This window comes from Rhinolophus sinicus, chromosome 4, assembly GCF_057876585.1.
Source record: "Rhinolophus sinicus isolate RSI-liver-muscle chromosome 4, RSI-T2T, whole genome shotgun sequence".
Lineage (NCBI taxonomy): Eukaryota > Metazoa > Chordata > Mammalia > Chiroptera > Rhinolophidae > Rhinolophus > Rhinolophus sinicus.
This window is the reverse complement of record NC_142504.1, coordinates 74,983,027-75,055,115: the sequence shown is the minus strand read 5'-3', so window position 1 is coordinate 75,055,115 and position 72,089 is coordinate 74,983,027. Positions and strand designations below refer to the sequence as shown.

The following is a 72,089-nucleotide window of genomic DNA, read 5'->3' as shown; positions in this document are numbered from 1 at the left end:
TGATATAATCATATGATTTTTGTCCTTTATTTTGTTTATATGATGTATCACATTGATGGATTTGCGTATGTTGAACCATCCTTGTGCCCCGGGGATGAACCCACCTTACTCGTGATGAGTAATCTTTTTAATGCATTGTTGTATTCGATTTGCTAGAATTTTGTTTAGGATTTTTGCATCTGTACTCATCAGAGATATTGGTCTGTAGTTTTCTTTTTTTGTGTTGTCCTGACCAGGTTTTGGTATCAGGGTAATCTTGGCTTCATAAAATGCATTAGGGAATACTGTCTCTTCTTAAAATTTTTGGAAGAGTTTGAGCAGGATTGGTATTAGATCCTCTTTGAAGGTTTGGTAGAATTCACTAGTGAAGCCATCTGGTCCTGGACTTTTGCTTTTGGGAAGGTTTTGGATGACTGATTCAATTTCGTTACTGGTGATCGGTTTGTTTAGATTTTCCAGTTCTTCATGGTTCAGCCTTGGAAGGGTATATGTTTCTAAGAACTTGTCCATTTCTTCTAGTTCATTGAATTTGGTGGCATATAGTCCTTCATAGTATTCTTGGACGATCTTTGTATTTCTGTGGTGTTCGTGATAACTTCCCCTTTTTCATATCTGGTTTTGTTAGTGTCTTCTCTCTTTTTATCTTAGTGAGTCTAGCCAAGGGTTTGTCAATTTTGTTAATCTTTTCAAAGAACCAGCTCTTTCTCTCATTAATTTTTTCCATTGTCTTTTTGTTCTCTATTTCATTTAGTTCTGCTCTGATTTTTGTTATTTTCTTTCTTCTGCTGACCTTGGGTTTCATTTGTTCTTCTTTTTCTAGTTCTTTAATGTGTAACATGAGGTTATTTATTTGGGATTTTTCTTGTTTCTTGAGATAGGCCTGTAATGATATAAATTTCTCTCTTAAAACTGCTTTCGCTGCATCTCAAAAATTTTGGTAGGATGTATTTTCATTGTCTTTTTTTTCTATGTATCTTTTTATCTCTCCTCTAATTTGTTCTTTGACCCGGTCATTCTTTAAAAGTATGTTGTTTAATCTTCATGTATTTGTGTTTTTTCCTGCTTTCTTTTTACAGTTGATATCCAATTTCAAAGCCTTGATATCAGAGAATATGCTTGGAATGATTTCAATCTTCTTAAATTTGCTGAGGCTGATTTTATGTCCCAATATATGGTGTATCCTTGAGAATGTTCCATGTACACTAGAAAAAAATGTATAGTCTAATGTTTTAAGATGAAGTGCTCTGTATATGTCAATTATGTCCATTTCATCTAATGTGTCATTTTGGCTGTTATTTCGTTATTTATTTTCTATTTGGATGATCTAACTATAGCTGTCAATGATTTATTTAAGTCCCCTAGTATAATATTGTTTTGGTCAATTTCTCCCTTTAGTTCTGTTAGTAGTTGCTTGGTATATTTTGGTGCTCCCTGATTGGGGGCATAAATATTGATGACTGTTATGTCTTCTTGTTGTATAGTCCCCTTTACCATTATGAAGTATCCATCTTTGTCTCTTGTTACCTTTTTCACCCTGAAGTCTGTTTCATCTGATATCAGTATGGCTACAACTAATTTTCTCTGGGTACCAATTGCTTGGACTGCCATTTTCCACCCTTTCTCTTTGAGTCTATGCTTGTCCTTGTAGCTGAGATGTGTCTCTTGGAGACAGCATATGGTTGGGTTTAGTTTTTTGATCCAATCTGCTACTCTGTGCCTTTTTATTGGTGATTTCAGTCCATTTACATTTAGGGTGATTATTGATACGTGAGGATTTCCTGTCATTATATCTTTAGTTTTCTGGTATGGCTGTGTCTCCATTGTTTCTTTGCCTTTTTGTCATTGTCTGTTATTTCTGTGTGGTGGTATTGTATGATGTTTCCCTCTGTTTCTTCTTTTATTACAGTATATATTTCAGTTCTGGATTTTTTTTTTGAGTGGTTACCTGTAAGTTTATGTAAAAGAAAGTTTGATATTTAGAGTATTCCTTTTTCTTCAGCACGCTTACTTTCTCCATTCCCATATTTCGGTTCAGGCCTTACTCTACCCTTTTGTATGTTTTGGTTGCCACAAATTGTCCCTGTTGATGGTGGTCGAATAGCCTCCTTTAGTATTTCTTGTAGTGCATGTCGTGTATTAGAATACTCCCTCAGCTTTTGTATGTCTGGAAAGGTCTTTATTCCTCCTTCATATCTAAAGGATATCTTTGTTGGGTATATTATTCTTTGCTCATAATTTCTCTCTTTCAATAGTATGAATATTTGGTTCCACTCCCTCCTGGCTTGTAGAGTTTCTGCTGTATGTTTTAGCAGTTCTGTTTACTCCTGCAGGGAACTGCCCAAATAGGTGGGGCCAGGGGCGGCGTGGGTTGTGAGAGGAGGCCCAGAACAATGGCGGTGACCACCAGAACAGCTGGTCCTCCTTCCATAGCTCCCTCCCCTTTGCCGGAGCTAGTTGGGCTGTGAATCTGTGTCTGAGGTCCACAGTTCTCAGAACAGCAAATATTCTGTTCTTTTGATCTGACACTGCTACTGTTCCACTTCTAGGACTGGGCAGGTGGGGGTGGGGCAAGCTCTGGGAGGGTAGGGAGGGGGCGGCTAGTCTCAGTGCCTAAGGCTTCTGTTCTCTGCTCGGCAGTGAGGGCTTACGCCACTGTTTTCAGCCTTCTTCCCTCAGTCTTTTCTTAGAGGTCTCTGCTGTGAGCGTTGGGTTCAGTCGTGTTATATGCTGTCCCCTCAGCCCTGTGGGCCATAAGCGGAGCCCTAGTAGTCCGAGTTTTTCCCTCTCCCACAGCTGTAGTAGTTCCAGGATGCAGCGAGGTGAGAGCACTGAGCTAGGTCTGTGCCCTGCGCCCGCGTGGCTCCATCTCCACACTTCTCCCTTTCCTCCTCTGCTGCTAGCATGATTCACCCACCTTTAGGTGAATTCAGTAGTGGGCGTCTTCATCTTGCCTGTCTGCTGTGCACGGAGTCCTTTGTGGAGTTATTGTTGTTCGATTAGTTGTAAATTGCAGGGGAGATTTATAGAGGCTCACCTCACGCCCCTATTTTGATGACGTCTCCTAAATTGACTTTTAAGCCTTCTAAACGCCCAAACCAGCTGCTAATGATCCTGGGTACTGGACACTGTGCTTGGCATTGATTAAATATGAATTGCATTTTTGTGACATTTAATGCATGCATTAACAGAGGCAGCAGTGGTTCTCAAATGCTGGCCTGCAGACTGGCCGAATCAGAATCACCTGTGACACCAGGTAAAACACAACTTTCCATTCCCATCCCAGACCCACTGTCATGCAGGGTGTCATGCGGGGTCTCTGGTCCTGCTCCCCACATAAGAACGCAGGACATGGTGAGGCCAAAAAGGAACACCCACGGAGCCATAGGCAGGGGAGTCATACCACTATATTCTTGCTGGCAGCCAGGCAAGACACACACATTAGGATCCACAGGATCTGCAGTCCGCCATTCACCTTTCTTTGCCTGCCAACCAACCAACCAATCAATGCAGTCCTGGCAGTTACATCAGCAGCCAATTGGCTAACCGGTTACTGCTGACGGCCAACCAATCACAGTTTATTTTCATTTACCACCAGAGGCAACACCTCCTCACTTGAGGCCAAGAGCCTGGAACCTGCTCTCTGGGACTCTGTCTCCATACCCACTGAATTAGAATCATGTGGACTGAGGTACAGAAATCTTTATTTGAATAAGCTTTTTAGTCATTAGATCCACAGCCAGGTTTGGGAATTTCTGCTTATGTGGAAACAGTACTGTAAGTTTAAGGGTCTGCTAGCTGGGTTCCAGTCATGCTCTGATGCTGTGTGGACTTGACAAGTGACTTATGTGGACAAGTCACTTAACCTTTCTGTTTTCAGTTTTGGCATCTATATTTTGATGAGACTGATGGCCATAAAGGGAGGAATGGACATAAAAAATCAATAAAAAATAATAGTTTAGGGAGGGTTCACATTTTTTCTTTGTCTCTCTCTCTCTCTCTCTGTTTCTGTTTTTTCTCTCTGTTTTTCTCTTTCTCTCCTTCTCATATGTTAACATAAAAAAAAAAAAAAGGCCAAAGTGAGAGAAAACAAACATTTATTTGAGATCCAAAAGAACAGCTATTTGGAAAACATTGATTCAGTCAGAAACCCAAGTAATGTTCAGATTAAGAGGTGAAGGCAAGGGGTATTTATGAGAAAAGGAAGAGGAATGATTACATGAATAGACGGAAAGAATTTCTATGGGTGTTAATAAGGTAAGGTGTGGGGACAGAGTCCCAGAGAGCAGTTTCCAGGCTCTCGGCCTCACGTAGAAAAGTGCTGGCTCGGGTAGTAGATGGCGGTCAGCTGTGGCTGATTGACCATCAGCTGTAACCACTTAGCTAATTAGCCACTGATATAACTGCCGTGGCTCCTCTGGTTGGTGAGAGAGTCGAGTGAAGTCAGGTGGTTGGCAGGTAGAGAAGTGGACAGCAGGTTGCAGGTCGTGTGATTCCAGCCACCAGCGAGAATATAGTGGTATGACTCCCCTACTTATGGCTCCGTGGGTGTTCCTTTTTGGCCTCACCATATCCTGCATTCTTATGTGGGGAGTGGGACCAGACACCCCGCAGGCCGCCTCGCAGGACAAATGGTGGAGCGAGCAGGGTCTCCTGCATGACATAAGGAAAGGATTTTATAAGCGCAGATAAGTTAACATAGCGATGCTAATTTTAAAGAATGTTTTTAATTTTAAGTCCTGTAGTCATATGTCTGCTTTCCTGTTAGCTTTGCAAATAGTTGTTTGAGATACAATGCTGCTGCAGTCCAAAGGTTATTTTATGCAGTTTTAATATCCCAAAGGTTTGAGGGTAAGACATGCGAGGCAGTTCCTTTGAGATGGCAGCTCTGACTCCATTTTGAAGTTGCTCTGTTTATATTATTTTTTACATCTAGAATAGATGAAAGCCCAGGAGATTTTATATATATATATATATACAGTTTTTCCCCCCAAGTTCTCAGGTGTAAATTGAGAAGAATATCAGAAATTCATTTGAAGATGTGAAGTTGTTCTTGCCTGTAGATTTATTTTTACCTTCAATGGAATTTTGAGGTTTAGCTAGTGATTTTTTTGAAGTGAATTTATCAACTTACAGGTTTTAACATTTCTTAACATGTTTGACAAAAGTCCTGGCAGGCAAATCAGACACATATTCAATAAATATATATGATGTATGGTATAGATTGCATAAGCAGGCTTTGGTTCTGTTATTACATTTAACCACTCCAACCCCCTCTGGAATCCTGACTATTTTTGGTTTTGGGCTGTCAGGTATTTATTATATTAGAATTATATGAGATTAGGTATGACAGAACTCCTTCAGGAGTGGGAAGCCTTAATTAGGTTCCAAAATTGTCCTGGTTTAGCATAGGACTGGATCCCACAAAATCTGAATTTAGCACATTATTTAACAGTTTTATTTTAAAAATAGTCATTATTTCCAATATCAACAATAATGACAACTACCACGTGACTCCTAGGTTTCTTAATAGTTTCACTCTTTATAGCACATAGTTCTTGAGAACAAGGACATTCTAGCACACAACCACATAATATTTTGTGGATGAAAAAGGGGCCACATGCTAAACATGACAAGCTCAGGGAAGACCTGCATGGCAGGCCCCCATAAACTCAGAGACCGAAATTAACCACATAGGATGGCATGAACATAAAAGTTCCTAACTAACAGTGAGTCATGGAAGGTAGTCACATCCTTGGCCTGCAGCTTCCTTGACAAAGGTCAAGCTTTACTTTAAGTGAGCCAGCCTACTGTCTTTTTTTCGTCTAAGATAAAGGGCCTTTGGAATGTCAGAGTAATCTCTTTCCCTGGACCCCCCAGGGTACAACCTGCCACACCAGAGCAGGAAATGACAGAATCCCTCATTGTTGTTCTTGTCCTCTGATTACCATCTCTCTGTGCTGAAAAATGCTAATAACTTGTCCTGTACCCACCAATGTAGAAGATGTATCTGTCTCTAGAATTTACTTTTTATCCAATCCCAGAGATTTCCCGGTTTTGCTTTCTCCCACCCCCTTAATCTACCATCTATGGATTCCATGTAACCCCCTTAAGTCTCCTCCTTTGATTCTAATGTGTAAAATAAGTTGCAAAACTGCCATTTTCCGGAGCATTTTCTCGATCTGTTGAGATTTTGCTTCCTGGCAATTGTTATCAGTTGGGTTCTAACTTACAAGTTTTCTTTTAGGCTGGGTGTTTTTTCGTCAACGAGTCTAACATATAACACTTAAAAAATTTAGAAAAGTTAACACTATATAATACTATTATTAAATATTCAGTCTGCATTCAAATTTCACCAGTTGCTATTCGTTTTTTGATAATATCAATATGAATTTTCATATTCATTTTCAAACTTGAATGTGATAGCCCTATAGTAGTAGAATGAATAAAGTGCTATAGTGAAACAGGGCCCGGTTAGGATCACCACCAAAGAGGCCTTGCAATGTCCCTGGCCTCACCTCTCCCTGCCCTAGAGTTTAACAACTGATCAGCCCCTTCCTGCTGTTTGAGTCTGGAATGTTTCCTGTCCCAGTTCCTGAGTTTGGAATATCCTCTGTCCCAGTTCCCTACTTTAGATAATTACCCTGAAACTTATGCTTGCTTACTGATCACAATACCCATGTTTGCTGATCACAATCTTTAGGACCTAGCATCCTTTCCAGGCTACTGTCATCACTGCTCCTGAGTTGATGACCATATTGAAGAGCCACATTGCCTGAGGGAAGGCTCATGCAGACTGCCCCCTCCCCCCCAGATTTTTCCTTAAATATCTCAGGCTGGTCTGAGAATGTTAAGGAAGTTTTTGGAGGTGTTAACCTGCTGCCTTCTGAGATCTCAGGTGCTCTGATAATAAATGCTTATTCTATGACCCAACTCCTGTGTCCATCTATTGGGTGAAGCCGCTCAGGCAGCACAAGCCCGGGACTCGTTTGGCCTCTGGTTTCAACAGAACAATTAATCTATATATTCTTTCATTCACTTATTACTAACTAAAAGAATTTAGGGATATATAAAAGTAATTTCTAGGGGTATAAATAAAACATCCCTTACCTTGAAGATCTCACAGTATAGTGCTGGCCATGAACATAGGCAGAAAATCACAAATAGCAGAACATATTACGATAGAAAAAACCGCAGTATGAAATGAATGGGCACCATTAACAGAAATGGGGAAATCAGGAGAAGGAGATGGTTTGGGATGCTGAATTGGAACATGTTTTGGTAGTATTCCACACAGGTGGAGACTTCCTGTGGGCACTTGGACCTGTACATCTGTAGAGAGATTAAAGGTAGAGCCATAGCTTGGAAGATGCCGTAGAGAAGAGAAAGTTGAAATCTTGGAGGGGATACATTTTTTAATAGGGAGAATATAAAAAATTGAGGACAGAAAATTGGAAGGAAGGTGGAGATCCAGAAAGCCCCAACACATAGTCTAATATAAGAACTACTTTTTCTAATCAAATATTTTGACAGGTCATTCATTTATTAGAGGATTAGGCCATTGCAATTCACATGTCGGCATGCTTGAAAACTCTGTAATTTATCTTCTGCATTAGATTAGAGGATTTAAAAAAATAGCCCACATACAAGTTTAACTAAAAAGTTAAAAATTCACTTTGGCCTTTTTCTGTTGAAATTATGATATGAATCACTATTTGAGAAGCTTTTTGCCTAAAATAGGTAACATCCTGTAGATTTGCCTCTAACTATTCTATTAATTGAACTGCTGGCATGTTTATGTTTTGAGGCCTATTCTAGCACTATTGGATTCACCAGATGAAAAACACAAAGGCCAGTTCAACCTAGGAGATAATCAATTTTTCATGCTCATTATCATTTAGATGAGTCTCTTTTATAAGGGAGCGGTTTCAGCATGACACATTTTAATGCTGAGTAACACCTCATTCCTCTAGGTAGCTAAGAGGAAGTCTTATATGTTCCAAGTGAAAATGTAAAGATCTTAAATTTCAGAGTAAAAGTGAAAATCTAGGGATATTTGTGAAAGTGAGAGTCAGAGAACCAATAAAATTTACTGCTAGAAAACTTTCAGTTTCATCAATATTTTTATGGTTGCTTAACCTTCATCATTCTTTGCGTGCCTTCTGACTGTCCTGAAGGAAAAAGAAAATCCTTCAAAGCTTATGTATTTTATTAAATCTTTTATGTTTTGACACCGTTTTGCAATCATTTAAATACATTATATTGAAAAAAAAAAGGACATCTCATGTCTCTGAAAAATTAAAATGAAAACAGAGACCCAATTACACTGGGTTTAGCAGTTTTGGCCAAATGTGGAACATTTGACAGCCTCACACCACAGTCCTTTACCTATATAACCAGAGACGTGATTACTGGGAGGGGAGGTAATCCTATAATTCTGGAGTTTTGTCAATTTACTAACATTTGCTAGATCTTACATTTAACATGGGAACATGCCGAGTAATTCTCCCTTCTTTTATTCCAAAAGATTTAAGAAAGGTGTTTATACTGCATGGGAATGCCCCCAAAGAGTATGGTTTACAAAGCTACTTTATAGTTGTGATTTATTCTTATTTTTAAAATGGGTTTTGGCCTTTGGCTCTGGCTACCAGACCTGCAAGCTAAACTCATTCTGCCTGCATTGACTCCATGCTGCCCTTTCTCCTGAGGGATTACCTAGCAAAGTGTGTATGCATGTGGTAAGCAGATACACCCACTCACATCAGATATCTATGCCCATGCCAGGGAATATGTGGCAGGAAAAAATGACCATTAGAAATGTGAGTAATGAAATGGGGTAAGCAAGAAACACTACCACCTTCCCCTAATATCAGACTGCATTTTTTTTTTTTTAAATATAGAAGCTTTATTATTTTCACCATAAAAGCCTCTGGCAGTGATAAGTGTGATTTCCAAGAATGTACATCACACCAGAAGAGCTCCAACTAATATGCCCGCCTTCAGTTTCAGCGTAGCTCATTAGAACAACAAAGCAAACCAGCTGTCCCCTGGTGTTCAGAGAAGAAAGACCCAATTAACTGGCCATCATCCACCTGGTTCCAGATTTTGCCATCTCCTTATGAGCCTGTAAGAGCAGCCAGTTTTCATGAATTCTAGTCATTAAATGCAAGACAGGTGGTGAGGGGAGATGGGGGGATGGGTATTCTCTGAACTGCTCTCGGGGTGGGGTGGGGAAGGTGAAAGGCCATCTAGAGCTTGGATATCTGGAAAGGCAGCAATGAATTAATTTAGCCAGGTATTGACTTTAAAACTGTTCCTTATTTTGTTCGTTGAAGGCTAGAAATGTATTATGTTTCTATGAATGCAAATGTAGAACCATTTTGTAATGCATTTGTTTGGATTTTGTTTTAGCAATAATGACATTAAAAGTGTGAACCACACATCTATATTTTAATTAACTATATACTTATATTGGAGTATTCAAATTTCACTGGAACTCCTCATTAAGGCTTTCCTTTGTGGATTACTCAAAATATGATGAACTCAGAAATAAAACCATGACCGGGGCCCTTAAGTCATTATTATTTTATCTTTTGGAGTAAAGCACATAATTGGTACCTGACCATTTAGTCCCTGGAATAAAACATCTAATGTCATGGCTCCTGGAAATGTTACAGGTCTACATCTTTCTGGAGTAATATCACATTTTCAATAGAGTTGTCAATAAAACAATCATTTCTGAGCACTGAAGACTGAAAAACCTGTTGTATTACACTTTCCAATCCCTTCAAAATCACATTTAAAAAATCCATTCTGTTGCAAGATGACCAGTCTCATCTGATTTACAAGCCGGGGCCTCAGAGGAAATATGGAATGCTTGGAGTTGAAGACACGGAACAAATGTGCCAGGCTGGATGCAGACACTTTCAGCATTTCGAGTAGTTTCCAGGATGTGCTTTAAAATGTGTCAGTTTACAATGTTTAAGTCATGTGGCTGATGATCATTTACTTGGCAGCCTGAGTGCACTATTTATTTTCCATTAAAGGCTTATATTTTGGATTTACAAAGATCTACCCTTTTCCGCTTTCTATCTGGTCAAGAAAGCATATATGTAGATGATTATTTTTCTAGATATCTCCTTTCTTACCATTTCAAATTTTGGAAGAATTTCATGAATTTTCACTTCTCAAACTGATGATTAAAATGGCCCCATTTCAGATGGGTTTTTTGCCTTCATCTCACCCCTCATTCTTAGCAGTGTTGCAATACATTTTAGAAAACTATCAAGATTCCTCTGACCTAAAAATTGTTGCAGCCTGTAATGCACAAGAGATAGAGTTTTTTCATGAAGTATACTTAGTGGAGATTCTTTAGATCACTTGAGGGTTGTGGATTTTAATCCCTATAAAATTTTAAAGTTAGATATTTATATCTTACTCATGACCAAAAAACAATTTGTTGATCTTGGATTTCTATGACTTTAAATAAGAAGTTGAATAAAGAAAACAAAGGTCCCCAAACTACAGTCACAGTCTTTTTTATGTTAATATTTAAAAATTATTCTTCTAGGAGGGGTTATTTGCCATTCTGAATGGATTGGCTAACACTTGATTTGAGAAGGTCTGATCAATATCTTAAATACTGTTTGGTAATTCTCAAGTTTCCCTTTTTATCCTTTATCACTCATATCTCCTTGATACAGGTTAGCTAGCATGTCCCTAGGTAGACAGGGAGGTCCCTGGTGGAATAAACAAAGACAGACATATCAGAAAACTCCAGGTTTTGAAATCACTCTTTCGCTCCAGGACATAATGTAACAAGGCCTTGAGGTTAATCATAAAATTCCTTTTGGCCTGACAAACGGAGCAGATCTGACAGATAAGAGTAGGTTACTTTGCTAATTCCTTTAGGATGGGCAAGCAGAACAAACCTGCTAGATGAATTTCATTAGAAGGCGCCAGTTCCCTTCTTCAAATAGTTCCCTTCTTCAAATAGTTCCCTTCTTCAAACAGCTCCCCTTCCCCAAGCAGGCAAGGGAAGGTATAAAAGTAAAAGCTTTTGTCTCAGTCATGGGGCATCCCCCATTCGGGACCCCTCCGCTCGGGAGCTGCAACCTCTTCTCCTGCCTCTAATAAACTATCCTCTTTTTAAAACTTTTTCCTCTCCCTGGTCCGTGTTTCCATTCTTTGGCTTCACGAGAAATGATCCCGGCCCACACTCAGAAACTGCTAGCAGATCCAACATCACCTACATCATCCTGTTCAAGATATTCTCAACACATTACTTAATGACTTCATTATCTATATGAAACTTATCCTTTCTTTCCTTCTTCAATGGCCCTGATTTCTATGGTGTCAACCCTTCTAAAACTATGGTTTTGTGCTACTTTCTTGATGTTCTTTAGTCACCTTCACTTTGAACTTCTCAATAAAAATTACTCTGAACTGGGATAAAGTTTGACATTTTCTTTTATGGTTATACTTCCCTTCCTTTTGCAACCACATTTGCTTACTTCTGTTGATTGAATTATTTCTGCTCATTGCGACAATCTTATATGTTTGTCTGCCCCTCATTACCTGCTCCTTGAGACTTAAGGTGTTTCCCTACTGGCCCTTATCTTGTGCTTCGCCATTACAGTGAATTCCTCACCAGACTCAAAATTCCTCAGCTTATTTTACCAATCTTCTGTGTCCTTGTTTTTGTTTGCTGCTTACCAAAAATTGCTACAGAAAGTCAGGATCTTACACTGAGTACACAATTATTTGTGTTAGAATAAAGACCTAAATCCCTTATAAGGTCTACATGACCCTTTGTTTGCTGGTTAAGTCCCTCTACCCCACTCTCACGCTTCAGTTCCTGCCATAATGTTCTTCTTGTCCTAGTTAACTCTTAACAAGTCAGTAGATGTCAACTGAAAATACCACCTTAAGTGGTAGTTTAGATTAAACCTCCTTATTCCTCTATTATATATCATAGCATATGTACCTCTATCAGAGTTACAATTTTATATTTATTTTTGTGATTATACATTTGCTGTCACTTTGAACACACAAACTAGAAGTGTTTCTGCTTTTCTCTGTGTACTCAACAACTGTATTGTGTTCAATAAATATCTTCCATGGAGTAAGCATAGGAAATATTTTATAAGTGGCACTTGTATTAGTAGTAACTTCTGAAGCAAATTATATTTAGACATCACCAACTACCGTGTTTTCCCGAAAACAAGACCTAGCCGGACAATCAGCTCTAATGCATTTTTTAGAACAAAAATTAACATAAGACCTGGTCTTATTTTACTATAATATAAGACCGGGTCTTTAATATAGTATGATATAATATGATATGATATGATATAATATAATAGTATAGTATAGTATAGTATAGTATAGTATAGTATAGTATAGTATAGTATGATATAGACCGGGTCTTATATTAATTTTTGCCCCAAAAGACACATTAGAGCTGATCGTCTGGCTAAGTCTTATTTTCGGGGAAACATGGTATTAGAAATGTTTTCTTTAGAAGTCAAATCTCTTTTTTTGATTTTGTTCCTTAGGGTCATGAAAAATAGATTCATTTCCAGTGTGGTGTTGTCAAATACAGAGTGGTATAGTGGAGAGAGCATTGCTTTGGAGTAAGATTTAGATGAAGCTATCATCTGTAAAGTTGGAATAATAATAGTTGCTTTACCCAATTCAGTTTAAAAAGCATTTGTTAAACATGTATTGTGTTCCATACACTGCATTAATATTTGGGGTAAAAGATGAACAACACCTATGCTGTATTGGAGTTTACAATGTATTGGAGAAGTATAAGAAAATATCTCAGATGGGCTTTTTGTTAGGAATATGGTTTATTGAGGAGTTGAGTTGATTTTTCCTATTCTCATAGCAAAAATGAACACTCAGGAATGTATTGGGATTCACATTATTTCCAGGTAAACAGACAGGTGTTTAGACAGAGCTTCCAGAATGGTTGTGACCCAGAAATGTATAAAGATCCCGTGAGGATGGGGTAGGTAGATAAAATTCTTCAAAGAATCTCAAATTGTATTATTGGCCAGTGGGGGCTTTGCAGGGGCTCATGGCCATGGAAACCTGCCTGCCTCTCCATCCCTCACCTAGGACTGCACTGTGCCCCTGTACTGTGTAGTCTTCTGTGTGCAGCTGATTATTTTCTTTCACATAACAGACTAATTTTATGCTTCGCCTTTGTCTTTCCATTATTCCTTTCATCCTTGTATCAGCCACATAAAGAGATGTACATGTACGTTGATCATTTAAATATATGAGGTAAGTAATACAATAGGGAATTCCCATGCACCGTAGTGGGAGTATAAATTGGTACAACCTTTTCTGAAAATTGGTGTTACCCACTAAAGTTGAACATAAGTATTTCTATGATTCTGTGTTTTCAGAGTTAGCTATATACCCAACAGAAATGTATCCATATGTTCACCAAAAGATATGCACTAGAATATTCATAGCAGCACTATTTGTTAAAGCCCCAAACTGGAAACTACCCAAATGCCCATCAACAGTAGACGTGATAAATTTTTGCTATATTCATACACTGGAATACTATACAGCAATAAGGACAATTTACAACAACAAACTATAATATGGATAACTGTCACTTGCATAAAATACAGAACAGTCAAAACAAACCTAGGTGTTAGAAGTTAGGGTAATGACTACCCTTGTTGGGACTAGTTCTTAAAAGAAAGCACAGGGCGGCATTCCTGGGGGTGCTGATTATCTGTTTCTTGATATGAGTGCTAGGTAGTTTGTGAAAATTCATTGTACTTTACACTTATGGCCTATGCACTTACCTGTACGTTAGTTCATATTTCAAAATAAAGCTTAAAAAGAGTTGGTTCTATTGGTTCTATTTTTTTCTTCGTATTGAACATAGGACTTCTAAAAGCTTTGGTTACAGGAGTAAATTATGGAACAGTACCAGCTAGGTGAGGAGCTTTCCTGTTACACACTGTAAATTGGCACTTGGTATGAAAAGCAATTGTCAAGCTACTAGGGGGTGTCTTTGAACCGGTGTTCCATAGATGATAATTGTCCCAGTAATTGCAGAGCCCTTGCGATGAACTGACTTGGAGTCTACTTTCCTATTTTACTCTGGTTATAGCTGCGATTTTTCTTTTAAAATGGATCTCATAGTCTTACATATTAAATATTTCCAGTGTTATATTGTAATGTGTTCTTTAAAATGACAGGTTAGGCACAGAATTGGTATTCCTGAAGAAAATTGCTGGTTGCTCCTTGAAAATTCTGTAGAATGAGACATTAGCAAATGAATTAACTTCTTTTTTTTTTTTTTGTTTCAAGTGTTTATTTGATTTAAATAAGGCAGAGCCAAACTGGAAATGTTTATTTATTTATTTTTCTTTCAGTTTTATTGAGATATAATTGACATACAACATTGTATAAATTTAAGGTGTACGGCATAATGACTTGACATGTGCATATATTGTGAAATAGTACCACAATGAATTTAGTTAATATCTATTACCTCATATAGTTACAATTTTTTTTCTTGTGATGAAGATGTTTAGGATCTACTATCTTAGCAACTTTCAAATATACCATGCGGCATTGTTAACAATAGTCATCCTGTTGTGCATTATATCGTCATTAGTTATTTACCTTGTAACTGGAAGTTTGTACCTTTTGCCCATCTTCGTCCAATTCCTCCACACCCTACCTCTTGCCTCTGTCAACCACAAAGCTTATCTCTTTTTCTTTGAGTTTTAAAAATTTATTTATTTATTTTTAAAATTAATTTCAGGTGTACAAAACAAGAAAATGATCAGACGCTTACAAACCTCATAAGTGATAACCCCAAAAAGTCTACTGCCCATCTGATATCATACATAGCTATTACAATACCATTGACTGTACTCCCTATGCTGTACTTTATATCCTGTAACTACACATTCAATTATTATTTTATATTAGTTTCAGTTGTATAGCACAGTGGTTAGGCATTTATATAATTTATGAAGAGATTCTCCCCCATACATCTAATATCCATCTGACACCATGCATAGTTTTTACATTATTGATTATACTCCCCATCCTGTATTTCACATCCCCATGATTATTTTGTGACTACCCATTTATACTGCCTAATCCCTTCACTTCCCATCAAGCAACCAGCCATCCCACCCCCTCCCATCGAGCAACCATTAGTTTGTTCTCTGTATCTATGAGTGTATTCCTGTTCTTTTTGTTTGTTTGTTTATTCTGTTCTTTAGATTCCACATAGATGCCTCTCTGTGTTTGCTTCTGTATATTAGATAGATCTCCTATGTCTCTCAGTCTTTGCTGGGTGGCCTTATGTAGTAGGTGTCCTGTGTGGTTCAATGATGCAATCTCCCTGATCTCCAGTGTGTGTGTTCCAGGAGTGTCCCGTGTGTGTGTTGTGTGTATTCTCCTGTTATAGTAGAGTTTAGATTGCTTTTGGCACCTCAGTGGGTGGGATTGACTTCCATGCTGACTGACTGTGAGGGTTTGGCTTTGCCCACAGTGTAGAGCTTCTGTCTGAGGGCTGACCCATATGAGTGGTATTCACCCCCATGGCCTCTTGTGTCTGTTAAGTCCACCTTTTGGGTTTGGCAATTGTGGGCCTAACCAGGTAGTGTTCTAGTGTGGTCTGAACCCATTCTCTGAGTGTGTTGTCTCTGGTGTCTCTTGGGAGGGGTTCTTGTGCAGGTCTATTTCAGCCTTGTTTGTGATTAGCCCAGGGCCATCTGGTAGGAGCTATGGAGCTATATGAGGTGTGATCAAGCAATATGGTGAATGTTTAAATAAAAAAAAAAAATTACAGTAAAAGACACATTGCAATTAATCCCTCTCAACATAACCCCCTCGCTTCAAACACACTTATCTCATCATTTTTGCCACTTTCTGAAACAGTTCTGGAAGTCTTCTTTTGTGAATGTTTTTAGTTGTACTGTTGTGGCTACCTCAGTGTCCTGAATCATTTTGACTTTGGGGAAGAACCAGAAGTTGCATGGAACCAGATCTGGTGAATAAGGTGGATGAGGACACACGTAATGTTCCAGATTCGAGGGACAGTATGATTCTCAGCACATCCCTGAGCTGCTTCCAGAGCCTGCACTACTCTTCCCTTGTCAGTCCTATGGTACACAGACTGCCACTGGTCTGAGTACTCCTAGGCCCAAAGGGAGAACAAGGAGCAGCGGTTTCCTTGGGGGTGGGGTGCTGTGGACTAAGCATGGTTGTTTAGCTAGAATATCCACAGGCTTGTATTCACGGTCCCTTGAGGACAGAGCTAGGGCTGAGGAAAGAAAGTGGAAGGCCTGGTGATGTTTGGGCGCCAAAAGTTGACCCTCACTGTGCCATCACCTCCTGCTGAGGAACTCCAATGAACTGGAGATTTCTATATTCTAATCTGGCCTTGGAAGAGAAAAGCTATGTTTGCTAAGGTATGAGGATAGAACATATTTTACTTAAGTTTGCTAGTTTGATTCATGACATGTATATATTAGATATATGGTATGTGGGCCTGTACTTGTTAAAGGACAAACTGAGGTATATTAAAAAGTTTAAGAGTTTATTTGAGCAAAAATTGGTTCAAATTGGGCAGTATCCAATCTAGTAGATAGAAAGGAGCTCCTAGGAGCTGTACAAAATGAAGGACTTTTATAGGCAGAAGGGAGCAGGAACAAGGAACTTGCACTAGCAAAAAAGCAGGTTGGTTAATGCAAGGTCAGTTTCCTTTAAGGGATGGCAGGGGTCTATCAGGCAGATTGTCTAACTAGTGCTGAGTGATTCCATTTCTGGGAGAGCTGAAACTAATTAAGTCTCAATTTGGTGATGCAGGACTTAGTATAAGTGACTCCATTTGGGGTCCATTGTCTCGTTTTTGACATACTTTTGTCTTGGACCTGACTCATGAACTAAAGGAGAAACACTCAAAGTCCATGTTCAATTGTGAATTTTCATAAAAAATGTCTATTCTAATACCTTAGGAAAATTTAATGATTTTAAATGTGCACCTGTGTTGAATTGGTCAATTGAGCTTGCAATCTCTGACTGTAGAACTTGGCATAATTAACTGGCCTGCTATGTGCATAATTAGCCCTGATGACTTATTTGAAGAATGGTAAACAGAACCATTGGCAAGTTAGTTCTGGCCAAGCATAACTAACTTCTGGAAACACATCTTCATTAGGATAAGATTACACAGAGCCTTAATCCAAAGGTGTTTCAAGTTAGAGCTGAAAGGGTCTATCACTCATTGATTTCATTTCATTCATGTAATGGTCACTCAGCAAATATATTGAATGCCTACTCCATACTAGGCACTATAATCCAATGATGAACAAGACCTCTGACCTCAAAACACTCACAATCTGATGGGCAAGATTGTCTAGTGAACAGTGTGCTGATTGCTGTGATAAGGACAGACACAATAGGCCAGGAGTGTATTCTCTAATTGCTGTGTGCTACATGTGGTTCAGAATGTTATATATTATTCACAAGACAGAGGACATAATATAAAACAGTCTGTGCCCACAACTTATTAGAGCAGCAGTTTTATTTTTAAGTCTACATTCTCTTTCTTTGTTTAGAAATTTCTCATATATCAATTAGGTCTTTAATTTGGATATTAGTCTCTAGTTCACCAAAAGTAATGTTGGATAATATAATATCAGATAAATTCATCCCTTTCTCCATTAATTTTACATTGTGGTTAAGATACTTTATTGGTCAGAACAAGCAGATTGCCTCTTTCACTTAAATTTTAAGCTCTCAAAATATCACAATTTTTTCCTTAATTGTTCCTATAGTTTCTGTAGAGATGGAGTGAACAGGCTCAGTTTGCTTTTCATGAATCTGAATGCTCCTTACTCTCACTAAGTCATGATAGCTTTCCAGTGACGACTCGTGTCCTTTTAGTAGAGGACTGCTGATTTGAGATGAGGGCATTCTGTACTCGAAAAGAATTAAATGGAAGGATGGTAGATTTCATCCTTTATTCACCTTGACTGTTTGGAGACCTCCAAGTATATATCCTGCTATTCCAGAGAAGCCTCTGACAGGTAGGAAAGAGGGTAGGTCACTACCTACTACCCTCTCAATTGCAAGATATGATTGTCAACATTTGATCCAAAATTGTTTTCAGGGTAACGTCTAACAAAGTTTAATAATCACTTTTGCCTTCAATTTTACCAAAGGCAAATGTATGCATTAGGGTTGGATAATTACTCAGCTAGTTTGGGTGAGAATTTCCCTTGAGGACAAATATATATTGAGCTGAATCCTGCTATTTTCATGTAACATTTATAATTAATATTTTCCCATCCCATTAAAATCTTTGCAAAATAGTCATGAGTATATCATCATTTGGTCACTCTATTATTGTTGGACATGTAAATTGTATGTAATTTAAAAATATTTTAAATGACTTTCTATGTATATTTGTCTACATCTTTTATTTTTTCTTTCAGATGGTTTTGTAGGAGAAATTACTGGATCAACAAATATGGTATTTTTGAGACTTATGTTATATATTTCTATCCTGTCCTCAGTAATCACACCAATTGTATTCCTACAGGCAATGATACAAATTTCTAAAATTTTTCACCTAATACTGCTTTGGGTGTTATTACTTAAAAACTTTTCACAATTTTGATATGTAAAAGTATTTTGTCATTTGATTTTGTATTTTCTGAGTTATTAATGGGGGGGCTGAATGTTCTCTTGTATTCATTAATTTCTATGGTATATTTTGTCACCTGTTTCTGTTCATGCCATTTCTCCCTTTTTTTGCTTTCAGTCCTGTTTTAAAATCAATGTTTGTGATAAGTCAGAGACAAATACTGAATGATCTCACTTATATGTGGAATCTAAAGAACAAAACAAACAAATAAGAAACAAAACAGAAACAGACTCAAAGATACAGATAACAAACTGATGGTTATCAGATGGGAGCAGGGTTGGGAGGCTGGGTGAAAAAAGTAAAAGAATTAAGAAGTACAAATTGGTATTTACAAAATAGTCAAAGGGATGTAAAGTACAGTATGGGGAACACAGTCAATAATATTGTAAAATTTCTGTATAGTGTCAGACTTATTGGAGGGATTACTTTATAAATTATATAAATGTCTAACCACTATGCTAAACTAATATAAAATAATACTGAATGTCAACTATAATTGAAAAATAAAAAGTATAATTAATGAAAGAAAAAATCAATTTTTGTGGGTTCTTAATGTATTATTTATTAGAAGCCATTTTGGTAGCATTTTTAAAACCAACTTTATTGAGGTATTATTTACATGCAATGAAATGTACCCATTTTAAGTGTACATTACAATGAGTTTGACAATGATGGTTACATGTGCACCCACATAACTGTCACCATAATCAAGATATATATTTCGATTACTCCAAAAAGTTTCCTCTTGCTCCTTTGCAGTCAGCCCTACCCTTACCCTTAGCCTTGGGTAACCACAGATCTGATGTCTGTTATTACAGATTAGTTTTATCTGCTATAGAATAAGATAGTGTATTTTCTTTTCAGTTGGCTTTTTTTCACTCAGCATAGTGTTTTTGAGATTCATTCATGTTGCAGTAAATAATAGTCTGTTCCTTTTTATTGATGAGCAGTATTCCATTGTATGGATACACCACAATTTGTTTACCCATTCGTGTATCTGGCATTTAAGTTGTTTCCAGTTTTGGGTTACTATGAATAAGTTGCTGTGAATAAGTCTTTGTATAGACATATGTTTATGCTTCTTTAGGGTAGATATCTAGGAGTGAAATTATTGGGCCTTGTGGTTAATGTAGATTTAACTTCATAAGAAACTGCCAAACTGTTTTCCAAAGTGTTTGAACTATTTTACACTCCCAAAGCAGGATTAGGGTTCCAGTTGTACCACATCCTCGTCAGTATTTGTTATTTTCAGTCTTTTTAGTTTTAGTTATTTTAGTAGTTGTGTAGTTGTATCTCATTGTGGTTTTAATTTGCATTTATCTTAAGACTAATGATACTGAGCATCTTCTCATGTGTTTATTGGCCTTGAACACATTTGCTTTAGCAATACTTGATGTAATGTTGTTTGATGTATTTAAAAGTTTTGTAAAGTAGTTAGCATGTACAAATGGTAAAATTTTAAATAATACAGAAAGTTTGTGGTTAAAAAAAAGAAAAAGATCCTATCCTAACATTGCCTTGGTTTTCCCAGTACCTTTTTTCTAAAGGCAATCATTATCATAAGATTATATGATGCCTTTTGTGGTCCAAATATTTTAAATACTTATAGATATTATATCTTTTACATATACAGGTGATGTGTTTTTCACTTTTCACTTGGATATAGTACACAGGAAAGTGCACATATCCTAGTGTACAGCTTGAGGAATTCTCACAAACTGAACACATCTATATAACCAGCATTGAGATAAAACATTATCAATACCCATATTCCCTTCCAGTCCTTTCTTACCACTTTTCCAAGGGTAACTAGCATCTTGACTTTGACAATATAGATTAGTTTCACATGTTTATATATTTTATATAGAGTCACTGTATATACTGTTTGGTGTATGGGTCTTTCATTCCACATTTTTTGTGTGATTCATCCATATTGTTGAGTATACATATTTGTTGATCATTCCTATTGCTGTTTTGTATTGCAATGTAAGGATATGCCAATATTTATCTATTTTATTGCTAGTAGACATTTACCTATTATGAAATATGTCTCTATTATACATCTTTTGGGGAACATTACATACATTCCAATTGAGTATATATCCAGTGGTAGAATTTCTGGGATATGGGTAATGCATATGTTCAGCTTTAATGGCTACTGCCAAACAGTTTTCCACAGATGCACCAACTTATAGTCCACCCACAGTGTTCTGGTTGCTCTATGTCTTCAACAATCTCAAAGTATTTTCTCTTTCAAATTTTCTTTGTGTTATTTCATTCTATCGTTTAAGTTTCTGGCAAGTGTTTTCTTATAAAGATTTTAATTTGCATTTTCTTGATGGCTAATGATATTGGGAAGATTGACATATGCTTACAAGCCCTGTAGATACCCTCTTTTGTGAAATGGCTATTCAAGTCTTTTACCCATTTTTTTATTGGCTTGTCTGCCTTTTATTTTTTAACTTATAGAAGTTATGTATGTATTCTGAATATAAGTATTGTGGCAGTTATATGTATTGTGAATATCTTGGTCTATGGGTTGTTTTTTTCTCCTAATGGTGATTTTTCATGAATAGAAATTCTCAATTTTTTAATGTACTCTAATGTATTAATTTTTTTCTCTTATGCTTTTGTACTTTATCTTCTTTTTTTTTTAAATTTATTTATTTATTTTTTATTTTATTAAATTTATTGGGGTGACAATTGTTAGTAAAATTACATAGATTTCAGGTGTACAATTCTGTATTACATCATCTATAAATCCCATTGTGTGTTCATCACCCAGAGTCAGTTCTCCTTCCATCACCATATATTCGATCCCCCTTACCCTCATCTTCTACCCCCCACCCCCCGCCCCCGTTACCCTCTGGCAACCACTAAACTATTGTCTGTGTCTATGAGTTTCTGTTTCTCATTTGTTTGTCTTGTTCTTTTGTTGTTTTTGGTTTATATACCACATATCAGTGAAATCACATGGTTCTCTGCTTTTTCTGTCTGACTTGTTTCGCTCAGCATTACTCTCTCAAGATCCATCCATGTTGTCACAAATGTTCCTATATCATCTTTTCTTACTGCCGAATAGTATTCCATTGTGTATATATACCACAACTTCTTTATCCATTCATCTATCGAAGGACATTTTGGTTGTTTCCATGTCTTGGCCACCGTAAACAAAGCTGCAATGAACATTGGAGCACACGTGTCTTTATCTCTAAATGTTTTCAGATTTTTTTGGTAGATACCCAGAAGAGGGATTGCTGGGTCATATGGCAATTCTATTCGTAATTCTTTGAGAAACCTCCACACTGCCTTCCATAATGGCTGCACCAGTCTGCATTCCCACCAACAGTGTATGAGGGTTCCTTTTTCTCCACAGCCTCTCCAACATTTGTTATTTGTCTTGTTGATGATAGCCATTCTGACTGGGGTGAGGTGATATCTCATTGTGGTTTTGATTTGCATTTCTCTGATGATTAGTGATGTTGAGCATTTTTTCATATGTCTATTTGCCATTTGTATGTCCTCTTTGGAGAAATGTCTCTTCAAGTCCTCTGCCCATTTTTCAATTGGGTTGTTTGTTTTTTTGTTGTTGAGTTGCATGAGTTCCTTGTATATTCTGGATACTAGCCCCTTATCGGAGGTACTGTTTGCAAAAATCTTCTCCCATTCAGTTGGTGGCCTCTTTATTTTGTCAATTGTTTCTTTTGCTGTGCAGAAGCTTTTAAGTTTCATATAGTCCCATTCGTTTATTTTAGCTTTTACTTCCATTGCCTTTGGAGTCAAGTTCATAAAATGCTCTTTGAACCCAAAGTCCATAAGTTTACTACCTATGTTTTCTTCTATGCAGTTTATTGTGTCAGGTCTTATGCTTAAGTCTTTGATCCATTTTGAATTAATTTTGGTACATGGTGACAGATAGCAGTCCAGTTTCATTCTTTTGCACGTGGCTATCCAATTCTCCCAGCACCATTTATTGAAGAGGCTGTCTTTGCTCCATTGTATGTTTTTAGCTTCTTTGTCAAAAATTATCTGTCCATATTTATGTGGTTTTATTTCTGGGTTCTCAATTCTATTCCATTGGTCTATGTGTCTGTTTTTCTGCCAATACCATGCTGTTTTGATTATTGTAGCCCTGTAGTACAAGCCATAGTCAGGAAGTGTGATACCTCCATTATTGTTCTTTTTCCTTAAGATTGCTTTGGCTATTCGGGGTCTTTTGTGGTTCCAACCAATCTGATGAATTTTTGTTCTATTTCTTTAAAATATGCCATTGGGATTTTGATGGGGATTGCATTGAATCTGTATATTGCTTTGGGTAATATGGCCATTTTAACTATGTTGATTCTTCCAATCCATGAGCACGGAATGTCTTTCCATTTCTTTGTGTCTTCTTCAATTTCTTTCAAAAATGTCTTATAGTTTTCAGCATATAGGTCTTTCACATCCTTGGTTAAGTTTATTCCTAGGTATTTTATTGTTTTTGCTGCAATTGCAAAAGGAATTGTTTTTTGTATTTCTTTTTCTGAGATTTCATTGTTAGTATATAGGAAGGCAATAGACTTTTGTGCGTTGATTTTGTAGCCGGCAACTTTACTGTATTCGTTGATTGTTTCTAATAGCTTTTTGGTGGAGTCTTTAGGGTTTTCTATATATAGCATCATGTCATCTGCAAAGAGTGATAATTTAACTTCTTCATTCCCAATTTGGATGCCTTTTATTTCTTTCTCTTGCCTGATTGCTCTGGCAAGGACTTCCAACACTATGTTGAAAAGCAGAGGTGATAGGGGACATCCCTGTCGTGTTCCTGAACGTAGAGCAAAGGGCTTCAGTTTTTCTCCATTAATTATGAGATTAGCAGAGGGTTTGTCATATATGGCCTTTATTATGTTAAGGTATTTTCCTTCTATACCCATTTTATTAAGTGTTTTAATCATAAATGGATGTTGTATCTTGTCAAATGCTTTTTCTGCATCAATTGATATAATCATATGATTTTTGTCCTTTATTTTGTTTATGTGATGTATCACATTGATGGATTTGCGTATGTTGAACCATCCTTGTGCCCCGGGGATGAACCCCAGTTGGTCGTGATGAATAATGTTTTTAATGCATTGTTGTATTCGATTTGCTAGAATTTTATTTAGGATTTTTGCATCAGTATTCATTAGAGATATTGGTCTGTAGTTTTCCTTTTTTGTGCTGTCCTTACCAGGTTTTGGTATCAGGGTAATGTTGGCCTCATAAAATGAGTTAGGGAGTACTGTCTCTTCTTCAATTTTTTGGAAGAGTTTGTGCAGGATTGGTATTAGATCCTCTTTGAAGGTTTGGTAGAATTCACTAGTGAAGCCATCTGGTCCTGGACTTTTGCTTTTGGGAAGGTTTTGGATGACTGATTCAATTTCGTTACTGGTGATCGGTCTGTTTAGATTTTCCAGTTCTTCATGGTTCAGCCTTGGAAGGCTATATGTTTCTAAGAACTTGTCCATTTCTTCTAGGTTGTTGAATTTGGTGGCATATAGTCCTTCATAGTATTCTTGGATGATCCTTTGTATTTCTGTGGTGTCCGTGATAACTTCCCCTTTTACGTTTCTGATTTTTTTCAGTAGTGTCTTCTCTCTTTTTATCTTAGTAAGTCTAGCCAAGGGTTTGTCAATTTTGTTAATCTTTTCAAAGAACCAGCTCTTTGTCATATTAATATTTTCTATTGTCTTTTTGTTCTCTATTTCATTTAGTTCTGCTCTAATTTTTGTTATTTCCTTTCTTCTGCTGACCTTGGGTTTTACTTGTTCTTCTTTTTCTAGTTCTTTAAGGTGTAACATGAGGTTATTTATTTGGGAGTTTTCTTGTTTCTTGAGATAGGCCTGTAATGAGATAAATTTCCCTCTTAAAACTGCTTTCGCTGCATCCCAAAAATTTTGGTAGGATGTATTTTCATTGTCATTTGTTTCTATGTATCTTTTGATCTCTCCTCTAATTTCTTCTTTGACCCAGTCCTTCTTTAAAAGTATGTTGTTTAGTCTCCATGTATTTGTGTTTTTCCCCGCTTTCTTTTTACAGTTGATATCCAATTTCAAAGGCTTGTGATCAGAGAATATGCATGGTATGATTTCAATCTTCTTAAATTTGTTGAGACTGATTTTATGTCCCAATATGTGGTCTATCCTTGAGAATGTTCCATGTACACTAGAAAAGAATGTATAGTCTGATGTTTTAGGATGAAGTGCTCTATAAATGTCAATTATGTCCATTTCATCTAATGTGTCATTTAGGGCTACTATTTCGTTATTTATTTTCTGTTTGGATGATCTATCCATAGCTGTCAATGATGTATTTAAGTCCCCTAGCATAATTGTGTTTTGGTCAATTTCTCCCTTTAGTTCTGTTAGTAGTTGCTTGGTGTATTTCGGTGCTCCCTGATTGGGGGCATAAATATTGATGACTGTTATGTCTTCTTGTTGTACAGTCCCCTTCACCATTATGAAATGTCCATCTTTGTCTCTTGTTATCTTTTTCACCTTGAAGTCTGTTTCATCTGATATCGTTATGGCTACACCTGATTTTCTCTGGGTACCATTTGCTTGGAATGTCAATTTCCACCCTTTCACTTTGAGTCTATGCTTGTCCTTGTAGCTGAGATGTGTCTCTTGGAGACAGCATATGGTTGGGTTTAGTTTTTTGATCCAATCTGCTACTCTGTGCCTTTTTATTGGTGAGTTCAGTCCATTTACATTTAGGGTGATTATTGATATGTGAGGATTTCCTGTCATTCTATCCTTAGTTTTCTGGTAAGGTTGTGTCTCCATTGTTTCTTTGCCTTTTTGTTGTTGTCTATTATTTCTGTGTGGTGGTATTCTATGATGTTTCCCTCTGTTTCTTCTTTTATTTCAGTATATATTTCAATTCTGGATTTATTTTGAGTGGTTACCCTTAAGTTTATGTACAAGAAAGTTTGATATTTAGAGTATTCCATTTTCTTCAGCACGCTTACTTTCTCCATTCCCATATTCCGGTTCAGGCCTTTACTCTCCCCCTTTTTGAGTTGTGGTTGCCACAAATTGTCCTTGTTGATGGTGGTCGAATAGCCTCCTTTAGTATTTCTTGTAGTGCAGGTCGTGTATTAGAAAATTCCCTCAGCTTCTGTATGTCTGGAAAGGTCTTTATTCCTCCTTCATATCTAAAGGATATCTTTGCTGGATATATTATTCTTGGCTCATGGTTTCTCTCTTTCAATAGTTTGAATATTTGGTTCCACTCCCTCCTGGCTTGTAGAGTTTCTGCTGAAAAATCTGATGATAATCTAATGGGCTTTCCTTTGTAAGTTACCGTCTTCTTTTCCCTGGCTGCCTTGAGTATTCTTTCTTTGTCGTTGATTTTAGACAGCTTCAATACAATGTGCCTTGGAGAAGGTCTGTTGGGATTGAGGTAATTAGGTGTTCTATTTGCTTCTTGGATTCGAGGGTCCAGTTCTGTCCACAAGTTTGGGAAGTTCTCATCGACTATTTGTTTGAATATAGTCTCTGTTCCGTGCTCTCTTTCTTCTTCTTGTATGCCCATTATTCTTATATTGCTCTTTCTGATGGAGTCAGAAAGTTCTTGTAGAGTTCTTTCATTTCTTTTAAGTCTCAAGTCTCTTTCTTCTTCAATTTGTGTCATTTCCAGGTTTCTATCTTCGATGTCACTGATTCTTTGCTCCATCTGGTCAACTCTACTACCTAAGCTGGTTATTTCATTCTTAATTTCTTCTATTGAGTTCTTAATCTCCAGAAATTCTATTTGGTTCTTTTTTAAGATTTCAATCTCTTTCGTAAAATGCTCATGCTGTTCTTTGATTGAGTTTCTGAGTTCCTTTAACTGCCTATCTGTGTTTTCTTGTATCTCGTTGAGTTTTTTCAGAACTGCAATCTTGAATTCTCTGTCATTTAAGTCACATATTTCTGTATCTTTAAGTGCCTTCTCTGGAGATTTTTCACTTTCTTTCTGAGCTATCTTGTTGCCTTGGTTATTCATGGCGATTACTGGTTTACTATTTCTCTTCCTAGACATCTACAGGAGTGACTTCTGCAACAGGTTGATAGAAAGCGGTCTTTCTTTTGTTTGCCAGTAGTTGTTGGTAGAATGTTTTATTATTTCTCCAACTGCAACTTATTTTTCTTCTCCCACACAGTAGTGCTATGTTTTCTCTGCACTATTCCAACTTCTCACACAATGGGGGGATTCCGTGGGAGACGGGCTTCTCCTCTGTTAATAGTTCGTCTAGGTCACAGGGCGCAGTGTCCCGGTGGGTATGCGGAGAGCTTTTGATGTTCCAAAGCTCTTCCAGCTCCTGATTCAGAGCCCATATATTTCAGCAGTTCTGTTTACTCCTGCAGGGATCCGCTCAGATAGGTGGGGTCAGGGGCGGGGTGAGTTGTGAGAGGTGGCCCAGAGCAATGGCGGCGATCACCACCACAGCCGGTCCTGCTTCCACAGATCTCTCCCCTTTGCCGGAACTAGTTGGGCTGTGAATTTGTGTTTGCGGTCCACAGTTTTCAAAACAGCAAATTTTCTGTTGTTTTGATCTGACACTGCTACTGTTTCGCTTCTAGCACCGGGCAGGTGGGGGCGGGGCGAGCTCTGGGAGGGGAGGGAGGGGGCGGCTAGTCTCAGTGCCTAAGGCTCCGTTCTCTGCTCGGCAGTGCGGGCTTAAACTACCGTTTTCAGCCTTATTCCCTCAGTCTTTTCTCCGAGGTCTCTGCCGTGAGCGTTGGGTTCAGCCGTGTTATATGCTGTCCCCTCAGCCCTGTGGAGCCCTGGCGGAGCCCTAGCAGTCCGATCTCCCGCAGCTGCGGTAGTTCCGGGGAGCAGCGAGCTCGGTGCACTGAGCTAGGTCTGCGTCCTGCGCCCGCGCGGCTCCGTCTCTGCGCGCTTCTCCCTTTCCTCCTCCCTTCACTCGCGCGAATCTCCCACCTGTAGGTGATTTCATTCGGTAGTGGGCCTCTTCCTGTTGCCTGTCTGCTGTGCAGGGAGTCCTTTGTGGAGTTTTTGTTGTTCGATTCTTTGTAAATTCCTGGGGAGCTTTACAGAGGCTCACCTCACTCCGCCATTTTTCCGGAAGTTCACTTTATCTTCTTTAAGTAGTCTTTTCCTCCAAAGGCATGATGATCTGTTTCCTGTGAAAGCTTGTTTTTTTAACTTTTTATACTCAGATCTGCAATTTTTCTTCTCTTCATATTTTGAATCAACATTTTGTTGGCATTATAAAATAATTAGGAAATGTTCCCTATTTTCCATTCTTTGGGAGAACTTTTGCTATATTGGTGTTTTATGCCTTCAATATTCAGAGGGATTCACCAGTAAAGCCATTTGGGCTTAGGTATTGCATATGTGTGTATTATGTATATGTGTGAGAAAATTTTGTTAATGAATACCACACTATGCAGATTTTTGTTTTTTCTTCTGATAGCTTTGATAAATTATTTTTTTGAGGAATTTTCTTTCATTCAAATTGTCAAATTTATCGGCTTGAAAGTTTTTATACCCTCATCTTTTATTAGTTTTCGTGTGTGTATTAGCTCTTCATGTCTGTAGGATCTGTGATACTGCTCCTTTTATATTCCTCATATCAGTAATGTTTTCTTATTTTCCTCCTTAATCAATCTTAGGGGTTTTCTAACATTATTAATGTTTTCAAGGAACTAAGTTTTGGCTTTGATGGTTATCCATCTTATACATTTGTTTTTAACTTTTAAAAATCAATTTCACTAATTTCTGTTTTTAACTTTATTATTTCTTTCCTTTTACTTTTTTAAAGGTTTGTTTTGCTGTGAGACTATATTTTTGATGCAAATTTTACATTCTTGTGATTACCTTTACAATATTTTATATATGTTTCCAAACTTGGTGACAGTGAATTTCTTTTACAATCTAAAGTTAAATGTGGGAGATGAACAAAATGGAATATTTTCTAGAGTCACCACTAAGGAGTCCAGCTGCTGGCTAAAAACCTATATGTAATCTTTCAGGCCCGACCATTGACAATTTTTGTGACTGTAATTACATGGCAGGCCAAATGGGGCAAGCTGCCCTCCCCACACCAGACCTTTGTGTTGCTGCCTGTGAAAGGAGTTATTGTCAAGGACTCTGGACCATGCTGTTAAGCGTAGCTGTGTTCCCAGCCTGATGCCTCCATTTGGAGGCTTCTTTATCTTGGGCCTTCTGTGAGGCTTCCTGATGATAGGGGGGAGGGGAAGACCTTAAAAACACTTTCCTTTATTCTGACTCGGTACTTAGTACTTTTCCACTCCTAGAACTTCCTACTCCCTTACCCTATTCGTTGGGTCCATAAAACTGCAGGAACCTTTTGCCTAGCTCTGCTTTGGCAGTGAAATGACCCTTTCTGTGCTGATTCACTGACCGTGGAGTGGCAACTGGCACTTTCCACGGAGGAAAATGGAACAGAAGGAGTTGCCACTTTCTCGGTTTAGCCTCTTGCTTATACTACTGCAGTAAGTGATTAAAGGCTTGGCAGTACTTTCATTTTGGTTTGTTGTCTTAATCGGCTACTTTTGACACCTGACAGCTCAGTTCTCTCCAGTTCAGGTCAGGCCTTAACAATAGATCATTTTGGAATGTTTTGGAAATTTTCATAGCAGACCGTCAGAGATCATACTTTGGATGTTGAAAAGTGAGAAGCTGAATAAAGCAGAATTTGGTAGAGACTGACAATATTCATTGTGTTCTTTTGGTGTAAACATCAAATTTCCCTCCAGAGGATTTCCCTCTTCAAATAAAAATATTTTCAGAATCTTTTAGCTTTCAGGCAAAGAATTAAGAATTTTCATTAACTCTTTTCCTCTAAGGAATAGGAAAGTAACAAAAAAATTTTCTTGCATATTGATTTGAAGTTTTGCTTTAAATGGAAAAGTGTCCTGGTTCTCAAAATGCTTAAGATTCAGTTGAAATAAGTTTGAGGCTACATAGAGTTCTGACAATGTCAACAGAAATAGTTGATTGCTCTCCTTAATAATGTTTGTGCATTTATATGTTTCATATATTTTGTGTAATATAACTGGTCTTCTTAGATTTTCCAGATATATATCTCTAAGTTTGTAGCTATGAGCATCATATATACTTTTCTGCTACCTTTTGTTTTGTTTCCACCTTTGTTTTGTTATTTCAAAATCTTGGAACGATAAATAGCTCAATTAAAAAAAATCAGATTTGTCTATTGTTCTGGATTTTACAGAGAATCACTATAATTTTTAGATGAAAAATACTGATGAAAAGGGCACTCTGCTTTTGCCACTCATCTCTGCAGCTTTACTGCATTGTTCAGAGACCTGCCTTGTGAACCAGAATGTTGTTTCATCCTGTTCCATCTGACTTCACTAGGGAGGAGATGGGGAAGCATTAAGGTGAAAAATGGAAGAAAACATCAACATTTGTTGTTTTCTCTGCACAAAAGCAAGACAAAGAGTAACACAAAAGAGAGAAGTCACAGACCTGAATTGTGAATGTGGCTGGTATTTGTTTTTCTTTTCATCTCCCTCCTCTCCTGCGTTTAGACTTTCTAAATTGGGTTACCTTTAACTTTGGAGTGATCTTTATTTTTAGAAAGCTAAGAGGAAAAGAAATAGGGGTGTTGTTTTAGGAAAAATTCAAGTCTCAAGAGAGGCAGATCAGCAGCCTTTTAGGTTCACTTGTGGTCTCTCCTGCCTAGGCTGTCAGGGTAGAAAAGGAGGATTCTGGGCAGAATCTGCGAGACTTACAATTGTATGTTTGGTTAAGTGGTTCTTTGCTCTGAGTGCAAGTTAATACCACATAAATAACATTGAACTATTAAAAGTAATACAGCAAACTTATATGATTACTTTTCCTTAGTAAATTCTTAAAAGTTTTTTGTTTTAAATTGGGATATAGCATACTTCAGTAAACTGTACAACTCACTGAATTTTTATCTATCTATCTGTCTGTCTGTCTGTCTGTCTGTCTGTCTGTCTATCCATCTGTTTATCTAATCTTTAGGTATCAAGAACCAGAACAAGAAAAAAATCAAGACACAGAACATTTCCAGTACTGCAGAGGCCTTTCTCATGACCTTTTTCCAATCAATATTTTCACACCCAAAATTTCCTCTTTCAGACTTTTGTCCCCATAAATTATTTCACTATTTCTGACCTTTATGCAATTGGAATCATAAAATATGTACTCTGTTGCTGTATGACTTCTTTCACTTATTATGTATCTGCAATTCAACCAAATTTTCCTCTAATACATTCTTTCCCCGCAATATTTTATTTTTAAATATTTCAAACGTACCAAGACATTGAAAGAGTTGTGTAGTGAGTACACACATATTAGCCATCAGATTCTACATTGCGATCACTTTGCCACACTATCTATCAAGCCATCAATCCAACTTTTGATGCGTTTCAAAATATGTTGCTGTCATCAAAGCCTTTCCTCCAGCCCAATTTCAATATGCATATCTTTCATTTAGTATATTCTTGATTTCTGAAAAGCTTAGTAGACAACTGTCTTAGGAAAATCTGTGTGTATTTCTGAGATACAAGGTGAATATTATTGGAACATAGTACTTGAATTTAGAATTCTCTGTTCTAACATTTCATAGTTTGGCCTTAAACATTTGTGTCTATGGGGTGGGAGCTAAGGGAGCAAGCAGTCTTGATTTGTAGCTTTTTTGGGGGGAGGAGCGGGGTCAGGAAAGTTAATGGGGGACTTGCAGATCCCACAGAGGAAGTGAGAGGAATTCAGAATTCAGAAAGGAGGAGGATGAGATACAGCAACTCAGGGAAAAAGGAAATGAGATCTGAGTTGTACTTTCTGGCTTCAGAAAATAAAATACAGGGAGTGGCTTCTTTCATTTAACTTTTAAGTTTGCTCTGGCTAAGTGTGTTTTGTTTAGATGAAACTGCATAAAATAGCAGATGTTTAGTCAAAGCAAACCAAGTGTGTATATAGAGAGTTATTGAGAGTGAAATACTTTGTCTCAATTTTTCTTTTAAGGTGAGTAGACAAGTAGAAAAATATGCAATGCATTTCTGAAATGAAAGGTGGATTGAAAGGAACTTTAGAGACCATCTAGTCTTTATTCAAATTAGAATGACTTGGGGAGCTTTTAAAAAACCACAACAGAAATTCTGATCTAATGGAGGTAGGGTGAGGCCAGCACATTTGCATTTTTAAAAATTTCCCCAGGTGATTCTAATGTGCAGCGGGTTTGAGACCTCCTGATGCAGCTAAAATTTTTGGTGTCTACCTTTGCTGATACTTTTAAAGTTCAGATGTAGGAAGATAAAGTGACATTTGATGCACATCTCTTGCCTAACCAATGCATAATTAAGGCCAAGCACAAAGTCAAAAATGTTAGTCACCAATTGCCATCTGAAGAGGAACCTTTCCACAAATAATCTGTGCTTAGAGAAATTCTTTCTATAAATGGCTGTTTTCTGATGTCAGCAAACATGACCGATTTGGAACTTCTTTTCCACACGAATTGAAATGATCATAGATAGACTCCATGGGGTGGGTTATCCAGAATCCAATAATAGCTGAAGAGGTCAAGGTTGTTAACATTTGTTCAAGTTGCCGTCTGTGGTGATATAGACAAAAACAACATTCTGTGGAGGGGACAGCTGATATGCATTTAGTGTCTTTCAGAGCTTTTATCTCCACAAAAATTTTATGCAGTCGGTTGCATGGATCATCTCATGGTCTCTATGAATTTATTCTGTAAACAAGGTGATATTTAACAAGCGTGTTCTTAAATGTTCGCATTTAAATTTCCAAATCAGTTGTAAATATATATTATGAGCCAAGTTGGCTTAACATCTATTTGCATGAAAAAGATTTGAGTTGACCACAAGCTAATAGAAGCCAAACAGTATAATGATCCTTTTAGTCCATCCCTTACCGAACAACAATGTTTGGGAATAGGAAGTCATGCCATATGAGAATGATAATAAAAATGAGATGATTCTGAGCAGCTTTGTTGTCTTATGAGTTATCCTTTGTTTTTGCAGAAAGCCAAACTAAGGTGAAACCAGTTAAAGTGAAACTAATTTTACTCTTTGCTATATTATAGCTAACATTTATTGAACACTTGGTATGTTCCAGCACAGTGCTAAACATTTTATTTCCTTAAATTCTAAAAATTACCCTATGGTAGATACTTTAATCTACTTCATAGATAAGTGGGGAGACTGAGTCCTAGAGAGAAGTTTCCTTGAGGTCACACATTGATAAAGATGAGATTCAAACTCAGCCTGATTTCAAAACTTGAACTTTTCACTACTGCCTCCTGAGGAAGAAACCTTCCACCATATTTTGTTGATGCCTCAAGATTTAGCCGCTTTTTCCTGTCAGAGAGAACTTTTTCTAGTGAAACTTTAAAAATTCTTCCAACTGTAAGAATCAAAGCTGTACCAGAAATGGACTCTGGTAGGTCAAGTTGATAATGTAGCATTTTGTGGTAAACAGTATGGATTTTGCAGTTAGGAGTTTCAGGCTCAATTCCCAGCTTTATTCCCTCTTGGCAGCCTAGTTTTGGCCAGCTTATTACCTTTTCAAGTCTCTCTCCTCTGATTAATGAAATAGAAATACAAATTTCTACGTTTCATTATTGTTGTGTGTATTAGAGATAATTCATATAAAGTGCTATTTGACATAGAGTATCATCATTATTTTTCAACCTAATTTGGTACGTGCATGGTCAGGGATGACCATCATAGGTCTGCTGTGATTTGGTGGAGGGTGAGTAAGGAAGAAATAATTTAACTTTTCATTAGGCTTTTGGTAAAGTAAGCCATGAATTAAGTTTTACTAGGTTTTCATGTCCTTAAATAAACACGAAGGTTTTTTTTTTTAATTAAAATATATTGGGCTGACAATGGTTAGTACTGTGTTTCCCCAAAAAGAAGACCTAGCTGAACCATCAGCTCTAATGCGTCTTTTGGATCAAAGATTAAAATAAGACCGGATCTTATATTAATTTTTGCTCCAAAAGACACATTAGAGCTGATGGTCTGGCTAGGTCTTATTTTTGGGGAAACACGGTAAAATTACATAGGTTTCAAGTGTACAATTCTGTAATATATCATCTATATATCATAGTGTGTGTTCACCACCCATTGGAAAAACTAATAAAAAATCAATCTAGTTACTTTGAAAGCTGCCCTTATTTTTATCTAGGAAACTATACTTACAATTATCTGTAACCAGAGGTCTCATCCTCTCAGAAAGGGAGCCCATTAGTCTGCAGGTTTCTTGCTTTAAAATTGCCCTTTGAGTCAGGAAGTTTGTTCATAAATGCACATCATTTTGGGTACTTTAGGAAAAATAGAAATCTAATGTGCCCCTTAGGTTAGTTTCCAATCATCTGTTAACTTCTTTAAAATCTGTGCATAGATAAGGGCCAGACCTCTTGCTTTGTAGGTATAAATGAGGAACTTCCTAATTATTCCATGGAAGGAGGTTACTTAAAGGGCAATTGGTATAGTTTATTTCACTGTATTTTTTACCTTTTAAAGTTAATTTTCAGTAAGAAAGTTGAGTAAATTAGATTATTTTTCTTCATGCCATATGGCTATATAAAATAACAGAGAAATCACTGGCATTTCTGCCAAGGGTGACATATTTCTTTTGGGGAAAAATTTTTTTTTTTTTGTCTCTATTGTGTTTTCCTGATTGTTAGAAAAAAACAAAAAACAAAACTGAAAAGCTTTAAATAAAAGAAAGCAATTTTATTGGGATTTCAAAAAGAGACCAGGGACAACAAGAGAAGCAGAAAGAAAAAGAGTTGAATAAATGGAGGTAACATGTCAGGCTTGGACGTGGGTGTATTAGTATGTATGACTTGATAACTGAATTCCATCATCAGTAGATATTTCAGTCTGGGGAACTATTATCCTTAAAACAGAAAATAATCATTCTTTGCTGCATCTACTACGAGGACGAAGGCCATTCTCCTAATCAAACTGTGGACATTCCAGAAAATGTGGACATCACTCTGAAGGGATCACAGTTACTGTGAAGGGCCCCAGAGGCACCCTGCAGAGGGACTTCAATCACATCAATGTAGAACTCAGTCTCCTTGGAAAGAAGAAGAAGCTCCGGGTTGACCAATGGCGGGGAGATAGAAAGGAACTGGCTACTATTTGCACTATCCATAGTCACGTACAGAACATGATCAACGGTGTTACCTTGGGCTCCTGTTACAAGATGAGGTCTGTGTATGCTCACTTCCCCAACAACGTCGTTATTCAGGAAAATGGTTCTCTTGTTGAAATCTGAAATTTCTTGGGTGAAAAATACATCTGCAGGGTTTAGATGAGGTCAGGTGTTGCTTGTTCAGTATCTCAAGCCCAGAAAGATGAGTTAATTTTTGAAGGAAATGATATTGAACTTGTATCAAATTCAGCTGCTTTGATTCAACAAGCCACAACAGTTAAAAACAAGGATATCAGAAAATTTTTGGATGGTATCCATGTTTCTGAAAAAGGAACAATTCAGCAGGCTGATGAATAAGATCTAAGTTGTCCAGCTACCAAAACATCAAGATGTCGAGTGATTCCTCACTTACTTTTAAAGATGTAATAAAAGTCATGTGTTGATTTGGGGGGAAAAAACAAAACAAAACAAAACAAAAAACCCAGAAAATAAAAATTTTTTTCCATGTGGAGAGGATGTACTACATGCTTCCAGACCTGTAATTTTAGGGCATTAGTATTCAAGTTAGCATCACTGATGAATTCAAAATCCATTAAAAACAAAAAATGAACTTAGTTCTTTTTTGTGACACATCAGAGGCAGTCGGCTGCTTCAGGATGAAGCTGAACATCTCTTTTACAGCCACTGGCTGCCAGAAACTCATTGAAGTGGACGATGAACGCAAATGTCGTACATTTTATGAGAAGCATATGGCCACAGAAATTGCTGCTGATGTTCTGGGTGAAGAATAGAAAGGTTACGTAGTTGGTGGGAACAACAAACAAGGTTTCCTCATGAAGCAGGGTGTCTTGACCCATGGCCATGTCTACCTGCTCCTGAGTAAGGGGCACTCCTGTTATAGACCAAGGAGGGCTGGAGAAAGCAAGCACAAATCTGTTCGGGGTCGCATTGTAGATGCCAATCTGAGTGTTCTCAACTTGGTCATTGTAAATTTAAAAAGGGAGAAAGATATTCCTGATCTCATTGATACTACTGTGCCTCATTGCCTGGGACCTAAAAGAGCTAGCAGAATCTGCAAAATTTTCAATCTCTCTAGAGAAGATGATGTCTGCCAGTATGTTGTGAGAAAGCCCCTAAACAAATAAGGTAAGAAACCTAGAACCAAAGCTCCCAAGATTAAATGTCTTGTTACTCCACGCATCCTGCAACACAAACATTGGCATATTGCTCTGAAGAAACAGCGTGAAAACATAATGTGTTATATAGATGATGCATTACAGAGTTGTACACTTGAAACCCATGTAACTTTACTAACAATTGTCATCCCAATAAGCTTTAATTTAAAAAACAAAACAAAGAAAAGAAGAAAAGAAAAATAAGGAAGAGGCTGCAGAATCCGCTAAACTTTTGGCCAAGAGAATGAAGGAGGTCAAAGCAAAACGCCAGAAACAGATTGCCAAGAGACACAGTCTGTCCTCTCTGAGAGCTTCTACCTCTAAGACTGAGTCAAGTCAAAAATTAGATTTTTCTAAGAGTAACAAATAAATAAAATTATATATAGAAAAGAAAAGAAAGAACTCAACCCCACAGCCTGGGCTGTACCTTGTGTATCCTTTCCTAGGAGATCACCTCATTTTCTTCTCTTTCACCTAGGCACTGGTCCTCTTTTATTCTTGCTCTATAATGCCTATGTAATACGCCTTTTACCACCTAAATATATTTCCTATCTATCCACTTCTCACTATTGTCACTGCTACAACTTTAGACATCATATGTTCCCTGGGTTACTGTAATTGCTTCCTATCAGGTCTTACTCAACTGCATGTGTCGTTCTCCAATGATTTCCCCTTACTTGCATCTAGAGTAATCCCTTCAAAACACAAATCTTAATTCATAATCCTCTTTGCTAAGAAAGCTGCAATGAGTTCCATCGCTTTTAGGATAAAGACTATGGCTTACATGGCCTATATTGTCTGTTTGTCCAACTACCTCTTTAGCTTCATCTCCTACCATGCTCCTCTTCACTCTTACTCTCTTGTTTCCTCCTTTCCCAGGGCATTGGCATATGCTCTTCTCTCTTCCTGGAATGCTCTTTTCTCTCCTTTCTTTACCTCATTAGTTCCTGCTAATGGTTCTTAACTTTGCTCAAGAGGCTGTATCTCAGGGAAACCTTTCTTAATTGCCATCTTGACGAGCTGAAATCGCCTGCTTAAATATTCATCCAGCACAGGGTAGCTCTCCTTCATTTCACATTACTGGTGCAATTTTACATTGTTAAAGTTTGTATAATGCCTAACTCCCCACTAGGTTGTAAGATCTTTGTTCTTGCTCACCATTATATTTCTAGCACCTAGCACAGTGCCTGACATAGAGCAAGTTCTCAAATATTACTGAGTGAATGAAAACTGTGTTATCTTCATATCTATCATACTGTATTTCAAGGAAGCATGTCTTATAAAACTTATGAACAAGTCACCAACTTGTAGCCCAGGCTCTGTCACCAAGTTTGCCTTTAGTTTCTGTGCTTAAATCCTTGTCTTGGTTCTTTGCCCAATATTCCAGTCCATTCCTGTTTCTCCCTCTGGTCATTGCAAGATCTTAAATCTTGCCTCTGGAAACCCATTTCCTGTGTTTGCCCACTATCTTTTCTATGTCTGAGCGGTTAGCTGTTAATATTTTCTCCATTCAATCCCATATGGTCTGTCCAGCTTCTAAGCTCCCACAGCCTTTGTTGTGACATTTACCTTTTTAAAAAAACAACTCTTAAAACAATAATTAAATATGTGTAAATAACTGTCAATCCCTGCTCTTCAATTTAAAAAATTCATTTGTAACTTTACTAGTCAAATATTGAAAACTGTGACTGACACTGAGTCAAAACACAAAAGAATAGTATCTCGTAACTAGGAGACCAGAGGTCTGCCAGGGCACAGGCACAATGAGGTCATGGGCTTGGTGATGATACTGATGTCTAGGGTCTTTTAGTGTCTGTTCTCTGCCATCCTCAGTGTTTTCTTTGTCCTAAACCTGATACCCCTTGTGATTGCAAGATGGCCACCAGTGTCAACCAGAGCCATGCATTTCTTGGTTCAGGTCTAGCAAAATAAAGAGAAAGGAACTTTTTTTTTAAACCCCTAAAACATACAATACAAGTCGTTTCCTTCAGCTTGATTGTACCAACGTTAGTTATATTCCCATTCCTGACCAATAATAGCCATCAGGGCATACAATGCATTTATTCCTTTGGAAATTAATCAAGATGCCCTCTGGAATTACCTGAATGAAGTCAGGGTTCTGCTAGGATGGAGGAAGGAGGGAGTGGATACTGGCTGGCTAACAAACAGTATTCACTACAAATATAATAACTACTATGGGCAAAGGGCTGGGTATAACACTAAGAAAAAATGAAAAACAAAACTTTTGTAAGTTTGAGGAGACAGAGGAGTAAATAAATAAGTACAGTAAAAAGTCATGAATGTTAAACAGTATTGTAAACCACAGGGAGCTTTTTCCTCTTGGGGTATGGGGATTGTAGGGGCAAGGGAGTCAGTTTTGCTGGTTGTCGTATAGAGTTCTATTCTGTGGCAGATAGACCTTGCTGTTCATTGGCCCTCAGGGAGGAGGCTGATTAGACAGCAAAGGTGTTTAACTTTCTGTCTTTGGATATTGCCTCCCCTGCCTTCCCGAATAAACCTGTATGAAAATTTAAGTGAATGGTTTAGGTAATTTTCCCAAGCCACAGTGAGTTGGGGAGATATTCAGTTTAGCTACATCATTCCATTGCATCCTACAAAATGAAGCCCCACGGTGTAAACCTTGAAGGCTGTCACAAAGGAAGCTCATCTATTCCCAACTCTTCCTCCTTTTTTTCGCGTCTCTTTAACTTGTTCCCTGTAGGTGTCCTCAGTGCCCTTCTGTTCTTCCGGATATATCTTGGCATGTTCCATGCTTCTCCCTTCCATCTTCTCAAACATATCCACTTGTTCTCTCCTTGTGTTTTGCCGATTTCACCGCCTCTGTTGTCTAATGAAATGCCAGAACATTCTCTTCTGCTCAGCTCTTTTGGCCTTGCAGAGGGGAGGAGTGAGGACAAGCCATGAATGGGTACAGTGTGGGGTTAGGAGAAAAACCATGGAGGTTTTTACCCTGTTTGACAGCTGGCTTTTCCCTGAACCTGAAATTGGTGCCTCTTTATTAGAGAATTGATATTTTTCTTCCATATTAAATAAGGAATTAATATTTTAAGTATTAATTAAAATATTAAAAATATTTCTTCCTGATATTTCTCAGGAATGACTTTATTATGCTAAGGCAGCTTTTCCTTCTCTGGTTTATAAGGCACCCTTCTGTAATCTAATGAATGGGATAACACCCAAATTACTTCTCTTGAATCTCTATGTTTAGTCCACGACCAGTGAGGGAACTAGAAAGAATGACTTGTAATGTGGTGATACAGGAAGTTTACAGGAAGCTCATGGCATTTGAACTGGGCATTAAAGAATGAGAACTGTAGTTAATAAGAATAGGTGTGAGAAAGGTGAATTCTGGGGCTGAGGGACCAGTGGATATAAAACCCGGAAGCATAAAACTGATACATTCTGCGCAGGAAAAGTTATCCTTGAAAGACTGAAATTGTATTTTGACAATTTGATTATTGTATCCTTAAATCTTTCTTGTTTTAAAATCCCATATAAAACACTTCTTTGTGAAACTATTTTTAACTGAGTCTAGTAGTATGGCAGTGTTCCCCCAATCTTATTTTTAATTCTTGACTTGATTTTGTAGGTAGGAGTGACAAATGAAATTGGGTTTAATTACATTAATTCTTCTAGTTTAAAAATAAAGGTAGGTGATGACATATTGTGAATCAAACTCTTAAGAGTGGAGATGGGCATTGGTGGGTGGAAGCACAAAGTAATTTTTGCAGAGGAGAATTATGGCTAATAAAGGATATTTGATTTCAGTTATGTCTTAATTCTTCATATGTCAAATTAAAGTTCCAGGCTAAGAAATTAATTTCATATCCTGATGATTTCCCCAAAGTATCAATCATTATATGGCAATTCTCCTAAAGTCTGGGAATATAAAACTACAAGTCAACCAAATTCTACATATTAAAATCTGATTCTGTTTCTTTGCAGTCTTTTATTGCTTCTCATCCTTCTCTCTTGTCTGTCTAATATTTTACTGCTAAATGGAATGAAAGGAGCAAATAGACACACTGCTCTTCCATTTCATGGAAAGATCAATTAAAATAGCTGTAGAAAATTTGTTACAATCCTTGGTTAGGTTTATGGACAGTTGAAAATGTGTTTTTCTGGCCTGCCTTTTGATGACACTAGCACATATGAAAGAAGTGTAACTAAAATAAAAAGGGACACTTCCTCAGCTCAGGATAGTTTCTTGGTTCCACATTTTGTTCCTGAAGCATCTAGTTGGAGAAGAAGATGCTAGAAATACTGTGAAGCCTGTAGATAGTTGTGGTCAAAGACTGGCCAGTATTTGCTTAAAATTCTCTATCTTCAAAGGGAATTTTATCAAATTATGACAAGCATCATTTGTTATTCTCTTGACTTCCTAGCTTAAATCTTGTAAAAATGTGTTTATGTTTTAGCTGTATTGCCATTTAGATTAAATGCCTGATCTGTCAAATATTATATTTGGAAGGGATTTTGGACATTGCTTTGTCCATCTTCTTCATTTTCCTCTTGGGACAGGTTTAGTGAACTCGTATTGCATTTTGAGGAATAGATTTAGAAGTTAGGAAATAGAATCATTGTTTTATGTTGCTTTTGGTATAAAGCAAAGTTCTCTAGAGATCAGATTTGAAATGTCAAAAGAACAGTGAGTAAACATACAGGCTAAGGAAGTCTAAAGGAACATCACCAAAGCTAGGAAAGTTAAATTTCAATTTAGAACATGGCCTTAGAGGTGTCAGATTGGGTAGCTGATATCCCAGTTCAGATGGCTCCATGGGGTAGCTGGGAGAAAATGGCCAACATAGCAAATGGTGAATTCCACTACTGAAATTCATGAATGCTCAGTCCTTTATTTTTTAAAAAGGTGGCCATACTCAAGTATTCTCTACGTAATGATATTGGTTTGTTTCCCCCCCAAATTGGTTGTAAAACAAATTTTGTATCATGAAATTGTTTTCACCATGATTGGCATAATGGATTGGAAATATTCTCTCAGGGAAATTTTTTGGTTTCAACATGAAATACAAAACAAAACAAAAAGTCTATGCATAAAATATTCTATTGCCTTTTGGAAACTTACATTACATAGTACTAAAATCATGTGAAATGTTAATGACCGCAAGTCTCAATATGCAAAAACCTTGCCAGAAATTTTATTCTCAAGGGACTAAACTTATTTGAAGGAAATGATCCTTCAAATGACCTTGCCTGGAAAGTCAGTCATTAGTGATGCAACAGAATAAAGATACGTTGCTGCATAACAAATTACTATAAATGTATTGGCTTAAAACAACATCCATTTATACAGTCACAAGGGTACATCAAGTTATTTTGACGCTTGGACTCTGACTTCCCTTTCTGCCATTAACTGAAGAAAATTCTTTGCTTTTAAAGGGCTCCTGTGATTAGATTAGGCCCACCAGGTTAATTTCCATTTTGCTTAATAGAGTAATATAATTACAATTGTATCCTACCATATTCATGGGTTCCACCCACACTCAAAGGGGAGGAGGTTATATAACAATGAGGGTGATTGGAGGCCATTCATAGAGTTCTGCCCACCATAGGGATGAGCTTGGATTTCTATAACCCAAATATTTTCCTTTAAAAATTCCAAAGCATAAACTAAAAATTGGACAAATGTTAGTTTATACATTGTTTCTATAGCTAATGCATTTCTATAGACCTATATTTTAAAGAGTTTTAAGCTTTTAAATTTTTAGCCCAATTTAATTTTTAGTTTAATATATATTGCTTCCTGGTTATGAATAGACGTTGTAGTCAGACAATGTCTGCCAATTAATTTGCGAACTTATCTTTGAAAAAGTGCTACCTACCTCATTACTGAATATCAATATGGTCACCTTCGAAGTACTCCCCTTAGGAAGCTATGCACTAATGCCAGCACCTAGTCCACTCTTCAAAGCAAGTTTGGATCTCTTTTTCTGAAATGGCCATCAGAGCTGTCGTCGTATTGATCAGAGCTGACCCTTGATTCCCTGAAAGTCATCAAAATGTCTTTCTTTCAATATTTCCTTTATCTTCAGGTACAGAAAGAAGTCATTGGGGGCCAGATTAGGTGAGTAGAGAGGGATTTCCAATACAGTTATTTGTTTACTGGCTAAAAATTCCTCACAGACAGTGCTGTGTGAGCTGGTGCATTGTTGTAATGCAAGAGCTCCTTTGGGACCATTTTTGCACACACCTTCTCATGACAAGATTTTCAGTTAAGATTTTCCTGTTCCTCTATCGATGTTTTCTTGGTCTGCTATGCTTCTTACTTTCAGCCGATGATTTTTATGCACAATTCGATGAATTTTTGCAAAGTTTTCATCAGTTCTGCTCGTTACTGGCTGCCCTGACCTCACTTCATCAGTGGCTCATTCTCTCCCCTCAGAAATACGTTTAATCTGTTTGTACACTGCTGTCTTTTTCATGGCATTATCCCCATAAACTTGGAGTAACATGTCCCTGATTTCACTTCCAATCTTGCCAAGTTTAACAAGAAATTTAATGTTTGTTCGTTGCTCTAATTTAGGCTCAGACATTCTTACAATGGCACACAAAAACATGCAACAACAATAACGAACGCCACTCATCAAGACACCAGTACACGTCCACACAAACACAGCGGTGAGGTTATGAAACCCTACCGAGCTGTTTGTAGTGCTGCCAATGTAAGTGCACAATGTCAAGTTCGTGTTGTATTAGACCTTATATATAATACATACACATAGATATGTAATACACAAGGAATATAAATAAATACTGTTAATGTTTTTGCCATATTTTATCTTAATCTTTTTTTGTGCACAATGTGTGTTTCAGTTTTTAAATTTTCAGTCATATTTTTGGTCACACTCTCTGCATCGTTAGTTTTCATTATTTTTTTAATCATAATCATTCCTCATGACATTTAACACTTTTCATAGGCAAACTATTAATAGTTGCATGATAAATGCTGCCTGTAGATTAATCTGTTTAATTTGTATTTTTATTGATCTAGAGCTAATACTTACTTTCTATGAAATGGAAAATATCCACTATATTTTAATGATTCATACTTCTAAATTATTATTTCCATAACAGTGAATTTTTGCATAGTGAGTTTTCTTTAAGTGGATGCATACAACTTTTTTTAATCAGTCACACACCTGTACAGAAGGTAGGAAGTTCCCTAGTGAAGAGTTAAATCTTTCCCGTATAAATTTTTCTTTTCTTTTTCTTTTTTTTAGAATGTTATGGTTAAATTTTTAATCAGTCTTTGATCTGTTGTTGATTGAAACAGGTCCATCCATTTAATAGTACCTTGAAATGTGTAGTTTATAAAGTAATCTCTACTTCTATTGCAAACAGAAAAGAAATAAAGGGTCTCTAGGAACAAAATGAATTGCTCTGCATCAAGTTGCACTGCCATTTAAAGCAAGTTTGCCTTTGTATTATGATTGTATTCTTCATTATTTGAAAACTTTAGGCATACATCAGTTTTAGTTTTGTGGAGTTTCTATTGTCAAGCTGACTATTATTTGTTATTTGTTCAATCTTAACTTCATTAACCTTGAATGAGTGTATTTTTGGTGAAAAAAAATTCTTTATAATATCCATTTTTGTTTTTTAAAAGTATTTCTTATGTCTCACATTTAATTTTGAAAATATTATAATGATATGTATGGTGATGGAAGGAGAACTGACTCTGGGTGGTGAACACACAATGCAACATATAGATGATGTATTATTTTACTAACAAATGTCACCTTAATAAATTTAATAAAAATTTAAAAAAGGAAAGTACTATAATAATATGTTAATCTAATTGATTATTTTATTAAACTGTTATGTTCCAAATTTGGAACTTTAAACATTGTGAATGCTGTAGGTGATTCAAAAAAATTTTGTGGAATCACAATTTTAATTGGACTGCCGACTCTTATGAGTTTCATTTTCACTTCAGAATCCACTTGCTCTGATTTTAAACTATTTTAATCAGTGGATTAAGAGACCACAAATATAGTTCCAATGCACAATGACCTCACTCCCATAAATAGATTTCCAATGAAGAAGAGGGAGAATGCTCTGTTTCTTTTATCCCCTAATTGCTTTTAGCTTCTGCAAAGGTTCTGTTTTGTCCAGGTGGTTGTTTTGAAGCATGTTGTGCTTTCTGAATCTCTTGAAATATTTACAGATGATGAATCTGCAGCCAAAACACTCAATAAACAGCACCTGCAGAACTTAGACTTTGTCTAAACTTGGAAGTTGGAACTGACGACTGGTGGTTTGGCTAGGTCTAGGGAATGTGATTTTTGGAGGACAGTTTCAGAAATTTGACATGAAAGCTTTAATCATATTTACAACCTAACTACCAGATTTCTTTTTATACAGTATATCTTGTCATTTTATTATAGTTTCAATTGTTTTTTTTAAATAATATGTCAGGTTACCAATTTTTTTTGGTAATTAAGAGATTTTATAAATGTTACAAATTTGCAGAACTGTACCTTTAAGTTAATTTGGGACTGAAAATAAGATTCCCTGAATGTATTACGCAGGGGGTCAGTTTTTATCTCTGCTCTAACCCTCCATCCAGGGGTGTGCTGGTAAATATTTAATAACTGGCTTGCCAAAAATAAAGAAAGAAAAGCCCTGATTTGTAGAATGAGCTGATTTCCATGTAAATACTTCCTCCATGACTACTTTCAAGGTACCAAAGATTTAACTGCTAACTTGCAAAATTTCTGATAATTTAATAATCGGCCGATGAGCTGGTATAATTAGGAACTGCTATAAGTCTGCTACAGCGTACCATTGCTGGAGTCTCTGTTATCTCCTGACATACACTCACCTGTCTCAGGTATCCACAATTCAAGAATTTTCGAGTTTTTGTATATTTCCATGTTGTTTATTGTATTAGATTCATGGAGAAGCTGAAACTTTAAGAAGGTTTTAACTCTTTTAATTTTCATGCAACAAAATTGCCAACAGCAACTTCCTGCCTTTGAAAACTTTTTTTGCATTGAGAGCAAGAGATCTTATTTTTAGGGAGAAAATAAAGTTTGTTATCCATTCACTTCCCCCAACCCCTGAAGTAAATTGAGTGAGAGAGAAAAGGGAAGAGGAATTGTAAAGGCAAAATTTAGTCTAATGATGTTTATGGCTCTTTTTTTTTTAAATTAAAGTTTATTGGATGGACAATTGTTAGTAAAGTTACATAGGTTTCAGGTGTACAATTCTGTACTACATCATTTATGTACACATTGTGTGTTCACCACCTAGAATCAGTTCTCTTTCTATCACCTTGTATTTTATCCCTTTTACTTCATCTACAACCTCCCTCCTGTTCCTTACCCTCTGGTAACCACTAAACTGTTAACTGTGTCTATGAGTTTTTGTTTCTTCATTTGTTTGTCTTGTTCCTTTGTTGTTTTCATTTTTATATACTCTTTATGGCTTTTATATGAACTTCTGAGGTGTAAGTACAGGTACTTTTTTCCTAGCAAAGAGTAGGTTCTTAAAAGTGTGCTGAAGGAATAAGATTCTGCTTGCCTAGACTGAAGATGGAGAGTCACTTAGGCTCTTTTAGAAATTACAGTAGCTTTCTGAGGGTGTTTTATTGAGTGGTCTTACAATAGTGAAACAGAATAAGAGAAAGGAAATGATGTCAAAATGGCATTATCATCCCTCTCTAACTGCTCTTGAAGCAGTCCTCCAAGAATTTTGTGGCTTCAGTCTTCAAATGTGGTTAATTAGGCCTTATAAGCAAAGGAGGTGGTGAGGGAGAAGTTCTAAGCCTTTTAGTCAATCCTGGTTAGATCAACTAGCAAGAGAGAATGAAGTCTACCCAAGTTTCCATTCTCTTGGCTTTCCCAACATTTCATTTATTTACTAGTATTTGGGTGATTTTGATTTAATTCACCGGAGCTCCCAGAGACACACGATTGTATTGCAAGGACTCTCCAGGAACATTGAGGGATCTCAGTGATCATCAAAGCGATTGCTAACATTTAAAACAGTGAAAATATGAACCCCTGTATATTCTCTTTGAAAGACAAAAAATAATTATTTTTTTCTTTATTCTATTAAAGTTATTGGGGTGACAATTGTTAGTAAAATTACATAGGTTTCAAGTGTACAATTCTATAATACATCATCTAAATATCACATTGTCTGTTCACTACCTAAAATCAGTTCTTCCATCACCATATATTTGATCCTCTTTTCCTTCTTCTATCACCGCTTCTTCCCCTTACTCTCTGATAACCACTAAACTGTTGTCTGTGTCTATGAGTGTTTGTTTCTTTGTTTGTTTGTGTGTTCCTTTGTTGTTTCCACATATGAGTGAAGTTATATGGTTCTTGACTTTTCCTGCCTGACTTATTTTGCTTAGCATGACAATGTCAAGATTCATCCATGTTGCTGCAAATGGCAGTATTTCATCTTTTGTTATGGCCGAGTAGTATTCCATTGTGTATACTATGTTTCCCTGAAAATAAGACCTAGCCAGGCAATCAGCAATAATGTGTTTTTGGAGCAAAAATTAATATAAGACCCCCTCTTATTTTACTATAAGACCAGGTCTTTATAATATAATGTAATGTAATGTAATATAATGTAATGTAATATAATATAATATAATATAATATAATATAATATAATATAATATAATAAAACATAATACCAAGTCTTATATTATGCTCCAAAAGATGCATTAGAGCTGATTGTCCATCTAGGTCTTATTTTCAGGGAAACAGGGTATATACCACATCTTCATTATCCAATCATCTATCAAAGGACACTTTGGTTATTTCCATGTCTTGGCCACTGTAAATAATCCTGCGATGTTATTCTTGGGAGTATAGTGACTCAATTGCTTGCTTAAGTTGCATTTTCTCCATGATTACCTATTTTCTTTTGACAAATTAAAATTCAATGAAAGCAGTGTTTTTGAGTACATTTATTATACTTGGGAAAACTTATGTTGGCATGAAAAGTTTTAGAAATTCTTACTGTATTTTTATTTTCAGAAACAATAGCATATACCATTAGAATTGGATTGACTCTTTTTTTTTAGATTAAAGTTTATTGGGGTGACAATTGTTAGTAAAGTTATATAGATTTCAGGTGTACAGTTCTGTAATACATTATCTATATCTCACATTGTGTGTTCACTACCCAGAGTCAGTTCTCTTTCCATTACCATATATTAGAGCCCGTTTACCCTCTTTTAGAGCCCCCTCCTTCCTTACCCTCTGGTAATGAAACTTTTAACATAAAGAATTGGATTGACTCTTGATTATTGAAACATGATATTGTCTTTGTTAATTTCTCTATTCCTTAGGCATGATTATAGAGTCATCAATTCAAGCCAAGGCAAAGGTATTCTAATTAAATCTGAGGGAATAATTAGGTTAAATTGTGACTGAGTTAGTAAAAGGAAATAGATGGAGCTTGAATAGAAAGCTAATTTAATCATATTGGAGATTGAAGTTGTCAGTATGTATGAGGTGTGATTAAAAAATATGGTGAGAGTTTAAATTAAAAGAAATTTTATTACAGTAAAAGATACATTGCCATTAACCCACCTCAAAATACTCGCTGTTGCTTCAAACACACTTATCCCATTATTCTTGCCACTTTCTGAAGCAGTTCTGGAAGTCCTCTTTCGTGCGTGTCTTTAGTTGTGCTGTTGTGGCTGCCTTGAGATCCTGAATTGATTCAAAATGTTATTCATGGTAATATTGACTTTGGGGAAGAGTCGCACAGCGCCAAACCCAGTGAATAAGGTAGATGAGAACACACCGTAATGTTTTTATTTGACAGAAATTGCCATACCAGAAACAATGTGTGACACAGTGCCTTTCCGTTGTGATCACAAAATATGGTGAATGATGCTACCGAGTGCCATCCAATGGAAAGGCAGGGCTCTTCAATATGAGAAGTAGCATGTCCAACCTTAGTAACAGTGTGAGAGAAGTCTCAACTTGTTTGGTGCAGTCAGTCGGGTGTGAGGTAAGGTTGAGAGAAGGTGTGTTTTAAAGTGTGCCATAAATCGTCTTCCATCATGACAACACTCCGTTTCACACATGACTTCTGGTATATGGCAATTTCTGTCAAATAAAAATATCATGGTGTGTCCTCATTCATCTTATTCATCAGATCTGGAACCATGCAACTTTTGGCTCTTCCCCAAAGTGAAAATGACCATGAAAGATAAACATTTTGAATTGATTCAGGACATCAAAGCAGCCATGACAGCACAACTAAAGACACTCACACAAGAGGACTTCCAGAACTGCTTCAGAAAGTGGCAAGAATATGGGATAAGTGTGTCCAAAGTGAGGAGTATTTTGAGGGGGATTTATGGCAATGTGTCTTTTACTGTAATAATTTTTTATATTTAAACATTCACCTAAGTGTTTGATCACACCTCATACATAACATTCTCAAACTTAGAATAAATTTTATATGTTTAAAACTCATAAAATGGATAGTCACTTTTAATAACTTGATTGAGGTATAATTGACATGCAATAAAGTACACATATTTAAATTGTAAAATGTGATACGACTCACCCCCTGCACTGTCCACAGGCAACCATTAAAATTTGAATATTCTTGAATTTTATATATGAGTACCTTGAAGCATACAGTACATAGTCTTTTTGGTTGCATTCTTTCCTTCAACATAGTAATTTTGAAACTGACCTATGTTTCTTGGTATGTATTATAGTTCATCACTTTTTATTGCTAAGTACTACTTCATTGTATGCATATACCACAGTTTATCCATTCACTTGTTTTTTATTTTTATTTATTTTATTTATTTTTTATTTATTGGGGTGACAATTGTTAGTAGACTTATATAGATTTCAGGTGTACAATTCTGTATTACATCATCAATAAATCCCATTGTGTGTTCACCACCCAGAGCCAGTTCTCCTTCTATCACCATATATTTGATCTCCCTTACCCTCATCTCCCACCCCCCTTCCCCCTTAATAGATGTGTAATTGTAACTCATTGTGATTTTGATTTGCATTTTACTAATTACTCTTTGCGTTGAACATCTTTTTGTGTGCCTATGTGTCATTCTTGTATCTTCTTTGATGAAGTGCTTATTAAAATATTTTGCGTTTTTTTTTGTTTGTTTTTTTTTTTTTTAGATTGGGATGTTTATTTTCTTATTATTGAGTTTTGAGAGTTCTTTGTATATTCCGGAGGTAACTCCTTTATCATAGGTGTAATTTGAAAATATTTTCTCCCAGTTTGTGGCTTGTCTTTTCATTCTCCTCACAGTGTATTTCAGAGCAGAAATTTTGATGAAGCATAATTCATTGAATTTTTCTTTTATGGGTCATGGTTTGGGGAAGCATTCAATAAATCTTTGCCTAACTCAAGGTCACAAAGATTTTCTCTTATAATTCCTTCTAGAAGTTTTATAATTTTAGGTCTATGAATCATTTTGAGTTATATGTATATCATGTGAGGTATAGGTTGATGTTCTTTTTTTTTTTTTTTTTTTTTGCATTGGGGTATTCAGTTATTCCAGTACCATTTGTTGAATAACAGTATCTTTCTCCACTAAATTGCTTTCGTATCTTCACAAAAATCAATTGACCAAATATGGGTGAATCTCTTTCTGGGCTCTCTGTTCTGTTTCATTGTTCTATATGACTCTATACCAATGCCACGTTATCTTAATTACTGTAGCTTTATAATACGTTTTGAAGTCAGGAATAGAAATCCTCCAAAGTAGAAGTCCTCCAATTCTATTCTTGTAATAAAGATTTTACCAACCTCTCCTATTTCCCGTGTCCCAGCTCCTGGCAACTACCTTTCTACTCTCTGTTTCTGAGTTTGCATTTTTGTTTTTTTTAAAAATCTTATGCATATAGGTGATACCATGCAGTATTTGTCTTTTTCTGTCTGGCTATGTCACTAAACATAATGCTTGTCTCCAGGTTCATCCATGGTGTTACAAATGGGAGAATTTCCTTCTTTTTAAAGGATGAAAAATAGTCGTGTGTATTTGTGTGTGTGTGTGTGTGTGTGTGTATGTGTGTGACTGTTTTATTATTAGTTTCAGATGTACAAAACAGCATAATGATTAGACATTTACACACCTCACAAAGTTATAACCACAGCAAGTCTACTAACCCCCTGACACCATACATGGCTATTACAAAACCATTGAATATATTCCCTATGCTGTACTTTACATTCTATGACTATATATATATTAATTATAGTTGACACTCAATATTATATTAGTTTCAGGTGTACAGTATACTAGTTAAGCGTTTATATAATTTATGAAGTGATCCCCCCAGTAAGTATGGTACTCATTTGACATTATACACAGTTTTTACAATATTATTGACTGTATTCCCCATTCAGACTGAGAAAGACAAATTCTATATGATCTCACTTATATGTGGAATCTAAAGAACAGAATAAATGAACAAAGAAAACAGAAGTAGATTCATAGATACAGAGAACAAACTGATAGTTGCTAGATGGGAGGGTGGTTGGGGAGATGGGTGAGAAAGGTGAAGGGATTAGGAAGTACAATTAGTAGTTACAAAATAGTCACAGGGATGTGTATCACATTTTCCTTATCCATTCTTTTGTCAATGAACAATTACATTGTTTCCATAGCTTAGCTGTTGAGAATAATGCTACAATGAACATGGGAGTATAGATATCTCTTCAAGATAACGATTTCACCTCCTTTGTATATATAAAGAGGTGGAATTGCTGGATCATATGATAGTTTTATTTTAAGTTCTTGAGGAACCTTCATGTTGTTTTCTATAATGCCCATACTAATTTACATTCACACAGACAGTGTACAGGATTCTATTTCTTCACATCCTTGTTAGCATTTGTTATTGCTTATCATTTTGTTAATAGATATCCTAACAGGTGTGAGGTGATATCTCATTGTGGTTTTGATTTGCAAGTCCCTGATGACTAATGATGTTGAGCATCTTTTCATGTACCTATTGGCCATTTATACGTCTTTTTTGGAAAAATGTCTACTCAGGTACTTTGCCAATTTGTAAATTGGGTTATTACTATTAATTTTTGCTATTGAGTTGTATGAGTCTCTTGTATATTTTGCATATTAACCCCTTACTAGACATGTGGTTTGCAAATATTTTTCTCCTGTTTCATAGGTTGCTTTTTCATTTTGTTGATGATTTCCTTTGCTGTGCGAAGCTTTTTAGTTTGATATAGTCCCACTTATTTATTTTTGCTCTTGTTGCCTTTACTTTTAGTGTCAAATCCAAAAACTAATTGCTAAGGCCACTGTGAAAGAGCTTACCCTCTATGTTTTCTTCTAGAAGTTTTATGGTTTCAGGTCTTATGTTCAATTCTTAAATCCATTTTGAGTGGATTTTTGTGCATGGTGTACAAAGTTGCTCTTCACTTGCAGCTTTTAAGATTCTTTTCGTCTTTAACTTTTGGAAGTTTAATTATAATGTTTCTCAGTGTGGGCCTTTTTGGGTTCATCTTCTTTGGTATTTTTTGGGCTTCCTGGATCTAGATATCTTGTTTTTTCCCTAGGCTAGGGAGGTTTCAGTCATTATTTCTTTGAGTAAGCTCACACTGCCCCTTTATCTCTCTTTTCTACTCTGGGACCCCTATAAAGCATATAATGGTCTGCTTGATGGAGTCCTATTAGTCCAAGAAGTTATCTTCACTCTTTTAAATTCATTTTTCTTTTTGCTTTTCTGATTAAATGAACTCCACTGCCCTGTCTTCGAGTTCACTGATGCTTTTTTTCAACTCCATCTAGTCTGCTGTTAAACCCTCTATGTATTTATTTTTGTTCAGTTATTGCGTTCTTTAGCTACATGATTTTTGTTTGGTACTTAAAATTATTTCTACCTCTTTGTTAACATTCTTGCTCTGTTTATGCATTACTCTTCTGACCTTGGTGATGATCTTAATGACCTTTATTTTAAACTCTGTATTGTATAAATCACTTATTTCTGTTTAATTAAGGTTGATTTCTGAAGATCTATGTTGTTTTCTTGTTTGGAACATATTCCCTTGTTTCTTCTTCTTCTCCTTCTTCCCATTCCCTTTTTCCTTCTCCTCCTTCTCCTCCTCCTCTTCTCTTCTTCTTCCTCCTTTTTTCTGTATTGGTTTCTGTGAATTAGATAAGACAGCCACCTTTCCCAGTCTTGACAGACGGACACTGTGTAGGAGATGAAACCTATAAATGTTTGTCTCTCAAACCTTTGTAATTGTCCAAGCTGCTGTCTTTGCTGTTATTTTCTCTCAGTAGTTGAAGGTGTGCTAAGACCTGTCAATTTCCCAAAGCATGTGAAATGCCCATTACGCCTATTCAGGCTCCCAGGGAATTCCTAATTACCTGCCTCTTCAGCTCCCTGATGCAGGCTAATTGGAAACCAGACCTTAAGGCAACAGCTGGGAAAAGCAGGGTGTTAGATATGCTGCGCAGCCCCTACTAGGGAGAAACCAGGAGTTGAGTGTTTTTGCCTATGTACTCTGTGCTGAGCCAGAGGGAATAGTTACTGAGAGAGCTTATGTTCCCAAAGAGAACAACCCATTGTTTGTGTGGTCTCAGAGGACTTGTGAATGCTGAGCCTCATCAGTTCTCAGAGATAGGTGAATTGGGAATTTGGGAATTGGTTCCTCAGGTGGCAATTATAACAATTGGGGTGCTAGATATGTGGACAACTTCTTCCAGAGAGAAGCTGAAGACTTGGTTTTACTGTTCCAGTACACTGATGGAGACCGTAGGGGATGTGTTTATCAGCTTGTTCAGGCTTCCAGGAAAATCCCTGTCATAACCCATATACTGGCTGACTTGAAGTAGTAACCTGAGGAAGCAGTTGGGAAAGTTTGCATTCAGATCCCTTCCAGAGAGCAAAATGGGAGAGGGTATTTTTGCTTGTTCCCTCTGCAGTGTGCCTGGGGTGGAGGGGAGGGAGCTGCAGGAAGTGCTTATGTGCCTGTTTGGAAACTGATTTTTTTGTTTGTTTAATATGACCTGTGAGACTCATGAATGCTGAATCTTGTTGGCTATCAGGGCTAGGTGATTGGAAGGCCATCATTTGTATGGTAGCTGCAAAAATTGAGGAGCTAAATGTGTGGACAAGCTCTTTTCAGGAAAATACTGTGACCTGGTTTTATTGTTGCAGCAAGCCATGGGGAGAAGGCAAGAGGAAGTGCCCACTGGCTCTTTAGGTCTCCAGGGAGGATCACAGTCAGCTCCTAGATGCCAACTAATTGGAAGTCAGACCCCTAGACAGTAGCTGGTAAAGTATGTGGTCAACCCCTTCCAGGGAAAAACTGGGAACTGTCTGTTCCCTCTCTTCTCAGCCCAGGGGTGATAGTTTCAAGAAATACCCACATTCCTATTTAACAACTGCTTTTTGTTTGCTATGTGGGACTCGTGAATGCATTCCTGTTGCCTTTCAGAACTAGATGATTTGGGGGCATGTTCCTTGGGTGGCAGTCTTAAAAGTTGGGGTGCTAAATGTGTGGTCCAAACCATTTGCTTTTCAGAAGCAGAAATTTGGGGGTTCCTTCCCTGTTGTAAGTCGCTGTGACAGGGGTGGGATTTATAGTGAGCATATGTATGTATCAGCCTTTCCTACCTGTTTCTATGTGGGTGTTTTCTTAGTTTCCCGATGTGTAGGAGTCAATTAGTTTTTGGATTTCTCTCCGAGGGAATTGCTCCATGTTTAGCTGTATATTCAGTGCATCTGTGGGAGAAGGGAAAGTCAGGAGCCTCCTATGTTGTTAACTTGGTGATGTTCTAGTCTACAGCACTTTCTTAATTTCTGGTTCTGCAAGATGCTCCAGATGCTCCACCTCTGGGAGAACACAATGTGAATGTGAAGGCAGAGATTGGAGTAACGCCTCTACAAACCAAGGAATGTCAAAGATTTCCTGCAAACCACCAGAAGCTACGTGAGAGGCATGGAACTGATTCTCCCTCACAGCCCTGGAGAGGAACCAGCCTTGTTGACACCTCGATTTTGGGCTTCCAGTCTCCAGAACTGTGAGGCAATGAATTCCTGTTGTTTAAGTCACTCACTTTGTGGTACTTTATTATGGCAGTTCCTAACAATTTGGTAAAGAACTCAAGATTTAGGTGCTGGGTGTGGTTGTTGCTACTGAGATACCATTGCTTCTAAGCCCTCTCAGTCTACAGGCTAGGAAATATATGTATATATACTGACCGATGTGTACATAGACATCTATGGTTGTGTCTGTATCACCTTTGTTTTTAAAAGAATTGTAGATTGACCATTTTGGCACTTTAATTATGTTGCTTATTCTCTTTTGACTTGCATTATTTCTGACAAGAAATTCACTGTAGTCCTTATTTTTGTTTCTCTGTACATCATATGCTTTTTTTTCTCTGCTTTTAAGATTATCTCTTTATCATTAGTTTTAAGCAATTTGATTGTTATGTGCTCTGGTGTGTTTTTTTTTTTTTCATTTTTGGCATTTGGAGTTTGTTGAGCTTTTATAATTTTCATCAAATTTGGAAACATCAGCCATTACTTCTTTAAAAAAATTTTTTTGAACGTATTTCTCTCCTCTGTCAGGGACTCCAGCTATAAGTATATGAAGCTACTTGAAATTGTCTACTATTATGTCTTCAAGGTTACTAATATTTTCTTTTGCAATACTTATTCTACAATTAATCTCATCCAAATTATTTTTTCTTTTCAGACACTTTAGTTTTCAATTCTAGAAGCTTGATTTGAGTCTCTTAAATATCTTTATGTGTCTAATTAATGTGTGTGTGTGTGTGTTTTAGTCTTTTAACATACAATGTTTTAATGTTCTTGCCTGTTAATTCTATCATCTGTGTCATTTCTATGTTGGTTTGGATTGGTTAGTTTTTTTTCCCACCTCATTATGGATATTTTCCTTCTTTGCATGTCTCATAGTTTTTGATTGGATGCTACCCATTGTGATTTTTTTTTATTAGATGCTGGGTGTTTTTGATTTACTATGCTATTAAGTTACTTGGAGGCAGTATCACAATCTTATTTTTAAGGTTGGCTAGTGGAATCACAGCAGTCTTTGCTTATATTCTTCCTTCTATCTTTATTCTTTTATTTATTGCTGAATTCCTGTTCATCCTTTAAGACTCAGTTCAACATTACATCATTCTAGACCATGCCAGAATGATGTGTGTCTTTTCTCACTGCTTCAGAGTCTCATTTCAAGTCACTAAGCCCTAGTATAGTACACTCTTCATACTTTGAGACAAATTATTGTAAAGGTTACTTCTTTCATGAAATTTATTTCCTAGCCAAAGTAGAAGTAAACCCTCATTGCCTTGGATACTCCCCATGCTCTATACACATTCTATCAGAGTATGTGTGACACACTTTAGTTTTGTTTGTTTGTTTTATGTTTCTTTCTATTTATTAGACTTTAAATTTACACAAAGGACACACTGAAGATTTCTCATTCTTTGTGATTTCAAAGTATGGCACTTGGCATATTGTAGGGGCCTAATAAATGTTGGTTGAATAAATTTAGTGTTCTTAGCTTTGTTATATTTCTTTTTGGATCAAGTGTTTGTTATATAAGATCATAGTTTTGTGTTTTTAAAAAGTAGAGCTTTTCCATTTGAAACTTTTTTATTAATTTATAATTTAATTGCATTATTGTTAGAGTGTGTGGCCTATACATTTTAGCCTTTAAAAATTAATTGAGTTTTTCTCTGAATCTGATGCTGGAATTTAAAAAAATAAATTTTACAAAGTTTTGATAATATTTATTTTTTTATAAACATTCTAGAGACATTTGAAAGGATAATGTAATCTTTGTAGGAAATATAACATGCATGTGTGTTTAAAACATTGTTAATTGTCCTCAAATATACATTTACTTATTATGCCATAGACTAACAGGGGTGCATCTCCTATTATACTTATGATTCTGTCAACTTTTCCTTGTATTTATATTGGGCTTTCTTTGATATGTTTTAGTGCTTTGATATTTAGTGCATGACGGTTCATGTCTTCTACCTTTATATCAATATAAAACCAACATCTGATCTTATTTATTTATTGGCTTTTATTTTTGGCCTGAAAATAATAGTTTTATGTTAGTATGATTGTTGAATGCATTTAGGCAAATTACTGCCTATACTTGTATGATAGTGAGAAGTTGTCTGAACTTAGAAATAAGATTGGCCTATGAGTATTAAGTTTTAAAAAATGCTCATAATAGTTGAAAGCAGTGATACAGAATGTCAGCTTAAAGAGAGAATCACTTTCTAGCTAGAACATCCTTATTTTTGTGTACTTAATTCTGGTTAATGTTTTATTATTATGGAGTACATTTCAAATCAGAGTTTATGACAGTTTATGTGGCAATAATTTGCATTGAAAAAATGTTTTACTTTAGTAATGTCTACTCTTATATATTTTGCATTTTGCAGACCATTAGCTGCTTAACAGCTTAGCAGAGAAGCCTACAGCTGAAATATTAGAAAATGATGATTCATTGGAAGTGGAACTGAAGCATCACTAAAATTATATAAATATGTTGAAAAAGATTTTGTGACGGACACATAATTTACTTATTACTTTTGGTATATCTCACTGTCATATATGGCAAGGTACATTTGCACCATATTTAACAAATGGGTTAATGTTTGATTTGGTTAATTTTGTTCATATCTATGGTTCTGAAGTTAAAAATAAAAGCTCATAAAATACAATAGTAACAACGTCTATTACTTTATAGTAGTTCATTAGGGTATTCTGAGTTGTAAAATGCTTTTGATTTAAAGATAATGGGATAGGCTATTTTTTCTTATTGTCAATAATCTAAGAATAGAAAATGATGGAAATATTCTATTTCTCTACCATTGGCTAGTAAATTTTATGAACACTTTTCTCAAGTTAGAAAAAACTGTAATTATAGTAAATAGTAATCTCTGCATCCACAATGTTCCTTTACTGATCTAAAAACATATCTGTGAAATCTTCCAATAATTTTTAGTAACACTTTGTGGATTAGTTGTTTTAAAAACGCCAATACTTGTCAAGAATGAAAAGACCCAAAATTTGAGAAGGGATTTAAAAGGAAAGATGCTCAACTTTACTAGCAATTAGGGAAATGCAAATCAAAACCATGAGAATGCCATCTCACACCTGTTAAAATGGCTATTATCAACAAGACAAATAGTAACAAGTGTTGGAGAGGCTGTGGAGGAAAAGGAACCCTCATACACTGTTGGTGGGAATGCAGACTGGTGCAGCCACTATGGAAAACAGTGTGGAGGCTCCTCAAAAAATTAAGACTAGAATTACCATATGACCCAGCAATCCCTCTTTTGGTATCTACCCAAAAAAACCTGAAAACTTTTATCCATAAAGATATGTACTCTATGTTCATTGTAATATTATTCACAGTGGCCAAGACATGGAAACAACCAAAGTGTCCTTTGAGAGTTGATTGGATAAAGAAGATGTGATACAAATATACAGTGGAATATTACTCAGACATAAGAGAAGATGAAATACTGTCATTTGTGACAATATGGATGGATCTTGAGATTATTATGTTTAGCAAAACAAGTCAGACAGAAAAAAGGGAACCATACCATTTCACTCATATGTGGAATATAAAACTGAAAACAACAAATGAACAAGACAAACAAACAAAAACTAATAGACACAGACAACAGTTTAGTGTTTACCAGAGGGTAAGGGGGAAGGGAGATGATAGAAGAGGGTAAAAGGGGTCAAATATATGGTGATGGAAATAGAACTGACCCTGGGTGGTGAACACACAATGCAATATATAGATGATAGATTATAGAATCATACACTTGAAATCTATATAGTTTTACTAACCAATGTCATCCCAATAAATGTAATTTAAAAAAAAGCTAAAATATCATAACAAGTGTTGGAGAAGCTGTGGAGAAAAAGGAACCCTCACACACTGTTGGTGGGAATGCAGACTGGTACAGCCGCTATGGAAGGCAGTGTGGAGGTTCCTCAAAAAATTAAGAATAGAATTACCATATGACTCAGCAATCCCTCTCCTGGGTATCTACCCAAAAAATCTGAAAACATTTATCCATAAAGATACATGTGCTCCGATGTTCATTGCTGCTTTATTTATGGTGGGTAAAACTTATGGTGGAAAAACAAAAGTGTCCTTTGATAGACGATTGGATAAGGAAGATGTGGTATATACACACAATGGAATACTATTCTGCCACAAGAAAAGATGAAATAGTGCCATTTGCGACCTCATGGATGGACCTTGAGATTATCATGTTGAGCGAAATAAATCAGACAGAAAAAGTCAAGAACCATATGATTTCACTGATATATGGTATATAAAATGAAAACAACAAAAAGAACAAGACAAACAAATGAAGAAACAAAAACTCATAGACACAGATGATTGTTTGGTGGTTACCAGAGGGTAAGGGGGGAGGGGGGTGGTAAATGAGGGTAAAAGGGATCAAATATATGGTGATGGAAGGAGAACTTTGGGTGGTGAACACACAATGTGATATACAAATGATGTATTACGGAATTGGACACCTGAAACCTATGTAACTTTACTAACAATTGTCCCCCCAATAAACATTTTTATATATATATAAGTGTATATGTATATATCTATATGTGTATATATATGTATATATACGTATCGATAACAAAAAAAGGTAAAAAAATAAATAAAAGATAGAAATTGATTAAAAGTAACAAGTATATATAAATAATAGTAACACATTATCTACCCAACCATGATATATAGTCACAATTCTGAGAAAGAATAGAGGGAAAAACTATGAATACATAGTTGACACAGAGGTCATGCATCAAAGTCTGTGTAGCATGTATTTAATGCTACAGAGTCTCTACGCTTTCACTTACAGTCTATTTCTGCTTTTGACAAAGCATTAACAAAAATTTCAGAAATTGGTAGAGTTAATAAAGTATTAAGAAAACAGTGGCTAGCTTGACATTAAGGGAAGAGATAGAAACCTATAATTGTAGTTACATAAGATATTGTAGGGCAATATCCTCTGAGAGCATTATTATATTATTTTGCAATATATATTATTCATATATTCACATATATTATTTTGTGATATAATCATTTTAAAGATTACCCTGAAACATAAAAAAGGACTGTTAGGGAAAGGATTAAATAAAGCTTCGCATAATCTGGAAAATCTACCTTTGTGGGTTACTTTATTCCACAAATGAGTTGCTAGACAGGTGAGTTGCTGCACACGTGTATTCATATTGTGCATAGAAAGATGCAATATGCGCTCTACTTAGGAAGTCATTCCATTATGCTGTAGTTTGCAAACTTTCCCGCTGCCTTCACCCTTTTGGAGCCCAGTCAGGTAGAAACAGACTGGGGTTAGTGACTTTATAAATTGAGATGGGTCAACAGATTCCATTAATAGCAGAACTGTCCTAAATCTTTGGCCAGCTCTCAGATGAAATTACAACTTAAAATTTGTAAATAAGAATAAATTTGAAGGCTAAAGTAAAATAGCAAAAACATATACACCTTTATGCTTCTAATTATAGGAGGAACAGAGAATTTATTTTATACATCTGTAAATTGATTTGAAAAAAGTATATATATATGAAATATATATATAACTCTTTTGTCTCCCATGTTAATGTTTTATTTTAAGCTGTACCAATTCTTAGTATATTTTCTTGAACCATTGGATACCGAACACCACAAACATTTAATTTTGTACTTGAACTCTGGAGTGACTGGGTTTTTAAAATTAGAGAATAAAATCTCATTAAATGTTAAGAAACATCTTAAAATATAAAATATAATAGGGAACACTTGAAGGTTATGTACATATTTCGTGTAAACCAACTGCATAGAGTGCCATTACAGTACATTTTATTAATAAAATAAATAAGTTCTCTTATTTGATGCACCATTTCAATTTATTACAGAATATAAAGCATTGCAGATCTTGCCCCACTCACACCCACTTTTAAAATTGAAACCCAGTGTCCTTTTGGATTGCATTGTGTTGTATGGAGGTGTTTTCCCCAGCAATTAACATAGTTAATACTCAGTTGTTACTAAGAGTTCAACAAATAATTGTTAATGAATTTAATTTTATTCTAGAAAGCATTTATTTAATGAGATAGGTAAATATTTGAGTAGACTAAAGTATTATTTTAAATCACCAAACCGGTGGTGGGGTGTTTTGAGACAGACGAGAAACCAGGAAAACTGAGTGAGTTATCTTCAGTGTAAAGGCCAGGTAGTGGCAAGATAGAACTAAAATCCAAGTGTCTTGCCTCTTAGTTTCATGTTTTTTACCCCACTGTATGGTTCTCTGGAGTTTCCACACTGGTCAGGCTAAAATTTGAAGAGTTACCTGTAAATATATACATATACATATACATATACATATACATATACATATACATATACATATACATATACATATACATGTATGTATGTATGTATATGTATATATTTATATAATAGAACCATAAAGAGTTAGGAGTCAAGATGGTGAAACAAAACTGCTTTATGTTGTCTCTTAGCTAAAGTATTGTCCATCAAATGAATGCAGTAGCAATTTAGTTGTCTCATGGAAGTTCTGGCAACAGTGTGTGGAGGTCATTATGGTTCAGTTCAGGCTATTCTTTTTTCTAGCTAAATGATACCTCAAATTTTCCCTATTTGTGAGGTGACTCATCTTTACATAGTCAGAAAACAGTAAGGGCAGTTGTGGTTATTTTACCTTCTCAAACTTTGGGGCTGGCTTTATATGAACTCTTGTTAGTAATTTTAACTGAAGGAAAAAGCTGTGTTATGGGAACATGTATATATATCTTCAATGATATATGCTGTTTGGTGAGTTTGCCACTGATTGGAAAAATTTTAGACCATCTATGGTCATTTTCTCGACCTAAAATTAAATTTCCTCCAAATATGATCACAGTTAGATTAGGTTATATAATTGAAGTGAAATACTAATTTATGTGGACCAGGTCTCTTCTAAATCTTTTTAAAAATTTGACCTTTTTATTTTTTAATGCTATCATATACTCTTATGTTTCCACATACACTTTTTTTTTACAGGTATTTGTTGAAATTTAAGGATCCATAAGAGTTAATATTTAGTTTAAACATTTCCCTCAACCAATAAAATACATTTTCCTGTGAATCTCATGATTGCTATGAGCTCAGCCTGTCTACTAATTGAGTTACTTATTTAAATGGTGAAATGGCTTCTTAATAACTTCTTTAATTATTTAGTTATTTAACAGAGCTCAATCTTCTTGTCTAGAAAATAGTGACATTAGAACAGGTAGCATGTGATCCTAAGTGCCGACATTATTTCTAGTTAATGATAATAACCTAGAATCTCTAGCAATGTTTTCAATATTTATATATAACTTGTTTTCTTTGCCTTTGTGTTACCCCTGTTCAAAATTCAGAGGCTCGACATGTTGAAATAGACCGTCTTTAACCACGAAAAGCACAGCTTAGCCCCAGACTCATTTATTTTGAATTAGGCGAGGTTGGCACCATCCCTGCATAGATGAATGGCTTTTGACTAAATTGTGTTGTGTTTCCTCAATAGGAAACAGCTTTTTCTCTCCCCTGAACAAACACTGTCACTTTTATTACCAATCATTAATGGTTAGACATGAAGCTGGCTGTTCTCTTAATGTTACCCCAGTGATTACATATTCATTTACTGTATGTGTATAACAAATAGGCTCTGTGTCTGGTCTACTTGTGATCATTTTCAGATAACAATCTGCAGCCAGATTGTTCCTGAACCCTGACCCTATGATATTGCTTGTGTGGTATCATCCTATTTGTTAATTCATTCCTTGATCACATAGCTCTTATGCCTAATACATTTTCATCACACTATGTAGCAAATTTCCATTACCATTATAGCCCAAAGCTCTTGTATTTACCTTTCTCAGTGTTAGTTGGGTAGTGACTATATCAGCATATATAATAGCAATACAGTTACAGGGGTCTTAAATAGGATGGGGGAAGGACATGCTGGGCTATATTCCTAGTTCTTTACATCCTAGAGATTTGACAGAGGGAGACACTATACCCACTATATCTGTTCACAGCCAAGTGTTTTTAGAATCTTGGAATTTTCTTTTTTGGAGTTCTTCATACTGTGGATCTATTGGAAAGCTGTTAAAGCAGATTGCCTGTAAGTGAGTCAATATAAAAATAGTCTGCAAGAATGCATGCCACCATCTGTGTTGTCTTATCTAGAAATTATATCCCTGTCTCAGATTGAATTTCAAATTATTATGCTTATGAATATTAATTGATAGGAAGAAATTAGAAAAAAATCTGTGAATATTATATATATGATATATATATATATATATATATATATATAATATATATATTTAACACATACACAGTTTTGGATGAGAATTTCTTCTGTCTTGGTAGATTAATTCAATTTGAAGTTTCCTTTTGAAATATGTATTAATCAAAGTACACATACGAGTTTAAAAATATTCTCCTTTGTGATAGCAATTTTGTAAGTCAAAAGTTAATCATGGAGGCATACATCAACCAAGGAGTCCTCAGTGACTCACAAAAGCACTTAGAAATGCATTTGCTTCTGGATAATGTACGAATGTGTACATGATATATGGCTACTATATATCAGAACATGAAAATAGAATGGGCATAATTTATTAAGTGAAAAAGAAAAAGCAAGGCTGACAGGGCCTGAAGTAAAAATCTTTACTTAACTAAAATAAAGTAATACTTAAAGGAAAACAAACAGGTGATTACACTTGGCCCAAGTTGCTGTTCTAGTAAAAGTGAGTCATATTTCCCTTTTAAAATGCCCCTTTTTGGGTGAGAAATGAGTAGCAATGCATTTCAGAAATTTTCTTTGGCTTGATGGATTGACATTGAGGCTCTATATCTGGAGAAAATCTCCCTGCAAACCTAGTTACTTAGTGCTTATTATGAGTTTTCCCATGTATTTTTCTAATTAAAATGGGTTTCCTTAGCATACTGTTTGTAGGAGGGGAATATTTGAAAATAAAGTTTGATAGTCTCCTGGTCATTTCTTCATGTAGTTTAATGTCCTACATTGTGTAAAGTACTTTTAATTGGACAATTTAGGAAAGATGGTTCTGGGAGCTGTGGAATGGAGCAATGAGACTAGAAGAACATCTACAAAGTCTTCTTCAGTTGTTTAGACGTAAGAAACTGGACACGATTAAAGGTTTTTTTTTTATTTCTTTATCTTTTACCGACTATCATGGATTTAATGAATAGTTAACTTACTATTAGACTTAGCATGGGTGTAGGAGTTAACAGCTCTCTATTGAGCGTTGATTCAATTGTGCCAGAAAAGACTACACATCCAAAAGAAATAGCCCCTACTTGCATAGAATCCTTTCAAAAGGGGGACAAAACCCCTAGTTCTACAATTAGAGCTGAAATCTAAAGAGGCAACATAGCAAACTCAATTCATACTAGTGTACCGTAAATGTGACTAGTTAAGTCACCTCTAAAGAACAGATTTAGAGGAAAGGGATGTACTGAGAACATGAAAACCTTGAGTACTTGAAGAAAGCAGTTAAGGGACCACAGTGGGGATAGTGTGCTAAAAAGGGCCCCAAGATACTCTGAAAAATATGTGTATGATTACCAATTTCTAATATGTGCTCTCTGGTCAGAAAAATAAAGGAATGAATTCCACCAAGTAGGCTGGTGTGTGTGTGTGTGTGTGTGTGTGTGTGTGTGTGTGTGTGTGTGTGTATTTTCCAGGTAGGATATCTCTGTGTAAACAAATTTAGAAAATGCTTCTCCAGAACAAATCATTTCTCCTGTGGCAAATCCAGGACATATGACATAACAGGTGTGACAAACTGCTCAAGTGCCTAAAACACCATCTCTGAACCTCCATCAGTTGAGGTCTCTGCTTCATCGACATACACCTGGAGACAGCAGTGTGACACCTGTGGTAGGAAATATCCCTCATCTCGTAAATGCACGTGTCCAGGCCTGCAGAATAGCCTGAGAATGCACATGTGGCAGAAGTTGGAGCATTAGCTAGAGCTTGCTTCTGGGCCTAGTTCGAGAAGCATCTTTTACTATTGCAGTGGTTCTTCCTGAATTACCTCACACTTAATCTTCATCTTGATGTCTGTGGTCACAATATGGCAGGAGTCTCCACCTGGCAGTGCATTAGAATCACCTGAGGAGATTTCAGAAATGCTAAGGCTTGGGTTCCCTTGCAACCCGGACTTTTTTTTTTTAAAGCTTCCAGTTAGTAAGTCTATTTGTAGCAAGGTTGAAAATCATTGGGTTTGTTTAGTTTTAAATTTCTGAAGGCATAGGTGACACTAGTTCATAATATTCAAGGATAATAACCTGATTATTGAAAAGGTAAACGTATATTAACATTTTAAAATAATGTCTATGAAAGATATTTTTGTATTTAAAACTTAAAATTTGTTTTTAAATGGTGGCGTTTCATTAAAGAAAATTAATAATGTAGTTAATTGACTATGGAAGGGAAAACCTACACGTACAGGATTTATATAACTATTTTATGAGATTTATGTATAGTAGTTGTAGAGGGAGTAACAATTTCATTTTTTGATTAACTAAGATGCCTTAGCTTGAATTCATTACATATTAGCAGTACTGAAAGCCACTAATTGTCATAAAACTCATATTTCACTTTATGAATATCACGTGAATACATACTGTGTCGAAATGAGATTATTATGTGAAAGAATATGACATATTTCCATAAAAAAACTTGACAACACATTTATTTAAACTTTTATTTCTACTGCTGGACGAATGTCTTCAGAAAAAAAATTGTTAACACGTTGCGTATAGATCACAAGAATCTTCATGAGGGATTTAAACGCCGCCGTACGCAACGTGTTAAAATACATTTAATAAAGACTGAAATTTTGTTTTTTAAAGATAGCCAGTAGATACATAGAGTGAAAAAATATGTTAAATTTAAGTATTCTACCAACATAAAATATTTGTGAGGTGATATTTGACTTAGGGCAATGAGGTAAAGTGGGCAGGGAATAACAATGCATTTTTAGATAGTTTCCAATTTATTATGTGTATTAGGCTTTTTTTCTGTTATTTAGGATTCTTTCTTAAAAACAGATAACCAGGTTTGATTTTATTGAGTAAAAGACTAAGAACATTTTTTTTATGACTCAAAACATGTTGCTAGATAAATTTCCAAAAAGATTTTCTAATTTACATTTTTATCAACAATGTGTGGAAAAGTCTGTTTTACGTTGTGGAGAAAGAATTTTTGGTATTTATTCACTCTACTTCTTTTTTATAGAAGTATTTATACTTAGGTCCTTCAGTGCTATTATTTTGAAAGGAGAATATATCTATTTTATTACCACAATCATGGGACTCTGAAAAACTTAGTAGAGTTTGCTAGTGCTTTAGACATGTTGATAAGTAACTTTTCATACTTTAAAACAATTTTTTTTAAATAGAGTCTAGGTGCATATCAGGTAGCTTAATTTACTTTTCTCAAAGAAAAAGATCTAAGACACTTGTCAGAGTGTCTATGGTACTGCATAATCTTTTTGCTGTCTTAGTTGCTTCTCACTGGGAGGACTTCCATTATTCTAACTTTAATCACATCAATCACTTGAAAAATACCTGGTCTTTCTTTTGGTGTCATGGTACTTTGTACATGTATTTGAAATTTAAGTTGCCCTTTCCCACATTATTTGTCTGATGACTATTTTTTTTTTTCCTTGAGTGAATGTTTCTAATACCCAGCCCCCACACTAGTGGGATTATTTTGATCAGTATTAATTAACTGAACAAATTTTTGCCCAGTCTCTGTACTGAGTACAGTTCTGGCTTTTCTTAACATAAAACTTACTAATAGGGTCCTGGTTCCCAAACATCTTTTTCTCCACTTAAACCTTTACTGCATTTTCATAGGCTTGCTCTATTGTTGTATTCTTACATCTCATTCTTCTACACCATTGACCATTACTTTTCTTTGTGATTTTATTTTGATTTTACTCAAGAGTGGAAAACTCATCCACTCACAAAACTTTGAATTGTTTTGCTGGCTGAAAAGATAGATCTTTATTATTCTATCTGTTTTCTCAGTTTCATCATTTTATATTAATGGCGTGTATTTGTGAGTTGGTAGTTGTGTGTGAAGGCTGTGGTTTCAGGGCAATAATGTCTTCTTAGAATAATGACATTATGGTGTAGTTTGCTCATGATACTGAAACTGTTGGACAAATCACACAGAACATCTAATCAAACAATTCTCTACCTTTCCTATCAGAGCACATTTGGAGGATATACCACAGTCACCTCAATAACAGTGGTTCAATATAGCAGGTCCCAACAGAGGAGAGGAGTGGGCATGGTTTTTAGAAGTCTGAAAAACTCCTGGGGAGACAGCACTCTTATTTCAAATCTCTGAACCAACACTCTCATTTTAGAGTGGAAAGAACTGGGTTTACTAGTTTGTAACCTTTATGTCTGTGTTGTTTACCCTTAAAATCTTGCATAGCAGTTGCTCAGTAAATGTCTATTGAATGGATAAAGATGATACTGGGGTACAGAATGGGAAGTGATTTGAGCGAAGTCAAATGGCTAGTAAGTTTTATGGTTGGGATTTCGGATTGCTTCCTTGTTCTGTTGGTCAATTCTGTTCTGCTTTACAAGGAGAAGAAATATTAATTCTTCTTGCTGGATAGTCACTCACTTCCTCTCATTTAAAAATTTTCCTTGCTAGCTGAGAACTCTAACAATAACAACAGCAGCAACAACAAATACTGAAATAGTGCTTCCTATGTATTAGATACTCTTCTAATCCTCACAGCAGTGTTAGTATTATTAATAACAATAGTTTATAGCTAATGAAACTGAGGCATAGACAGATAAAATCATTTGACTGAGGAGACACAGCTAGTAAGTTGCTATGTCTCTTATACTGCCGTTGTTACTCCAATATTCAAAGCACATTTTGGGACTCTTAGCTGTATAATTCTTCTTAAACTGGTTAAAAGTTGAAAGTGAAGAGTTTTCACTCATTTATTAATTTGTTAAATATTTATTGGGCACATGTTCTTTGCCAGAACTTGAGCTAAGTGCTAGAGAAAAAGAATGAATATGATAGCTCCTATTCTTAAGTAAAAGGTAGAATATAAATGACTATCTTAGAACATGAGTGTTACTATAGAAGTGTTCATTTATTCAAATATTTGAGAGCTTGTGGTGTATCAGGCACTGTGTGCTAAGTATTTTTGGAAAATCAATGATAAAGACACAGTGCCTGTTCTCAGGGAAATTTTAGTTAATGGGATCACTTTCGCATAAGCAGTTAAATGTAATATAATACATGTTATAATGGTGATATGCATAAAGTGCATTGGAAACATTAGGATAGTGTCCTCAAATCTTCTGAGAACATTCAAAGCTAATTTATTTGTGGGGGTGATTTTGAATTCTCTTGAAGGAGAGTTAAAATTTCTGGGGTGGATAGTTAAGAAAGAGAATGCCGAGCAGATGCATAGAACTGTGACAACATGAGTACTGCTGAGGTTTGAGGATGGAAAGGCAAATAAGGGTCAGGTTATAAAGGATCTCACATACCAAGTGAAGGACTTCCTGTGCTTGGGTCACTATCCTTTGCCATGTGATATCCTATCCTGGGATCTTGATTGTACCCTCCAAATGTTTGGTCTTTGGGTTGACTACACTGTTTTCGTCTCTTGGCCTTGCTTGATCTTCTTGGTCTTTGTCTCTGACTTGTCTGCAGCGTAGTACATTCTGCCCCTTTTCTGCTTGGAGCTCCTGAATCTGGGCTGGACATCTTGGAATTTTCCAGGAAGTTTGAGAATCACATGGATGGCAAGTAGGGGAATTCTTCTCTTATGGAAAGATATTACTACCTGGGAATCATGTCATTTTACTGCACAATGCATTGGTTAGATCATGGTATCTTCTTGAGGGTGCACAAACTCAGTGTTCATTTTTTGCTCAAATTTCTGTCCATAATCATACATGTGTAATTTTCTTGTCTTGAATTAGGCAGCAGAATTTTATTCTTTTCTGTCATGTCATGGAGTAGCAATACATATACAGTCACCTCAGTTAGTAACTGAACAAAATGATGGCCAAATTTTTTTAAAACATTTTTATTGGGAAAGGGGAACGGGACTTGATTGGGGAACAGTGTGTACTTCGAGGACTTTTTTCCAAGTCAAGTTGTTGTCCTTCCAATCTTAGTTGTGGAGGGTGCCGTTCAGCTTCAAGTTGTTGTTCTTTCAGTCTTAGTTGTGGAGGGTGCAGCTCAGCTCCAGGTCCAGTTGCCATTGCTAGCTGCAGGGGGCGCAGCCCACCATCCCTTGTGGGAGTCAGACCGGCAACCCTGTGGTTGAGAGGGTGCACTCCAACCAACTGAACCATCCGGGAGCTCAGCTGCAGCTCAGCTCAAAGTGTCATGTTCAATCTTAGTTGCAGGGGCGGAGCCCACCATCCCTTGCGGGACTCAAGGAGTTGAACTGGCAACCTTGTGGGTGAGAGCCCACTGGCCCATGTGGGAATCGAACCGACAGCCTTCGGAGTTAGGAGCATGGAGCTCTAACCGCCTGAGCCACCGGGCTGGCCCCCAAATATTTTTATAACAAAAAAAATCATGATGTCCAATTTCCCCCCAATGTTTGATGATTAGAGTGTTCATAATCTCTTATTCTTTTCTGAGTTCCCTGTCACTTACTTTTGCTAATTTTCCACTTTCACCTTCTAGAATTTCCCTCATAAGTTCTGTAGATATTATAGCCATGTTTTTAAAGTATTGTATGAGATTTTCTTTGAAATGAATGCATCTCTAATTATCATCCTCTGTTGCTTTGTATAAAAACTGGGGCAACTGGGGCAATCTTTGCAGCAACATGGATGGATATTGATGATATATGCTAAGTGAAATAAGTCAGAGAAATACAAATACTTTATGATCTCATATATATGTGGAATCTAAACACACACACACACAAAACAAAACAAAACAAAACACCAAACTCATAGATACAGAGAACAGATTGGTGGGTTGCCAGAGGTCAGGGGTGGGAGTTGGGTGAATAGATTAAGGTGGTGAAAAGGTATAAACTTTCAGTTATAAAATAAATAAATACTGGGGATATAATATGCAGCATGCTGACTATAGTTAATAATACTGTATTGTATATTTGCAAGTTGCTCAGAGAGTAGATCTTAAAAGTTCTCAACACAAGAAAAATTTGTTTAACTATGTGTGGTGATGGATGGTAACCAGACTTACTGTGGTGGTTATTTCATAATATATACATATATCAAATCATTATTTTGTACAGCTGAAACTAATATTATATAACAATTATATCTCAAAAAAGGGCATTTAATCTTTTGGACTCTAAACACTGTTAGGTACACTGTTAGATGCATTTTTGTGAAAGTCTATTTTGGCATTTAAAGAGGAAGAGTTTTTGGTGAGAACCCAGAGTAGAGTTTAAAAGGGATAAGTTAGCAAATTTAATAAAATGTAGCTGAGATAAAGATATCTATATGCTTAGAATTTTGGGTTTTTGTGACCTAAGGATCATAGGTTATTCTTCCTTACACAATCAAAATTATGCAATCATTTAGCTTTATGATAAAGTAAAGGTTTCCTAGAGTTAAAGAGTAGAATATATTTGAAAAATAATACAAACAGGAATAGAATTGTAAAAATTTCTATACTTTTTAAATGTAAACCAAAAAAGAAAACCAAGCATCTTGGTCCATGTTCAGATGCAAACTTTAGTGATTGGTTCACTCATAATTACTGTAGAATTATTTTTGCCAGATCTACATATAACAATGGTTAACCTTATTTAAAAGACAGCTGGAAATACAAATTCTATATCAAGTAGTACAGTTTGGTGGAAAGAACATTTTATTTGTAGTCAGATGTGCTAGGCTCTATTTTTGTGTGTGTAACTTTGGAAAAGCCCTTGGTATGTGTGGGCTTTTTCTTCTCTTCTGTGAGATGAAAAGTTACCCTGGATGGTCCTTATGGAACTTTCACAGAAAAATTCCATAAATGTATCCCAGAAGGAAAGGAAGGCATTGGTAGTGGGAGACACCACCCCCTATACCTCTGACTCCCTACAGGAAAACACAAAAAAAATGAGGGCAATATATTCCCTAACTTAGGTTTGACATCTAAATAACGTAACATGAAAAAAAGAGTTTGCCTATTGTCCTTAGGTTCAGTCAGATGATGAAATATTTTTTCCTCTTAAATTCTCATTTTCTTCACAAATTTGCTCAAGCTTCTTAGATTTTATATTAAGAACTTAAAATATCTTGCACTAATTTTTGTATTTAAACTTTTGCTAACAAGAAGATGCATGTTATTGATTTGCTATTAGCACCTAACTTTTGTTAAAATGCTGATTATTCGTACTGAGCTGTGATCATTAGGGTAAACTTGTCTACAACAAAATGCCTCGCTTTATGCCTGGAATAAATTGTTAAGTAGCGAGAAGAATGACCATGGGATGACTCCCACAGTGATATCGTCAAAAACATTTAAGGCTATAAATACCTGGCTACCAAGGGGGCAATTAGTTAAATAAATTTAACTGTATTTATGCAGTAGGGTGATATCATGCTGGTACATCATTTTTTTTACTAGCTTAACATTTTCTAATTTAAGGTGGAGGCCAAGCAAGAATATTGCTGCAATGTCACAGTGTATAATTATTGGACAGCCAGCAGCAATTTTTAAAGCAAATTTCACACTATCTCTGAGACTAGTGTCATACATTGCTAGTTTGAATTCATTTGTGAGAGTTATTTATATATTGGACACTTTAAATTAATTAGAGATAGCATTCCACTTATAAATTAGGCCTGGAAAATTATGTTTGCCAAGGTGATATAGCTACAAATAGGTATGTTATGCAAAGATAAAACTTTAGACTTAATTTTCTTTTGTGACAATTATTTATAAATTGGTTTCTACCTTTTAAGATTTTTCCTTTGGGCCTGAAAATCATCTTCCAATATCCACTGGAAACATTGCATGATTTGGGCTTAGCTTCCCCATAGGACCTTCCCTTTTATCTCTTGCTTCCCACACCAACCTAAGTCAATTCCATCAGTGCCTCCCATGCCAGTTTTGCTCTTCTCACCCTTGACTCCATTTCCTATAACAACTTTCAAGTAACACTTGGCTGGGGGCTTTGTGGTTATAAGAGGGGGACCTCTCCCGTATATCCCAAGCAATATAAGAAGCGACAAATGCCAAGGATAATCCTAACATCACTACTATTTACTATGTAAGAGTATGTATATTTTTTCTTCTTAAAGAGTGTCTTAGACAAGATAGTGGTAGGCTGATTCAAGAATCCAAGCATTAATGAAGCTATGGTGGTGGTATCATTACAACACAGGCAGAGCTTAGACACTATGCACGGTTAGCAGGTAGAGAGCTGAACAGAGTAAGATTATAATAGCACTGAAGATAAATAAAGACTTGGTTAGAAGCAGGATTTATAGACAAGGAAGATTGGGGTTTGGTTAGCAGGCAGAATCTGAGAGGAAATATGTAAAAACAAACTCAAGCCAGGAGTTTCCAGTCAGCACCACAAACAGCTCCCAGGGCCACCTGAGTGCAGATGTTTGCACTGATAGTTGCCTCTGGTAGCACAGGCATGGATAGTGGTAGTTCTTGGCTCAGTGACTGCAGACTTGTTAACATGCCAGTGACAGTACCACACTCTGAAGTGGATTTGAAATTGATCATAATTAGTGAATACTTCTTTGTCTTCACTTTAGAAGTACAATAACCAGTGTACTATAATTAGTGCATAACTTGCAGTTTTGAGGTTGATCAATTAAGCTTGACCTCAAGGACTGGAAAGGTATGATAATATCTTGTAGGCCTCTATGGAAGTTGGGAAGCAGTTAAGTCAAGATGA

The 72,089-nt window shown here is 36.2% G+C and overlaps 2 pseudogenes; both read left to right on the top strand.

Annotated features, from left to right (window-relative positions):
* Positions 1-34,632: 34,632 nt before the first annotated feature.
* Positions 34,633-35,241, top strand: LOC109433836 (large ribosomal subunit protein uL6 pseudogene; annotated as a pseudogene).
* Positions 35,242-35,526: 285 nt separating this feature from the next.
* LOC141573038 (small ribosomal subunit protein eS6 pseudogene) lies at positions 35,527-54,110 on the top strand (annotated as a pseudogene).
* Positions 54,111-72,089: the final 17,979 nt, after the last annotated feature.